General features: G+C 58.5%; 2 protein-coding genes across 13 annotated transcripts; both read right to left on the bottom strand.

Moving 5' to 3' along the window:
* Positions 1-2,231: 2,231 nt before the first annotated feature.
* LOC142596505 (tropomyosin beta chain) lies at positions 2,232-16,058 on the bottom strand. 12 transcript variants are annotated; one of them, XM_075725632.1, is made up of 9 exons: positions 15,945-16,058; positions 15,170-15,295; positions 8,697-8,830; positions 7,505-7,622; positions 7,297-7,367; positions 6,969-7,044; positions 6,266-6,328; positions 5,485-5,554; positions 2,232-2,314 (listed from the first exon to the last, which is right to left on the bottom strand). In XM_075725632.1, the coding sequence occupies exons 1-9, from the start codon at positions 16,056-16,058 to the stop codon at positions 2,232-2,234; spliced, it is 855 nt and encodes a 284-aa protein (XP_075581747.1). The 12 variants fall into 12 exon arrangements, with proteins under 12 accessions (XP_075581747.1, XP_075581750.1, XP_075581752.1 ...); XM_075725635.1 differs by lacking the exon at positions 6,969-7,044 and adding an exon at positions 6,460-6,535; XM_075725636.1 differs by lacking the exons at positions 2,232-2,314; positions 6,969-7,044 and adding exons at positions 3,558-3,637; positions 6,460-6,535.
* A 4,540-nt stretch (positions 16,059-20,598) lies between these two features.
* Positions 20,599-51,442, bottom strand: LOC142596436 (talin-1-like). Its single transcript, XM_075725533.1, is given in 49 exon segments — positions 20,599-20,730; positions 21,367-21,467; positions 22,743-22,769; positions 22,818-22,947; positions 22,949-23,005; positions 23,262-23,324; positions 23,464-23,589; positions 23,906-24,030; positions 24,172-24,277; positions 30,607-30,714; positions 30,830-31,015; positions 31,096-31,212; positions 31,501-31,626; positions 31,889-32,072; positions 32,311-32,477; positions 33,444-33,590; positions 33,876-33,995; positions 34,120-34,221; positions 34,343-34,492; positions 34,659-34,829; positions 34,959-35,060; positions 35,181-35,313; positions 35,660-35,850; positions 36,115-36,255; positions 40,823-40,984; positions 41,299-41,442; positions 41,625-41,747; positions 41,922-42,011; positions 42,165-42,258; positions 42,358-42,497; positions 42,833-43,030; positions 43,197-43,316; positions 43,405-43,613; positions 43,689-43,791; positions 43,901-44,029; positions 44,185-44,319; positions 44,594-44,722; positions 45,066-45,232; positions 45,334-45,628; positions 45,904-45,976; positions 45,978-46,069; positions 46,392-46,533; positions 46,646-46,649; positions 47,169-47,286; positions 47,710-47,852; positions 48,172-48,324; positions 48,559-48,688; positions 48,935-49,032; positions 51,313-51,442. Coding segments are annotated over 49 exon segments (6,333 nt in total).
* Positions 51,443-53,791: the final 2,349 nt, after the last annotated feature.

The raw sequence follows: 53,791 nt of genomic DNA, 5'->3' as shown, positions 1-53,791 counted from the left end.
GAGGCTGGAGACAGGGGACCCATCCTGATAGGAGTGCAGGGCAGGCTTGTTTGCAGTGCGGGGCACTGCTCACTGGGACAGGCTCCTGCAGAAGAGGTAGTTTTGCACTCTTGCTCCTTTTGCAGCCAGACAAACCCCTGCCTGGAAGGTGCTTTGACCAAACAACAGAACGGCTCAGCTGATGTGCTATGGAAAAGCAAGGAGCACCCAAGGAGGAGCCCCAGCCCTTGTGCAAGGACAGCTGTGCATGGTCCTTCCCCTCCAGCACATCCCAGGGAGGGAGGCTGCAGCTCCCGGCAGGTCTTGCACCCCAGGAGGACAACCAGAAAATGAGTCCCCCATGCTAGGGGAACCTTTTTCCCTGTAGGAGAAGGTCTTGGAGCCACAAACCAGAGGTGCTGGGCCAGGGGGAGGGCAGGAGGCCAGCAGCACCTGGGCAGGAAAGAGATGCAATCTCACCAACATCCTTTCCTGAGCTGAGAGGTGCAGCAAATAAAGAAAAGCAGATAATGAAAGCTATCCCTGCTGGCCGCTCACTGGGGTGATGGCCCGGCTCAGCAAGGGGTTAGCATGAATTATGTTTCCTGGCAGCATGAGGCTGTGCTTTTAGAAGGATATTTGCCGGGTAGCGTGGGACAATAGGGCTCAGTGCACATCATGGAGGGGCCCAAAGTGGAGGGCAGGACTAGATCATTACTTTGGGCATCCCCAGGGAATCCAGCCTTTTTTGGTGACAGCGATGAGACACATCCTGCCACTCTTCTCTTTGTGTTGGAGAAAACACAGCAAGCCAGGAGGAAACTTCCTGAACATGTTGGAAATTGGTTGCCTACTGCATGATTAATATTTGCTAGTTTATACAGCTGTCCCTCAGGCAGGTGTTCAGTGACTAGTAATAGAAAATGCAACTAGTACGTGGGGTAAGCAGCTAACCATAGACCTGGAGAAGACCCTGGTAAGTAACAGTGTGTGCATGCATCGTCACACGCTTGTATGTGTGCTCAGATGGCATCATGAACATGAACCATGAAGCAGTGTCCTGGTTTCAGCTGGGATAGAGTTAATTTTCTTCCTAGTAGCAGGCATAGTGCTGTGTTTTGGATTTAGTATGAGAAGAATGCTGATAACACACTGATGTTTTTAATTGTTGCTAAGTACTGCTTATGCTAGTCAAGGACTTTTCAGCTTCCCATGCTCTGCCAGGCGCACAAGAAGCTGGGAGGGGGCACAGCCAGAATAGTTGATCCAAACTGACCAAAGGGCTATTCCATACCATATGACATCATGCTCAGTATATAAGCTGCGGGGAGTTGGCCAGGGAGCAGCGATTGCTGCTCAGGAACTGGCTGGGTATCGGTCGGTAGGTGGTGAGCAATTGCATTGTGCATCACTTGCTTTGTATATTATTATTATTATTATTATTATTATTATTATTATTATTATTATTATTATTATAATATTGTTGTTATTATTATCATTACTGTTTTACTTTATTTCACTTATTAAACTGTTCTTATCTCAACCCAGGAGTTTTTCTCACTCTTACTCCTCCGATTCTCTCCCCCATCCCATCGGGGTAGGGGGAGTGAGCGAGCGGCTGCGTGGTGCTTAGTTGCTGTCTGGGGCTAAACCACGACAAGCAGACTCCATGAAGAGATCAAAGACCTTGTGGCTTCCCCAAGTGCCAGGCAGGTAACATGCCGACTGTGGAAGGGGACATACCTCTATCACTGTGCACTTGAAGAGGATGGTCAGTTTGGACTGAGCTTGAGACTTGGAGGTTTTCTGTGCATCCCAAGGAGGTGATGGAGATGTGGGAACGCAGCCCAAACTGTGCACGTTATTGCTCCCAGTCCCCCATGGCCACGGAGGACATCCTTACACTGGCCATACCCACCCTGGACCCAAGACCCTGTAGAGCCTCCTTGCACGAACTGGGCAGGGAGACCCCCACCACGTCTCCCAGTGCCTGTGTGTGCCTGCCTGCAAGGACCAAGCACACCCATCCATCTTGTCAGACTGCTTTAATATTTGGACATGAAGACAGGACAGAGCCAGTCAGGCTGTGTACAGACAAGACACCCCTGAGCCATGGTGTAAGGCTGCAGGGCTTCCCTTCTCAATGGGTGTGTGGATTTGGCCAAGACGCAGTTCAGCTGATGATATCCTGAGTGTGCCAGTGGGGTGCATGTGTGGGGTAGGGAAGAGGGATGGGGGCTCCCCAGGGCAGCTCAGAGGTTGTTCAGCTCCAACAAGGTCTGGTCCAGGACCTGGTGGATGCCCACGTTCTCCTCTTTGGCACTGGCCAAACTCTCTGTGAACAAAAGGGACACGCAGCCAGCCACACACGGACACGGATGCAGCCCAAGCATACCCAGGCACAGCCAGACCCATGCACACCACACCAAGCACAGACACACGCACACATACAGACATTTCAGTATGGTGCCAGCCTCCAGCCGTGCAGGGTGTCCCTGCGGAGCAGAGTCTGTGCAAGCAGCCCCACCACCAGCAGAGATGAGTCCAGCCACTCCGAGATCTGCCGGGGCGGCCAGGCCAGCCAGGCCAGTCCCTCAGGGCAGATGGTCCCCATTCTTCGGCATTTCCATCCTCCCATGATGCCCCATTGCCCATGGCTAGGCCCTCCACAGCATGGATACGGCTGATGGGTACCCCTCCCCAGCCAGCCACCGGCACAGCCCCATCTCCTTGCTCTGCCCACAGCACATCCTGCCCCAGGGCATCACCACCACCCAGCTGTGGGCTCACACACAAACCCTTGGCCAACAAAAGAGGAGAGCCAGTGCTTGCTGCATGACCCAGCGGTGGTCCATGAAGAAGAGAGCGAGACAGCAGCCCGGGAAGGCGGGCAGAGAGGACAGCAGAGAGAGAAGGAGCAGAGCTAACAAGGCTGCAGGGATGAGCTCTGCTGGGCAGCCTGCTGCCAAGGCAGCCTCCTCTGGTGCTCACTTCCAAACAACATCCTCCTTCCCTCTAGAGATGGGGATGGGAGGAGAACTCTGCCCACCCAGCCCTGTCTCCCAGCGCTCCCAGCCAGGTTCTTCCTCATCCCAGGTTTAGGGCAATGGGTGCTGCTGGGTCCCTAGCTCCTGTCCCAGCCCTCCCAGCACCCTGCAGGGACCCCGCTCTGAGGGGATCCTCCCTGCATAGTTTGGGGTGACCAGAGTGAGGGGGAAGAGGCTGGCTGCCGACTCCTGGGACTAGGGGAGGAAGGCAGCAATACAAGCCACTGCATCCCTCCCTGGCGGGGCCAGATTGATGCCAGGGGACAGCCATCACTGCATGGACATCTCAGGACATCACAAAAACCCTTGTTCCTCTCCCAAGAAAAAGCGATCAGCTCCAGAGGGCTCTCCATCCCCCCCAAGCAGGGTGGTTACCCCCAGGGGGATAAGCCAATGCTACACGCCTAACCCCAGCAGGGAGTGGGGAGGAGCTCCCAGCCCTGAGGCAGCCTGGTGGAAACAAGACAGGGAGTGGGGCCGGTGGCAGCCCAGGTGCAGGAGGCTGGGCTGGGGCTAGGAGTTCTCAGCAGCTCAGTTGTTAAGTTCAGTAAGGATGACCCGCAGCTCGTTAGTGAGAATGCGGTTTTTCTCAGCCTCTCGCTGGGAGCGCTCTAGAGAAAACAGGGACATCAGTGCAGCAGAGGGAAGAGAGAGAGAAAGGCAAGTTAGTGAAAAAAGACAGTGTTCCCCAAAGCCCTCACTGGAAACCCTGCTGCTGCCCAGCCAGCAGCAGGGAACGAGCTGGGCTGGCAGGAAGAGGCAGCCGGTCCTGGGGCAGGGACAGGGCTGTGGATCCATCAGTTCAGGGACAGAGTTGTGGGGCAGAGTAGGACGCTGAGGAAGGAGGAGGAGGATGAAGATGAGAGACCCTTTTAGGGCCAGGGATTGCTGCGAAAGGGTAGGGTCAGCCCCTTCGGCATGGAAGGGTGATGCAGGAGAAATGCCAGGGCTGAGACTACTGCTTGTGGGCAATGTCTGGGAGTGGGGACAGGGAATGGACAGGACCAGGTCTAACCCTGCTATTTCAGGCCAAAAGAGTCATGGAGAAGGTGGCACAAGATGAGGAAAGCTGTGTCCAAGAGCCGGGTGCTGGTGGGGTGTCATGCCCTGGGCCAAGGCACAAAGGACCCGTTCCTGCTCAGCCTGGCAGTGCAAGAGCTGCTCAGGGCTCAGCCGCGGCTGTCATGGGGTCCCACAGCTGCGAGCTGCCTGCAACCACCTCCTACCACCCGGCTGCCGGCACCCACATGAGACAGGCAGAAGATGAGGGACAGAGCAGCATGAAGAAAACAAAGGAGAAACAGAGGAGAGAAAATGCTTTATTGAGACCAACTCAGTAACCCAGAGGGACAGAACAGAAAAGAAAAAGTCATGAAATGCAAACTGAAGAGCAATGTGCAAAGGACAGAAGGGAGGCAGGGGTGAGGGAGGAGCAGGGGTCTGGGGGCTGTCTGCCTGGGGATGGGCTGCCTGCACAGCTGGACCCCCCCCCTCCATCCCCTGGGCCTAAGCCCTCCTTTCTGTTTTGGCAGTGGAGGTGCTGCTTCCGCTGTGTGGGTCTCCCCCGCCCTGGGCTCAGCAAGCAGAACCAGGGGGCTTTGCTGGGGGGATGGGGGGGGGGGGCAGGTGTCCCCCCAGCACCAGAGCTGTGGGATTCCTGGTGCTTGTGCTGCCAGGGAACTGAGGAGGGAGCTACTGAAGCGAAGAGCTCCTGGGCACAGCTCTGTTCCCCGCTGGGCAATGCTGGGGCACAGACCTGCAACTGCATGGGCACTGTCCGCCCAGCACATGGGGGCTGCTCCCCTTCCCCGCTAAACACCCCAAAGTACCTACACCTTGTCTCCCCACAAAGAGGGGTATTGCGGGAACACCCCGGGCCAGCTCCTGTCCCAAAGGAGCCAATGGACAGGCGCGGGCTGGGAAGGACAGAGGGGACAGAGCAGGCAGGGAGAGCAGTGGGATGGCCAGGCAGGCAAGCAGCTGAGCTGGGGAGAGGTGAGGCAGGTGGGGGTTGCGGTGCTGGTGCCTGGTGGGGGGCTCAGAGAGAGGTGATGTCATTAAGCGCATTGTCCAGCTCCTCGCTGATGGCTTTGTACTTCATCTTCTGTGCATACACTTCATCTGCAGGTGGGGGGCGGTTGGGGGGCAGGCGGTGGAGCAAGGTTGGGGGGCAGACAGTGGAGAGAGAGAGAGTGGCTGTGAGCAGGGGGCCAAGGGCAGTGGGAGCGTGCAGGTACAGGTGGTGTGGTTGCAGCCCTATTCCCCATCTGAGGGCAGAGCCACAGACCCCAGCAGCTCTGTGCCCCCACACCAGACACCACAGCATCCAGCCTCCTCCCTCCCAGGGCCCCTGCCCACCCCCTCACCCTGGCCAAGCCCTGTCCGGCCCCACCGGGGGCACATCCTGGGCCAGTGCTCCCTGGGAAAGAGGGACACAGGGCCAGTGAGGACATTTTACCTTCTAGATCATCGATTGTTTTCTCCAGCTTCGCCACAGACCGCTCCGCAAACTCCGCCCGGGTCTCAGCCTGCAGGAGTGCAGGGGGGAGAGGGTGAGCACAATGGGGACAGCGCAGGCTGCACTGCACCCCAAATCTGCCCCGTCTGCATCTCCCATATCTCCCCCCACAAGCCCTCCCCTGGGAAAGGCAAGGGACAAGGGCCCCATGGACCCCCACACCCTAAACCAGCAGCAGGAGTGAGAGCTTGCCCTCAAAGGAGGCAGCTGGGCAGTGCCTCCATGTTGAGCTTCCTGTTTATCCCAACCTGTCCTGACCACCAAAAGCAGAAGCATCATGGGAGCCCACACACTTCACAGGTTGCATGTGCAACCAACACTAGATGGATCACCCCAAATCGGACATGGCTTGAAGTTGGTGTGTGCAGGGCATGAGCTCCTGCTAGCGCGTGTCCTGGGAGCAGGACACCACGCAGGGCAGAGGAGAGTGGAGCAGGAGCAGAGTGCAGCATGGGGTTGCAGGATGCACCCCAGCAGGGCTGTGCTCCCTGGGGATGCAAACACCAGCCCTCCAGATGGGACAGGGACCCTCTCTGGGGTAGTGGGACCCCATGGGGGCATCCCAGACCCAGCCACCCGCCATGCTGCAGGGCTGCAATTTGGGGAAGGGTGAGAGGACACGGGCATAACAGGGTCAAAACCCACATGGGATGGCAAACTTGTGCCTGCACCAATGCAGTGCCAGCCCCTCTCTTGGGGGTCCTGGCCCCACACCCCTTACCTCCTTCAGTTTTTCCCCTAGAAGCTTGATTTCCTCCTCGTACTTGTCCTCCTTGGTGGAATACTGCAGAGACAGAGATGGGCACCCATGAGCCCCACAGGACACCTCTGGCCATCCTTCGCCCTGGTGGAGGACCCCAGCACCCCCAGACCCCATGCACTCTGCCTAGCCCCAGCAGCCCCACTGGGTCCTACCTTGTCAGCCTGGGCCTCCAGGGACTTCAAGTTGTTGGTGACAATTTTCAGCTCCTCCTCTAGGTCACCACATTTACTGCATCCCAAGCAGGGGCCACCAGGCAGGGGAGCAGGGCCGGGGGGCAGGTGAGAAGGGGGAGCAGAAAGAGTGGGCACAGGGAAGGAAGAAAGAGAGAGAACAAAACTCAGGCAGAGAAGGAGCAGAGCCGCTGCGAGCGGAAGCTGCCAGGACCCATCCATTCATCTGTTCCTCATGCCTCCTCACACAGACGCCCCGTGCATTACTGCCGGCTGGGCTCCCACCAGCCCTGCTGAGAAGGAGAGCAGGCACGGAGGATGGAGGAGCATGCCCAGCCTGTGTCCACTGGAGAGGGAAGCAAGGGGAGGTCAATGTCAGAGGCAGCGGTGCAGAGAGGAGAGAGGTGGCTCGCATGGTTTGAGAGACAGTGACAGAAGGGGGGGGGGGGGGGGGGGCTGCTGCGCATCACCCTGCGCCCCTGCCCCAGTACCTCTTCCTCTGAGGCAATGAGGGATTTGAGAGCCTGGTCCATGGTCCGCAGCTCTTCTTCCAATTGTCTCACTCGGCTGGGATGGAAGAGGGGCACCCCGGGGGGGGACGGACAGCAGAGAACAGGGTCAAGGATGTGCTGCCAGAAGGCTGGCATCCCCCTGCCCCCAGCCTGCGAGCCCAGGGACCACCCTGACAGCAGACCCTGCTGCTCCCAGGGAGGTACATCCCTGTCCCCACGCAGACACACAGCCGCCCCCAGCTGCCAGGGACTCAGGGCAAGGGCTGTGTGGGACCCCCGCATGCTGCCTGCTGGGAGCCCTGCTCACCTCTCCGCCACCTCTGCCCTCTCCTCTGAGCGCTCCAGCTCTCCCTCAAGGACAACCAACTTGCGGGCGACCTGTCGACGGCAGCAAGGGGCACACATCAGCCCTGCGCTTGCCCTGACTCGGGGCACAGGGCTGTGGGGAGGCAGCCCCAGGTGCTGCCCAGGGGGTCAACACTGGGGGAAGGGGGCATGCAGGTGCGGGTATGCACCTCCTCATATTTGCGGTCGGCCTCCTCCGCTATGTGCTTTGCCTCCTTCAGCTGCATTTCCTGGAGCTCCATCTTCTCCTCATCCTTCATGGCCCTGTTTTCGATGACCTTCATGCCTCTGAGGAAAGTCCAAGCCAGAAGATGTTACTGCTGTGGGTCGAGGAGGCACCTGCACCTCCCACCCACCCACTGTGCCCTGACCCTGCCATCCTCCAGCTCCAGAGACTTGGGACACCAGCACTTGCAGGCCACCTCATGCAGTAGGGTCACACCAGCGGTACCCCAAGGATGCTCCTGCGCACAATTAAAGCAGTGGAGCTGACCCCAAGGCCACCCCAGGGCTGTGTCCCAGAGCAAGATGTGACCACGGTGCCTCTCAACCAGGCAGGTCCTGAACTCATTGTCCGGGGGGGTAAAAAATGTGTGCAGCCCAGGATGAACTGTCTGCAACCTCCACAAAAGCAGCCCAACAGGCCAGCAACCTTTAGGAAATGCTAGAAAACATCCCGTGGCAAAGCCTTTTCCCATTCAGGGGTGATGCTCGCAAGCAGGGGGTCACCAAACCCCCACAAACCCCCACAGCAGGGACTCCTGCAGACTCCTCTCAGATGCTGTTGCTCAAACTGGTCTTTGCCAATGGAGGGAAGAGCTCACATAACTGTCAGGAACGCAGTGACGTGTCCGGGTATTCCCATACAACCTGAGTGCCTTCACTTGCACGGCTCCTGCCCAGTAAATCTGCTTGCCGTGAGGATAGGGAAACACATTCTGCAGGACTAATTTTTTGAACGAGTCTGGTTCGTTCTCAAAGGTCAGCCACAGTTCCCAAGTGCAGAATTTCCCTCCTGGGCCATTGCTCAGCTCTCGAGCAGAGGAGGCTGCTCTGGGGCAGAAAACAGGCTCCGAGCACCCTCTGGCTTTGGTTACAGACTGATATTTGTATAAGCACCAGATCAAATTTTTCAGGATTTTATGGGTGCCCTGGAAATTTCAAAGCATGCCAAAAATACTCATGTCTGGGGGATATCTCTGCATCGTGGCTTTGCTCTTTCCCTTCAGGGTCTGCAGGAAAACCAATGCAAACCCCATAAGATCACTTCAGAGGGATCCCCAAACCCCACTGCAAAACCAAGGGGGCTGCCTGCAATCAAGTGTGACCCAATGCCACCCTTGCTGTTCCTCCCCATCACACCTCTCGCTCTCATCAGCCGCCTTCTCAGCCTCCTCCAGCTTCTGCAGGGCGGTGGCCAGGCGCTCCTGGGCTCGGTCCAGCTCCTCCTCCACCAGCTGGATACGGCGGTTCAGAGAAGCCACTTCAGCCTCGGCCTGGGGGAGCAGAAACCCTTCTGTCACCCCATGTGACATCTGTGTCTCTGTCTGTCTGTCTCTCTCTCACTTTTGGCAGTTACTTTTGCATTCGCTATCCAGAACACCCCTTGGCACTGTGCAACAAGCCCAGCTGGGGCACGCATCCTATCTCCTTTCTATAGGGACAATGGGGCTCTCTCTATCCCTAGTGCCCTGTTTGATGCTGGCTCCTCCCGACCACGCAACCTGAGCCCAGCACATGCAGCCCCTCCACTGCGTCCTCGCACCTCTGGCTCCCGCCTTGGAGAGGGACGAGGTGTATTCGCCAGGGTAGGGTGGCCAGAGCAGCTGCACTGTCACAGGGATGGTATTTGGGGTTTGCAGAGCAGTGAGTAAAGGGGGAGGAATGCCCTGTGCGGCTTCGCTCCCGAAAAGGAGATTGGAGCCGCTTGTGGATTTCCTGTTTACAGAGGCAGCGGAGTGAGCCAGAAGCCTCTTCTGCAGAGACCCCCCTGGCCCTGCGTAACAGGGCAGCCCGAAGCCAAGCGCAGCCACCCCCTGCCCCAACTCCTCCCCCCAGCTGATGTACAGCACGGTGCTGGGGGCAATGGAGTGAGTTGCCCTCAGCAGGCTGGAGCCCAGCTAAGCCGCAACCGCTAGGGCCCACGGGACCAGGGCTCCCTGCTTTCCCAGGCTCCCCGTGTGTGGGGCCAGGAGCCAGGGCCGGCCAGGAGCAGTGGCCCTGACCCCTGCCAGCCCCTTGACACCTGGCCCCACGCTCTTTCCATTTGGTAAAGGCCTCCTGCCTGCTCCATCGCCGCCACCACCAGGAAATGCTGCCTCAGCAGCTTCTGGCCCCACTCCCCGCCAGGGGGGCTGCGGGGAATTAAAGCCCTAAATGCAAAGAGATGAGTGGCAATGAGACCTCGCCATGGGGAGCAGCCCCATGCACCAAGACACAGGGAGGCATGTGCCAACCTAGGGGATAATGTCTCCTGCTTATTTACAGGCTGGAGCAGGCCTGGCCAGCTGCAGCACCCAGCCCCGGCCGGCCTCGTGCTCCAGCACCGGGAATGCCCTGCAGGGAGGCCATGGGAGCAGTGAGGGGCTGTCACCCTGCATGGCCCCGCTGAGCACCCATGGTCCCCCATGGCGAGCTGGCAGGGTGGGGACAGGCACAGCTGGCACTGCTCCAAGTAGGGCAGCCTGGCTGTGTGCTGGGTGGGCAGCTAGCCCCATGGCACAACAGCCACCTCTACCGCACAAACACCCTCTTTCTGGGCTCACCGAGAGATCATCCCCGGCCAGACCACCCAACGGGGAGCTGGGGCTGGCCTCCACCAGGGCAATGCTCTGCTTGTGGCATCTGCCTCACCCCGGCTTTTTTCCCAGAGAATCATCCCCAAAGTGAGTCAGAGCTGCCCAGATGGACACTCGGGAACATGAGCTCTCCGGCAGTGCCCAGTGACTGGGGAACCCGATCTGCGGCTGCAGGAAGGGGCCATTTCCTCCACACACAGACCAAATGAAAACAGCCCGGGTACAGCACCCAGCTCTGCTGCCCCAATATGGTAACGATGTTAAAGGAGTGGGCATAGGAAAAAGAAAGAAAAAAACTCACAAGCTCCAACAACAATAAAAAAGCCAAACCAGGAACAAGCTGCAGCCTGGAAATGCTGTCCCACTGCCACAGAGTGGAAATTTTGGCCCATGGCAGTGCAAAGGGGTGGCTTGTCCCTGCAAAGGGACACACTGGAGAGCCAAAGGCTCTGCAACTGCTGCAGCCCAGACTGCAGAGCCTGCTGGAAGCCAGACAAGAGCCGGGTGTAGGATTTTTAACCGTGCACACAGCCGGCCTCCAAGGGAGGGGATCCTTTCCCAGGATCTGCCCGACCCCAAGCAGAGCCAAGGCAGAGCTGGCCGCTGACTGTTCCCCCATGCCCCACCAGCCGGAGAAGCCCTGGGGAGCCCCACCGCAGGGAGCATGCCTAGCAAGACCCATGGAGGAGGCAGCTCGGAGGCAGGGACGCTGCCGCAGCACCTGGATTGCAGCGCCCTCCAGCTCCTCCGGGACCTCCCGGTGTTCCGCCCCGGGGCCAGCCAGCCCGGCTACCGGGGCGGGGGGGGAGGGGGGGGGGGGCGGCCGGGGCCAGCCCGCGGGGAAGGATGCCGGCGGCGGGGCCGGAGCCAGTGGGGTATCCCGGGGAGCTGCCGGGGCGCCCCCCGCCCCGCCGTGCCCCCCCCCGGCAGCCCCCGCGCCCTGCGCCTTACCCGCTCCCGGGCCTGCCGCTCGGCATCGGCCTCCCGCTGCAGGTGCTCGGCGCGCTCCTCTGCCTCGTCGGCCACCTGCTGCAGGCTCTGGATCTTCTTCTTAACGGCGTCGATAGAGCTGGTGCCGGCCATAACGCGGGGCGGCCGGCGGGGAGCGCGAGGAAGCCGTGCTGCCGAGCCCTTTGTGGGATCCGCCCGGCTCGGGCAGGAAGCGATCAGGCAGCAATCGCTCCCGCCGCCCGCCCTGCCTCCATCCCTTCCTGCTCCTCCTCCTCCACGGACCGACCTGGGCCACCGCTCCCCCGGGCAGCGCACACAGACCCCCGGCAGGGGACAGTCCTCCATCAGGCGAGGTGCACAGTCCCCCCCCCCCCCCCCCCCAAATAGGACATAGTGTGTCCTCCTGGACACATGGTGCACCCAGGCAGGGGTCGCTGTCCCTACCCCCCCAAGGCAAGATGGCACAGTGGCTTCTGGACAGGGCACACCATCCCCCCACCCCAGACAGGGTGCACGGTGCCCCCAGGCAGGGCGCATTGTGCCCCCCCAAGAAGGGTGTATGGTGCCCCCCCCGACAGATGCACAGTGCCCATGGGCAGGGCACATGATGCCCCCGGGCAGGGTACATGGCGCCCCCTAGGATACAGTACACAGCCCCCCCAAGGCAGGGCACATAGTCCCCTCCCTGGGCAGGGTGCATGGTGCCCCCCAGGATACAGGACATAGTGCCCCCCCCCCAAGCAGGGCACATGGTGCCCCCCCAGACAGAGGTGCACAGTCCTACCAAACTCCCCCAGAGTGATGGAGAGGAGCTCAGGGAGTCTGGGGGTGCCAGAGCCTGGCCCCTGCAAGCCCCCATGGACACAGGAGCAATGCACCCATGGGTGCTCCCCAAGCTCTACCCCCCACACCCCCTGCTGCAGAGCTGGGGGGGTCACGAGCTTTTGCCCCATAGGGGCCATGGGGGAGAGCCCACTCCCAGGCATCCCCCTGGGGGACCTGGGGCTGAAGCTGCGGGGCACGGCCAGGTCCCCAGCAGCCATCCCACTCAGCCCCTTGGCATCTGCTCCCCCAAGCAGGGACCTGGCTGGCAGGCCCGCAGAGACCCATGGGGCCCATGGAGCCCCCTGCACCCCCTAGCTGCCCTGGGGGCTCTGCCCCATAGGGGAGGCCAGTCTCCAGCTCCCGGCTCTGCATCTTGGCTGGGGCACATGCCCTGATCCATCAGGAGGGGCTGGCGCTGGTGGCACTCAATCCTCCCTTAAGGAGCGCTGACAACTCTCAGGCAGTCATGGCTGCACTTCACACCTGCCTCCAGGGATGCCAATTCCCGGGCTGACCCCTCCGGCTACCCTTGGCTCCGTGGTCAGGGGGCCTGGGGGGGACCCAGCCACACCGCCGGCAGAGCTCTGCAGCCCCGCGTTCCCTGCCAAGCAGCAGCAGAAGAGGCGGTGCTGTGGGTCCCCTGGGAGCATGTGGCCTCGGGCTTGGCCCCGGTCCTGGCCAGTCCTGCACCGCTCCTAGCCCGACACCTGGGTGCCACGAGCGCTCCCAGGCCGGCTCACGGGGCCTGGAGCAGAAAGTGGGGTCCCGGCCAGCAAAGGGGCAGGGGCAAGCTGGCTGCGGGCAGGCAGGGGCTAGGTTGGGGGGCAGCCGCCCAGCCGGGCTGGGTGCTTCCTGCTCTGGCCCCACCCAGGGATGCAGTCACTTCCCAGCAGAGCCCTGTTCCCTCCCACCAGTTCAGGGAATCGCCAAATAAGAGCAAAGTGTCAGCGGGGGAGAGCAACTGGGGCGGAAACTTGGGTGAAGCCTTTGGGATCATGGCCTGGGAACTTCGAAGTTTCCCTGAGTCCCTGCTGCACCCCGCGGGGTGGCCTGGGATGCGGGGGGCTGAAGGGGGCTGCTCTGGCTAAACCTGCTGTCCCGGCTGCACCATGTCCAGCAGTCCCTCCTGGGGACAAGGAGGTGGTGGGGTCACAGTGGCCTCACAGAGCTGCTGGGAAAAGGCTGCCAGCACTGTGGAGCTCTCCAGTCTGTGCCACCATCTGACCTCCCTCCAAGTGCCTGAGGAGGTTGCATTTGCACCCCTTAGTGCAGTCCCTGTGGGCTTTGTGCACTGCCACCCCATGCTGGAAGCATGGCAGTGCCGGATCAGGGGGAGATTTATTCTTTTAAGGCATTTGTTGACATTTTTGCTGAGACCAGAAGCCTGCCTGGATCGCTATGATGGGCCCTGACCTGGCCAAGGGATGGGATGCTCTGTGCTCACAGGCACACACTGTCCTGGCAGCCAAGGGGGGCATGAAGGTCCCTGGGGAGGTGGGCGGGTGGGCTCTGGGGGTCTACCCTGCACTTCCTCCGCCAGAGCTGGGAGCAGCGCTGCGCCTTGTCCTGGGGAGGCAGTAACACCAGCCCTGGCACTTAGTGCTGTTGGCACATTCAGGTCCCTGGCACAGGGACCTGGCAACTCCCAGTGCCCTGCACATGGCACAGCCTGTCCAGGCTTCGGCATGGCCCTGGGGCAGCTGTGCTGGTGATGGGCTCCCAGCCCTGCCTGCAACACCTGCCTGCAGCCAGCCTGCCCTCCCTGACACTGCAGGAGTGCTCCTTCTCTATGCCTCCCTATCCAGCCCTTCCCTGAAGGGGTTGGTGGCTCCCATCCCCTGTATCTGCTGGGACAGGACTCTCCTTGCTGAAGCCCACAGACTTGCTGAGCTGCTGTGGACCAAGAACATGGCAACACACCCTCCCTGCCCAGGATGGTATCACACAGCCTGCTGCCAGTAGCAAACTGCTCCACACCTCATGGCTGACATCTGCCTTGTGCCACCATCTGCCCCTTCCTCTGAGCCCCTCACTGGGGAAATCCCGTCCATGCTCAGCCAGATCCCTTGCCGTGTCCTGTACCAGCATGGATCCAGTCAGACCAGTACAGACCCCTGCTACACACAGCAGCTGCCCTGCCCAGCTTGACGTGTCTGCCCCATGCCAAGATAAATGTGCCCTTCTAGAGGATTTTTAATGTTTTAACTACTTGGTTTAGTATCTAACTAAACTGGGGCAGGTCTGTAGGGTCAGCAAACAACACTGGGGAGCCCCCCAGCCACTCCCTGGGGGCTCTGGGCCACCCCGGGGACTTGTGCTGCTGCTGCTCATCCTTGTCTGCTTGCCCCTGTCCTTGGCGACTGCCTCAGAGATTTGACGCATCTCCCCCATTTAGCTCCATAAACCAGCTGGGATTGAATTTTTTGTTCTCAGTCCTAAAAAGCCTGGCCATGCCCTGCTGGCCGCAGTCCAGCTGGCTCCCCTTTAGCTTCTCCAGTTTTCAGGGTTGGTTTTCATCAAAGAAGGGCTGGCTATCAAAAGGAGGATTTATTTATAGGGTGTCAAATACCCTGTATGGCACCACAGGTCATTATACCCCGTTCCTGAGCAGCTCCGTGGCCGCACACACAGCTGTTCCACCCTTCATCCTGGCCAGGCACAAGCCAATTTCAACACCTTCCTAACATCTCCTTGGCAGGATCCATTTCCCAGGAGAAACATCAGTCACGGCACTAAAAACTCTTCCTGGCTTTGCCCTTCCCAGGGTACAGGGTGGCACATTGGACCCCAAAATGACTGAGCCCCCCCCCTACACCCCAAGCATTCTTCCTCGCAGCCAGCTCTTGGCAGCTGGCCATGGTCAAGAACTTTTTCCATTTCTCTGCTCTTTTTTGCTTTCCTGGCAGCTTAGCAAGCACCGCAGACTTTTTTTCTACAAGCATCGCAGAGGCACATGCCCGGGGACCAGTGACACAACTCGGGACACATCCCCATTAGCTTTGGGGAGCCAGGCAGGTGGCTGCCCACAAAGCTCTAGAGCTGACCAAGTGGTGCCCGCCATAGCCTGCCTGGCCCCTGCACCCTGAGCAGGATCTGGCCGGTCCCTGCCCTGCATCTCATCTGAGTTCAGTGTCAGTGTCACAGGAATGGGATCCTGACAGTCTTCCCCATGGACACTTTACATATAAGGCCCCCCTCTTCCTTCACCCCCCCGAGGTCTGGCACCCGTGCAGGGAAGGAGTTGCTGGCATGCCTACATACGTCTGTAGCTTTCTTCTCTGCCTGCTCCAGCTTCTCCTGGGCCTCCTTGACAGACTCGGAGTACTTCTCCACCTCATCCTCCGTGCCCTTCAGCTTCTTCTGCAGGCCCTGCTGTTCTTCCTCCAGCTGAAGGGACAGAGGGCGGGGGTCAGGGGGGATGGCGGTGCCCACAAGGCTGGGGAGGGGATGGCCATCCTCCTCCTGGGGGCACAGCAGGAGCATGCAGACACGCTCACTCTGTCAACTTTGGGACCACATGTCCTCAGGGAGCCCTTGGTTCCCAGGGCCAGAGCAGCCCCCAGCATCCCTGAGCCCGGCAGGGGTAAGGGGGTGGTGGGCTCCCTCCCTGTGCAAGGGACTGGAGAGGTCCTGACCAGGGGACACAGCTCTGGGGGGCACCAAGAAGGTTCCCATCTCTGTGGCTGTGGTGTCCCACTGAGACATGGCATGTTTGGGGGGGACTGACATGAGTGGTCAGGGGCAACAGGCTGGAGTGCTGGTCCCTGGGGATGGGCACCCAGCAGGGTGAGGTCCCCAGGTACAGGCACCCAGTGGGGTGAGATCCCAAGGGCTGGGCACCCCTAGGGCTGGGATCTGCAGGCTGGACACCCAGTGGGGCAAGGTCCCCAGGGCAGAACACCCCTAGGACAAGGGTCCCCAGGCTGGATACCCAGCAGGGGCAGGTCCCCAGGACTGGGCACCCCTAGGTGGAGGGTCCCCAGGCTAGACACCCAGCGAGATGGGGGGGTCCCTGGGGGGTCCGTGGGACACCCACCTGCTTGCAGCGGTCCTCTGCCTGCTTCTTGTCAGCCTCCGCCTGCTCGGCGCGGTCGATGGCGTTCTCCTTGTCCAGTTTCAGCATCTGCATCTTCTTCTTGATGGCCTCCATGGTGGTGGCGGGGCGGCGGCGGGGCGGCGGCGGCGGGGCGCGGAGCACCGGGGGCGGCGGGAGCACCGACACTGCGCCCCCCGCCCTGCCGTGCCGCCTAAGAGCCGGGGAGGGGCTGTGCCGGGCGGGGGCCGCCCCGGCACCTCCCCCGCCGCCCGCCAGCACCTTTTAGGGACAGGCTCGCCACCGGCCGCCGCACCGAGCGGGACGGGAGGGCGGTACACCCGGCAGGCACCACCGCAGCCCCGGCGCCGGGCACCCACGGGGGCACCGGGCGAGGGACACCCCGGTGGCACTGAGAGGGACACCCGGGGACACTGCACTAGGGGTACCCCGAGGACACTGTGCTAGAGACACTGCTGTGCTAGGGACATCCCAGCGGCACCGGGTGAGGGACACCCCAGAGCACTGCACTAGGGACACCCCAGGGCACTGTGTGAGGGACACCCCGGAGCACTTCGGTAGGGGCATTTCTGGTGGCACTTCCCCAGGGACACCCCGGTGGCACTGGGCTAGGGGGACACCCTGTTGCCTCTCACCACTGTGGGGGACATCCCGCAGCTGGTCCTGCACTTGGGACACCCATGGGCTGGCAGTGTACTGTTACCATGCCCTGGGGACACCACCAGCCATCCACCCCCAGGGCCTGAGACCTGCTGCTCCAACCAGAGCTGTCCCTGTGCTAGAGGACACCACATGGCTGGCACTGTCCTAGGCACACCCTGTCACTGCACCCTGGGGCCTGGGGGTCCCTGCTTCCTGGCATTGGCTTGGGGGCACCTCAGGGGCTGGCATGGCAATTGGGGGCACCCATGGGCTGGCACTGCAGTCTTGGGGACACTCACAGGCTGATTGCACTCAGGGATGCCCACGGGCTTGTTACTGCAGCTGGGGACACCCATAAGCTGTGATTGCAATTGGGGACGTCACAGGCTGGCAGCGTGTTCAAGGACACCCACAGATTGTGATTGCACTTGGGGACACCGTGGGCTGGCACTGCCCACATGGGGAAAATCCTCCGGGAGAGAAGCAAGCCAAGCCCCCAACCTCCCTGTCCAGCTCCTGCATCACAGCAGGGCAAGAGGGCCTCAGCTCCATGCAGGCTCCCTGGCACCCATCTCCCCACTGCCTCGCACCCTGGTGCCACCATCCCCAGTGCCCACAGGAACACCCAGCCTGTGCACAGCCCATAGGGTGGCATTTCAGGGTGACACAGGATGTGCAGGCAGCCCGCTGCCCTGCTCTGTCTTTCTGCTCTAAATAAACTGTATTCCACAGGCAAAAAAATGCAAACCTTTCAGATCCCAGCTCCTCCAAAAATAACATGCACTTTAATAACACTCATAAATGCTTCTGGTGCATTCCCAGCTGCAGGGAGGGCTCTGGACTGGGGGGGCTGGAAAGAGCTGGCAGAGGGGCTGCAGGAGCCGTGTGGCATGTGGAGAAGCTGAGATGGGGACAGGAGGGGTGCGCAGGCTCCCCCAGCCCATCGCCCAGGGGCCGCATCCAGCCCTTGCCTGCCGCAACTTTTCGGTACCAGTGCTCCAAGCAGAGAGGAGCAAAAAGATTTTGAAAGCTGGAGAAAGTGGCTTTCCAGGAGCACTCAGCCCTGGGTTGCAGGGGGCATAGGAGAGATGGGAGCAGCCAAGGACCGAGGGGCTGCTGGCGTCGTGGGGAAAGCAGCAGAAGAGCTGCTGCTGGACTCTGGAGAGCAGCTATTAATACTGATGGATTAGGCACATATTTGGACAAGGAGAGTCAGTAACTGCCAGCATGTGGCTTCTGAGGGGAGGGGGAAGATCAATCTCCTGTCATTCCTGGATGAGGATGGATGGCTTTCTGTGAGATGCTTCAGCCTGGAGCAACTTCATGGACTCAGCACTCAGAGGAAAGACAATGATGTACATAGTGTGAGCAGCCAGGAAGGGCAAGGCAGGGCTTCAGCCCTTGAATGTCCCCCCTGAAGGAGCAGTTCCCCCTTGCTGCCCACTCCCCTTTGCTCCAGGCATCAGGGCCACATCTGACCAGCACAGTTGGGGCCATGCGGGTGCCTGGGCCCACAAGTCTGCCCTCAAAGCTTTCCTTTGGGGTGGCCTCCAAGACAAAGGGGTACAGAGGGGTGTGGGTGCGCATCCCTCCCATTGCTGCCCCATGCCCAGCCCCACCCCAGGCTAAGGACTCCAAGGATGGGGATCCCCCCTCCATGCCCCACTCCAGGGTCCAACCACCCCTCCTGGGGAAAGGCTTGTCCTACTGTCTAACAGGAACTTTCCAGGTACAACCCATGCCTCAGTGTCTCACCCCATCCCTGGGCTCCCTGAGAAGTAGGGCTGTGGCTTCCCTGCCCACCTCCAGCTTGGATGGATTTGGGTTCCCACAGAGGTGCTGGCACCTTGTGATTGCAGCATCCCAGCTCCAAGCCCCCACATGTGCTTGCCCAAACCTGCCTGCCAAAATAACCCCTCACTCCGTCAGGGGAGATTTAGGGGGCCAGGGCAAATTGCACTCCATATCCCTCCTCTGGTGTTTGCACCACCACCCCTTGCCTGTAGGACATGGCGGGGGGGGTGTGTGCGCGCTTGCAGCCCCGTGTCAGGGGTGCCAGAGCTCCAGTGGCCCTGGGCTGCCCGGATGAGGCCAGGGCCACTACCGCACCATACCCACTCGCTGTCTGCTCAGAGGGACCCTGTGCTGGCTGGTACCTGGGTGAGAGCCTGGTGCCAGGTCAGGCCAGCGCGGATTGTCAGGGGACAGCTGGGAGGACTGGGATGCCTGCAAGAGCCACAAATCCATCCTGGAGCCTAGCCAGAGGTGAGTGTCCCAGAGGGGACAGCCCCTCCACACCGCGGGGACATGCCTGTGGGGGGACAAAGGGTTGCTGGCAGTGATGCTGCAGGATGCTGCCTTTGCCACTCATAATGCTTGTAGCTCATGCTGCTGTGGACAGGTCCCAGAGACAGGGGACACATGCCAGCCTGGCTGCGTCCCTGCTCCACCTCACAGCATCCCTGCCTGCCCCAACACTGCTTGGGCCCCCCAAACCCCTGCTGAGTGACAGGGTGGGAACAGGTGGGGACATGCTTAGGGCAGCTGCAGCCCACACAGGTTGGCCCTGGGGGGCTATTTCAGGGCATGAGCTCAGTGCCAGCAGCTGGGAGGGCTCCAGACACATTCCCAGCCATACTGCACGCCAAGCGTTGCTGCTTCCCCACCAGTAGGCTGCTGGTGACCGGGGGTCCCCCACCTGCACCCCCATAGCACCCTACCCAGGGATATTTTTGGCTGGTGGCAGGAGTAAGGCCAGGAGCCTGTCCAGTCCCCCCCAAAGCCCAAATCGCCCAGCAACAAAATCCCTAGGGCCCCCTTGCGCAGCAGTAGCCCCCCTGGCAGCACCTGTGAGGGCCAGCACATGGCTGGCAGTGGGGGTCTGGCCCACTGGGTGCCTGGGGCTGGACATGCCTCAAATATTTTCCATGTTGTATAAGCACCCACACAGCATCCTCCCCCCTTGCCAGGAGGGCAGGTGCCCATGGGCGCCCCTGCCCACCAGCCCCCTCTTTCTCCTAGGTGGTCCCATTGATACGGAAAGTAGGGAGACCAGATTTTATTGCTGAACGTGTCTTTCCAAGGAGACATCGACACCCCCCAGCCCAGAGCCTCAGGGGGGAGCTGGTTTCCTCCAATGTTTAATAGGAGAAGCTTAATAAATGAATGTTGAAAACTGCAGGCTCAATACTAGAGAAATGGAAAAGTTACAAAAATACTGCAGATCTTGGAAAATGATGCAGGCACTTGGGAAGGAGGAAGAGGGCAGATCTGGCTGGGGCCAAGAGGGAGGGGAAAGCCCAGTGGGAAGGCAAAGAACAGCTCCAGGGGCAAACCCATCGCATTCCCCCACCCCTAGTAGAGGCAGTGCAGCTTCCAGCCCCGTCACTCCCAGGAGGGGCCCAGGCTGAAGAAGATGGCCATGGGAGGGGGAGGGCTTGGTGCCTCCCAGGGAAGCTAGGGAGGAAGAGAAAGAAGAGGAGGAGGAAGAGGGAGATTCATCCAGCAATAAGCCATTGGAGGTGAAAGGCGGCTCTGTGCAAGAGCTCAGCAAGGGACCACGCTGCTCCCTGCACCCCATCACGCAGGAGAGGGCAAGCCAACCTGCCTCTCCCCTCCCACGCAGAGGAGAGAGAAGGAGCACAAGTGGGAATGACAAAGGCACACAGAAACATCCCCTGCACTGGGGAGCTCTCCAGCCCCCCACCCTGGGGGTGGTGGGTCAGCCCTGAGCCGATGCAGCCCTGGCTCCCACCCCAGCCAGGCCCCCTCCATGTGCTCTGGCTGCGCCCTGGGTGCGCGTGGGAAGGTGGGCTGGGCGGTGAAGCAGAGTTGCTGGTGCAGCGCCAGCAAGTGGCAGCTGGGTTAGTCCCAGCGCTCTGGGTGCAGGCAGAGCTCTGGTCTAGCCCAGGCAGCCCTTCACTCCTATCTTAAATAGGAGCAAGTGGGTGGGTGGGCGGCAGTCTGTGTGGTGAGCGGTGGGAGGGCACGGGGCTCAGTTCTGCTCCTCATCCCACAGCTCTGAGGGCAGGAACTTGTACTGCTGCTGCCGGATCATGGCCAGCTTCTTCCGCGCCTCCTCCAGCTCCCGCTCCTTGCACAGCATTTCCTCTTGGGCTGCGATGATCTGCCGGGAGAGCATGGCAAGCGCCCCGAGGTCACAACTGCCTCCGTCAGGGATGGCCAGAGCCTCTGCCGTGGCAATGCTGAGCCCAGAGCCAGGTTCTTGGGCTGCCACTTCCCCCCCTGCATCACAGCCACAGCCTCCCTAGGCTGGCATGTCCCTACAGTGGGACTGCGGTCCTTTGGAGATAACGGGGAGCAGCAGAGCTCCCGGGGCTCAGCCCCACACACCCTGTGGAGGGTCTCAGCTGCAAGCCCATGGCCAGGAGGCAGCACTGGGGACCTGTGGCAGCCCATACCAGGCAGCTCTCACCCCTTACCTAATGCTCTGCCCTTCACCCATGTCCTGGACACTGGGATGGTGCAGTCACCACACCAAGGAGAAGCCAGGGTGTTACACTCCTGGGAACGTGCACGGTCACTGGCTGTGCCTGCTGCTACACATGGTAGGATGAGGGTGAAGCCATGGTGTTTAATTGGCGCTGTGTGGGATGGGTGCACCTGCAGCATTTTTTTGAGGCTCTCCAGAGACATGCCCCGTGCTGGTGGGTGGTAGGACATGCTCCTGAGACAGGCGCAACACAGGCTGTGGTGGCAGCCAGAGCCACCCCTGCTCCATGAGAGCGGCCCCACTTCTCACCTGTGCAATTCCCCCGACCATCTTCTCCTTCACCACCACTGTCTCACTGTGGTACTGGAAGGCAGCTGCCTTCTGTGCTGCCCTCACCAGATTGTCTGATGCTCTTCACCGCATTGCCGGCAACCTGCAGAGGGGAAGAGGGGGAGCAGCAGCCTAAGTCCCAGCCCCAGGGCATGACTGCTGCCTGGGGGGGGTGTGAAGGAACCCCTGACCCAGGCCAGGCTGGCAGGCAGGAGAGGCAGCTGGGCATGTGTTGTGGTTTAGCCCCAGCCAGCAACTAAGCACCACGCAGCCGCTCGCTCACTCCCCCTACCCCGATGGGATGGGGGAGAGAATTGAAGGAGTAAGAGTGAGAAACACTCCTGGGTTGAGATAAGAACAGTTTAATAATTGAAATAAAGTAAAATAGTAATGCTAATAGTAACAGTATAATAATGATAATAATAATAATGATACACGAAACAAGTGATGCACAATGCAGTTGCTCACCACCCGCCGACCGATACCCAGACAGTTCCCGAGCAGCGATCGCTGCTCCCTGGCCACCCCCCCCCAGTTTATATACTGAGCATGACGTCATATGGTATGGAATAGCCCTTTGGTCAGTTTGGATCAACTATTCTGGCTGTGCCCCCTCCCAGTTTCTTGTGCGCCTGGCAGAGCATGGGAAGCTGAAAAAGTCCTTGACTAGCATAAGCAGTACTCAGCAACAACTAAAAACATCAGCATGTTATCAACATTCTTCTCCTACTAAATCCAAAACACAGCACTATGCCTGCTACTAGGAAGAAAATTAACTCTATCCCAGCCGAAACCAGGACAGCATGCTAGGATCTGCAGGCAGGGATTCCTTTACATGGCTCGCTGCCGCGCCACTACAACCCACTCATGACCATTTCAGGCGTTGCTGCTCCCAGCTGGGCTCTGGCTCCCATCTGAGCTGTGGGGCAGTGACTGGGGGGCAGCCCTGCTGACCCTCCCCAGCCCTTGGCCCCAAGGGACCAGTGCTGGGACCCTGTGTTAACCCCCCAACACGTGGGCATTAACCTCTTGTGTTCCATGGCCTCTGAGGATTAAGGGTGCTACAAAACATGCCCCCCAAACATTAACCTCTTGAACACCAGGGATCCAGTGCACACATTTCAGGCATTTCCATGCCAGTTCATCAGCTGTGAATGCCCCTGGGCTCAGCAGTCCAGCATCACACATACATCTGGCATGCAGTAGCAGTAAAGTCCAAGCTACCTGGAGCCTGCACCCCAACAAGCTCCCCGGAGCCTGCACCCCAACAAGCTCCCCACTGATACACACAGGCAGGGAGCGTGAGCCTTGGGGAGACACCTCTGCTGTGGAGGGCCCCATCCTGAAAGTCCCACATGCCCTCACCCCATTCCCACCCACCTCTCAAGCAGCCAGGAGGAGGCAGTTGGGGCTGGAGGGCAGCCTGGGACTCAGCTGGAGCCGCTTCATGGCCTCTGAGTCATGATCAGCCTTCACCTTGCAGGCCACCAGGAGCTGTGCTGTGGAGGCAGCCACCTGCTTGGCTGCAGAGATGAGCTTCTCCTCGCTGGCGTGGCCCTGCAACCGCTGCATTGGCAGCTTCACACAGGTTGTTGGTGGCAACAGCCACCATGCGTGCCTGTGGTGAGAGAGGCTGTCAGAGGGGGTGCAGGAGCCTCCTCTGGAGAGGATATGCCCAGACCGGCCCCAAGGAGGTTGTGGGACATGGGATGGGGATGACCAGCTTCCATGCCATGTCTCAGCTGGTGGGAGAGGGAGCAAGAAGCGAGGCTGCTTCTTCCATGGAGAAGCACACAGGCAGAGCATCCTCATCTTTGCAGCAGGAGCTGAGAGGAGGGTCCCCCCCATCCCACAGGCATGACCTTGATACTCACAGCTGAAATGAGTCCCTGGGACCACTGTCCGTCATCCACTGCATTGGCAGGGATGGCACCCACCTGTGAGGCAGGAGAGGAGGAGGAGTGAGGCTCACTGCCCCGCACACCCCTTGCCACGGGGCCTGAGGGCTGCAAGCAGCCCCAGGAAAAGGGAGAGCCCACCACAGCCCTAGATTTTCTTTCCCCCTTTCAGCCTTACCTTTCCTTGGGCCACTAATTCTCGCTGGGCTGCTGAGGCTGCCTTCACCAGGGCGCTCGTGGCTGCAGCAATGGATTTGGCAGCTTCCAGGATCTGCTCCTCAAAGTTCAGGCTCTCATCTGCTTGCTGCAGGCAAAAGCAGGGCTTAAGTCCCAGGCAGGGGCACTGGGACAGATGGGGCAGAGCAGGAAGATGGCTGCAGGGGGCTGAGGGAAGCACATATAGAGCTGGATTAAAGGCCATGGGGTACAGGAGGGTGCGGGCTGCCTGAGGAAGGTCCATCTGGGGATGTGGGAGGCAGCAGGAGCGCAGGAAGAGAGACTGGCTGTTGGATGGGGCTTCCCAAGCGTGATCCTTCACATCTGGCCGAGGCCCAGGCAGGAGAGCCCCAGCCTACCCCAAGCTGAGCATGGGGCTCAGCTGGGGTTCAGCACCACTACACCTTGGGCTTGGCCCTTGGTTTCAGCTGCTCCAGCTTCTTGGCTGAAGCCTCAATGGCAGCCGCTGCCCCCAGCAGCTCATTCTCAGTGATGACTGTGGGGTCTTCTGGGTCAACCCACTCCGTCCCTAGAAAAACCAGGAAGCAAGGCACATTAAACCTGCATGCAACCTCATTTCTGACTTGCCCTACCTCCTCCAGCAGCTGCTGAACCCTCCACCCTAATCTCAGTCCTTAGTCCTGCCCCCTTGAGCAGGACCTTTCCTTACCTTTCATGGCCTCGGCTGCTTGAATGAGCTCGGTGACGGAGCTGGCCACATGCTTGGAGTAGCCTGCCAGCTGCTGCTTCAGCTTGTGAGTTGGCTTCTGCAGGATCTGTGGGGAAGGAGCAGAGGTAAGCACCTGGAAAAGGGGGGGGCCCACTGGCCTGTTCGGGGTGCGCTCCCCAGGGAAGGAGAGTGGGATCCCCCAGCCCCACTGCAGGTGTGTATGTATTGGGCATTGTCTACAATGCTTCCTTGAGTGACCCTGTCTGGTCTCCTCTTGCCTGAGGATGGGATGAGCATCCACAGCTTCTGGGACATCTTGTAGACACAAGTCCCTCAGTGCAAGTCTTCCTCAGTGCAAGCACTCAGTGGCTACCCCCTCCAGGATTTCTGCCCCCCAACCATCCCCACCCCCCCAAAAAAAAAAAAAAAAAAAGAGAAGTATTTCAAGCTCCAGAAGCATTTCCCCCTCAGTGTCCCCATTTTGGAGGTTTGTCTGCAAACATACAAACACAAGCTGGGCAAGGGGGGTACCCTGGAGCCACATCCCAGCCCAGGAGGGCTGGCCCCACCAGCACAAGGTGGCAGGCAGAGCCACAGGGGTCCTTCACCAGGGCAGGCATGCACATACTATGGCACATGCGTATGCACACATGCAGGGTCTATATGCACAAGCAGAGCTCACTGCTGGCCCGACTCACACCGCACAGGCAGCAGCCACCCCATCAGTTAGAGCAGGTGTGAGTACACATGCACACGCACACATGGACCCTGGGGTCCTTGCAGACACACCCAAGTGCCACCCCAGCACCGGGCTGGGCACACAGACATGCCGTGAGCAAGGCTCATGCTGAGGTTAGACACCGGCAGGCACCCCAATGTTGCCTTAGTCACCAGCTGACAGGGAGGGAGGGAGGGAGAAGAGAGAGAAGGCAGCAGTGAATGCCCCAGCTGGGAAACATGGGTGCTGGGGATGGGGAGCACAGGAAGGTGGGTGCTCTCTGGTGGGGGGTGAAGGGCAGCCAAGAGGAGAGGTGGGAATGAAGGATCAGAGGCCCTGGGTGGGGAGCCATGCTGCCAGCGTTAGCTCATACTTCAGCCTTGGCAGGGCCAGGGGAGCCAGGGCACCCAGAGGAGGCTGGCTGCCCAGACCCAGGGGCTCCTGGGGCTGGAGGAGCCACCTACACCCAGAGCAGCCACAGAGCCACTCTCCTCCTCACCCCCCTTTGCACCTTATTTCTCCCCACCCTGAATTGCTTCACTGTGGTTTTCAGCCACCGGATCTCTCTGCTTTTGAAGAGAGAGACCTAATCGTTACCAAGTCCCTGTGGAGGTTTGAATTCCTTCCCCTCCCCAATGAAATATGCAGGCTTTCCCACTCTTCTGCTGGGAGCCATGTTTTCCATCCCAAGTCAAATAACCCCCTTTCTCAAACCCTAACCATGCTTGTTCACGCTCCATGCAAGGTGCTAGTTCCCATGTGGACCCAATGTACAGCAATGGTCTTGCTGCTGCCAGGGAGTGAGGCAGCATCGCATCTGCCATCTCCCTTCCTATTCCCCTACATCCTTCCTGCTCATGGCTTTCCAGGAACCTGCTGCCCTCTGATAAATGTGACCCACGTGCTTCATTCCTGCCTTTGCAGGCCAGAGTGCTGTGGAGGCTGGGGGGGTTGTGACTTTATTCTGGACTCGTTTGTGTGGGGCCATCCCAGCAAAGTCACTAGAGCTGCATGTGGCTCGGAGTCCCCAAGCTGATGGCACACAGTGACAGACGGTTTGCCCTCATAACCGCATCCAGACAAAATGCCACATTAAGTCTGCTGTCTGCTCCAATGACATGTTTAAAACTGCTGGATGATCTCTATCGGGAGCTGAAGGCAGCCTAGAAGCTATGAGGTTACTAAGATGCACCTCCAGTGAATGTTTCAGGGGATGTACCACATGTATGATATTCAAGAGATGCCACATGGCAGCTGGACGGTTACACCCAAAATACAGCAGAACAGCGTGTTCCTGCAACTAGGCTGACCTCAGGCACTGCCGCAGTAAGTCATTAGCCCAATCATCTGTTAACAACAGGTCAGCCAGAGAATTTTTCCTTAGCACTACAGCCTTGGCTTCGATAACAGTCACCGAGGTGAAGGGCTCCGGAGCGGACGCTTGTTCCGGGGCACCCTTGCTAAGGCGGCAAAAAGCGCAGGGCGAGAGCAGGCAGCCCAGCCCCCTGCCTAGAGCAGGGAAGAGCGGGAAAGGGCGAGCTGCTGACGTGCAGCAGCTCTGACGCAGCATGGGCGGGGACAGGAGTGATGGCGCCCAAACCCCCCACCACCTATAAAAGCAGCCCCCAGGGAGCGCGAACGATCAGGACTGGTAAACAGGGCGTAGCGCATCAGTTTGCGTGGACAGGGCGTGCGGGGAAGGGCAAGTGTCCCCCCCCTAGTTCCAAAGGGGCACTCAGGCAGTGGTCATCGCCCTCCCAGGAGAATACCTGGCAGCTATGGTTACCACTCGCCCGAAAGCCTCCACCAGAAGGAATGCGACGACCCAGACGGAGCCCATCTCAAGTGCATGTACACCAATGCACGCAGCATGGGCAACAAACAGGAGGAGCTGGAAGCCCTTGTGCAGCAGGATGGCTATGACATAGTCGCCATCACGGAAACGTGGTGGGACGACTCTCATGACTGGAGTGCTGCATTGGATGGCTATAAGCTCTTCAGAAGGGATAGGCAGGGAAGGAGAGGCGGTGGGGTGGCTCTGTATGTTAGGGAGTGTTTTGATTGTATAGAGCTCGACAGTGGTGATGATAAGGTCGAGTGCTTATGGGTAAGGATGAGGGGGAAGGCCAACAAGGCAGATGTACTGTTGGGAGTCTGCTACAGACCACCCAACCAGGATGTAGAGATAGATGAAGCGTTCTACAAGTGGCTGGCAGAAGTCTCGCAGTCTCCAGCCCTTGTTCTTGTGGGGGACTTCAACTTGCCGGACATCTGCTGGAAATACCACACAGCAGAGAGGCAACAGTCTCGGAAGTTCCTAGAGTGTGTGGAGGATAACTTTCTGATGCAGCTGGTAAGCGAGCCTACCAGGGGAGGTGCCTCGCTTGACCTGCTGTTTACAAACAGAGAAGGGCTTGTGGGAGATGTCGTGGTCGGAGGCCGTCTTGGGCTTAGTGACCACGATATGATAGAGTTCTCGATTCTTGGTGATGTAAAGAGGAGGGGCAGCAAAACTGTTACCATGGACCTCCGGAGGGCAGACTTTGGCCTGTTCAGGACCCTGGTTGGGAAAGTCCCTTGGGAGGCAGTCCTGAAAGGCAAAGGGGTCCAGGAAGGCTGGGTGTTCTTCAAGAAGGAAATCTTAAGGGCGCAGGAGCAGGCTGTCCCCGTGTGCTGTAAGACCAACCGGCGGGGAAGATGACCGGCCTGGCTGAACAGGGAGCTTTTGCTGGGACTCAGGGGAAAAAAGGACAGTCTACCACCTTTGGAAGAAGGGGCGGGCAACTCAGGAGGTGTACAGGGATCTTGTTAGGTCATGCAGGGAGGAAATTAGAAAAGCAAAAGCCCAGCTAGAACTCAATCTGGCCACTGTTGTAAGAGATAATAAAAAATGTTTTTATAAGTATATCAACAATAAAAGGAGAGCCAAGGAGAATCTCCATCCTTTGCTGGATGCGGGGGGGAACATTGTCACCAAGGATGAGGAAAAGGCTGAGCTACTTAATGCCTTCTTTGCCTCTGCCTTTAATAGCCAGACCAGTCATCCCCAGGGTATTCAGCCCCCTGAGCTGGGAGACAGGGACGGGGAGCAGAATGGAGCCCCCATAATCCAGGAGGAAGCAGTTAATGACCTGCTACACCACCTGGATGCTCATAAGTCTATGGGGCCAGATGGGATCCACTCGAGAGTACTGAGGGAGCTGGCAGAGGAGCTCACCAAGCCACTCTCCATCATCTATCAGCAGTCCTGGTTAACAGGGGAGGTCCCTGATGACTGGAGGCTTGCCAATGTGACACCCATCTACAAGAAGGGCCGGAAGGAGGACCCGGGGAACTACAGGCCTGTCAGCCTGACCTCGGTGCCGGGAAAGATTATGGAGTGGTTCATCTTGAGTGAACTCAACAGGCAAGTGCAGGTCAACCAGGGGATCAGGCCCAGCCAGCATGGGTTCATGAAAGGCAGGTCCTGCTTGACCAACCTGATCTCCTTTTATGACCTGGTGACCCGCCTGGTGGATGAAGGAAAGGCTGTGGATGTCATTTACCTGGACTTCAGTAAAGCCTTTGACACAGTCTCCCATAATATTCTCCTAAGGAAGCTGGTGGCTCATGGCTTGGACGGGCGTAGTCTTCGCTGGATAAAAAACTGGTTGGGTGGCCGAGCCCAGAGAGTAGTGGTGAATGGAGTTAAGTCCAGTTGGCGGCCGGTCACGAGCGACGTTCCCCAGGGCTCAGTTTTGGGGCCAGCCTTGTTTAATATCTTTATCGATGATCTGGATGAGGGGATTGAGTGCACCCTCACTAAGTTTGCAGATGACACCAAACTGGGTGGGAGTGTCGATCTGCTGGAGGGTAGGATGGCCCTGCAGAGGGACCTGGACAGGCTGGACCGATGGGCCGAGGCCAACTGTATGAGGTTTAACAAGGCCAAGTGCTGGGTCCTGCACTTGGGTCACAACAACCCCATGCAACGCTACAGGCTTGGGGAAGAGTGGCTGGAAAGCTGCCTGGCTGAAAAGGACCTGGGGGTGTTGGTAGACAGCCAGCTGAACATGAGCCAGCAGTGTGCCCAGGTGGCCAAGAAGGCCAACAGCATCCTGGCTTGTATCAGGAACAGTGTGGCCAGCAGGAGCAGGGAGGTGATTGTCCCCCTGTATTCGGCGCTGCTGAGGCCGCATCTGGAATACTGTGTCCAGTTTTGGGCCCCTCAATACAAGAAAGACATTGAGGTGCTGGAGCATGTTCAGAGAAGGGCAACGAAGCTGGTGAAGGGTCTGGAGCACAGGCCTTATGAGGAGTGGCTGAGGGAACTGGGGTTGTTTAGTCTGGAGGAGACTGAGGGGTGACCTTATTGCTCTCTACAACTGCCTGAAAGGAGGTTGTAGTGAGGTGGGTGTTGGTCTCTTCTCCCAAGTAGTTAGCGATAGGACAAGAGGAAATGGGCTCAAGCTGCGCCAGGGGAGGTTTAGATTGGATATTAGGAAAATTTTCTTCACAGAAAGGGTAGTCAAGCATTGGAACAGGCTGCCCAGAGAGGTGGTGGAGTCACCATCCCTGGAAGTGTTCAAAAAACGGGTAGACGTGGCACTTTGGGACATGGTTTAGTCTAGTCTACTCTTAATTGGTTTAGTGTGGACTTGGTAATGTTAGGTTAATGGTTGGACTGGATGATCTTAAAGGTCTTTTCCAACCTAAACGATTCTATGATTCTAACTTAAGTGCGGCTAAATCATCTTCCAGACAGACATTTGATCTAGATGCAGAGGACTGAAAACTCACTGTTCCCCTTGGAACTGTACCCCAGTGGTTACCTCCTTTGGATAAAACCATCCTTTGACCTCCCCTCCACCCAGCTTCAATTTCTAGCCATTGATTCCTGCCCACCTTCTCTTTGTGCTGCCAGCGCTGGTTACCCTCTGCCTAAAGGGGCTTATTCCCTGTGGGAAACCACAGTCTGAGCTCCACTGCCTTGTATCTGGTGAACCTGAATGGCACACTCTTACCAAGCCCTTCTAACCAGCTTAGTGAAACCCTGCTGCAGAGGTGACTCGCCCTCAGTCTTTGTCCTGACCCCAGGTTCGAGGGCTCTTGTAGCTCTGCGGGTGTAGGTCTGTGCGTCCCTCCAGTGCCTTTGACTCCACCTCTGTGATCTCGCCAAGAATGCAAACTGCTGGGAGGATCTCACTGGATCCTTTCTACCACTCTCTTGGTTAATCTGGTCTTAATTTGCTTCTTGTAAACTACACTCATCTTGTAGGACAGTTAATTAAAGCAGCCAGCTGAAGTCCTCAGGACTAAGCTAGAGGAAGACTGGATCAAAAGGGTACAACTGGTGCTTGCAGTCATCACCTCTGCCATCACGGGGCACTGCTCCTCTCCCACTGGCTGAAGTCTCTTATTCCCACCACGCTCACTGGAAGCCGCTTCAGGATTTTGCTCCTGTGTTGTCGAATTTCCAGCTTCCACCTGTTTACAGCCAGTTAATCTCCATCTGTTGTTAGCCAAATACCTTTCTTCAGAGCCTGTTCATCTCTCCGACATCTGCTTCCATGGCAGGGGCTCAGCCATGTGCTGTGCCAGCACAGCCAGTGAAGGGGGCTGTGCAAAGACCTCAGTGGGAGGAGGTGCAGAACCCAGAGGACCTTGGGGGTTTGGGAGCACCCTGGCATCCACGGGCAGCCTCTGCCCACCCTGGGAACCGGGGCAGGGACACTCACCACCAGCACATGCTCCAGCAGCTCCAGGTAGCCATTGGTGCACTCATTGCCAAAGCGCAGCGCCCGCTGCTGCACGTCCCTGCTCACCTCTGGGTGGTAGGTGGCTTCCTGAAACCCGGAGACAGTGAACCCCAATTCATATCCAGGCACCTCCCCTGCAGGGTACACGCTGCACCCCACAAACACATGCTAGACCCACAGCCCCTACTGACCCCTGCTGTACCTTGCATGCATGCAGCATATCCGCAATGGCGCAGCGGCTCAGGTTTGCTGTGGCGATGACGTCCTCCTGCCGACATGAGTTGCCAGTGGCCACCGCTTTGGCCATGGCCATCGTAATGCCTTTCGTCATACGGATGAAGTCCTCCGGGGTGGAGACCTTGGCAAGAGGCACAGGGGAGGAGAAGACCTGCAAGGCGAGAGGTGGCAGTGAGGTGTGGGGGCAGCCGGCGGGTGGGACAGCAGCCACGCCACTGCGGCTGTACTCACTGCCAGCTCTTGGCGTATGTGCTCTATCGTGGCCTCCAGCGCCTGCGTTCCCTTGGTGGCCTCGTCCTCGATGGCCTTCACAGTCTTCAGCAAGGAAGTGACATTCGTCATCATCACCTATGGAAGGGAGAAGAGCACCAGGTGAAGCCCCATGCAAGCTCTGGGCTGCTGCCAGCACCTGTCCCTCCCTCGTGGTTTGGTCCAAAACTGCCCCATCCCCATACTCCACTCACACCACCTCATCTTGTTCTCCCATCAATGCCTCCTCTGCATGTTGTGCTCCACCTTTTATGTGCCCCTTCCTACCCCCTTGCCCTGACTGCCCCCCAGTTGTCCTCCCACCCCCAGGCAGGCAGAGAAGCCCCCCTGCCCCATCCCCTCCTTCCCATCACGTCCAGCTCAGACCTTGGCAGAGTTCTTCAGCTGGTAGACAGCAGGGTCATCCCCAACTTTGCCAGCAGCTGCCTTGGTGGCACTGATCAGGTCCCCAAGTGCCTTGGCCACATCCTTCACAGCATTGATCAGGACCACCTGGGGGAGAACAAGACCAGGGCAACAGCTTGGCTATGGTTACACTCAGGCTGGGGCTGGTGTGGCCCAGCAGTGGGAAATTTGGACACCCCAGGGCACACAGTATACACGGAGTCCAGCTCAGCCAGCACCAGCCAAAGCCCAACCAGCCCTCTCCACAACACGCAGAGTCCAGCCCAGAGCACCACACAACACCTTCAACCCTCAGCCCCTTCAAGCAAGCTATGAGCAGCCTCTGTTCACCCCACACACCCCATCCCACCTGAGTCTCCGGGTCTTCAGATCCCAGGCTGGCAGCACCCAGCTTCACCACTTCCACCAGGTGGGTGATGGTGGACACTGAGGACTGGGCAGCCTGGGCTAGCTTCTCCTGGCTGGCTATGGCATTCTGCACCAGCACCTTGGTGTCCTCCACCAGTGCCTTGGCTGTCTTCAAGATGCCCTCCCTAGGGAGAAGAAGAGAATCAGAGAGGACACAGGCCTCTGCACATGCTCCTTGGGGTGTAGAGAGACTCTAGACCCTGCCTTCTGTATGTATGAGCTGGAGGGGAAACAGAGCCAGCATGACCTGAACTTGCAGCTCTCCTTGGGGCTGGTCCACAGCTCAGAAAGACAGGAGACTGCAGGACACGGCCTGCCCCCCTGTCTCTGGCTGAGCAGAGGCTGGACGAGGCACCCAGGTACCTGTGGTTAGTGAAGATCTCTCAGTTCTCCCGATTGAGGGTTCCTGCCGTGGCAAACATGATGGTGGTATCGAGGTCAGCAATGATGCCAGAGATGGCGCTGGCTGCTGTGATGCAGGCTTGTGTCCCGTGGTTCCCAGCCTGTAGGGCTGCCAGCATGTGAGACACCTGCAGGGTATGAGCAGGGTGACTGGGGTAGCAGAGCAGGTTCAGGCAACCCCTACCGCACACCTCCTCTGACACCTCCCCTGACACCTCCCCAGGACGGAGCTGCTTCACACCAAGGAGGGGAATTGGGAATCATGTGGTCTGGACACCCCTTCTTAGCTTCCATATTTTTACCTTGTACCTATTGTGTTTGGGGGTCCAGGAGATATTGGACTCTGTTAGTTTCCAAATGAATAAGGTTTGCACGATGGGCATCAGAACATCGCAGCTCATTCCTTCTTTAACTGCTCAACTCAATTTCTGTACTTGGGCAAGCACTCATAGGAGAACATGTTTCCTGATGGAAAGCAATCTTGGAAAGGAAGGACCTGCAGGAGGGCCCTGAGCATGCAGACACATGCCAGGCACTACGAACAAGTGTTTGTTTTGCTTTTGTAACCTTGCTTACAAGCATTACTGCTCTATCCTTATCAACTAGAGTTTTTTAGCCATTATTTTTGTCTGTTATTCAAAAGTGTGCTCTTTAGATTGACTGACAGACAGGATGCTTTCCACCATGACAGCAAAAGGTACAGGAGAGATCAATCACCCAGCATGAGCTGCAGGCTGGCTAGAGACGCAGCAAATGCTACATCCACCACTGCAAGAGCTGATTTGGAGGGCCTTGGGCTGCCACCAGTGCGTAGATTAGTCTTCCCTGGCAGGACATCATCGGCATGTCAGCAGGCAGCACCTGGATGTCGCACTCACCCATCACAGCACCAGCTGCTGTTACAAGTGCCTGGAGAGGGGGATCCATCCTCCACCCCATCAGCTGAATCAGGCCAGGGCAAGCATGGCTGAGAGAGTCGACAGAGCCCAACAGGACCAGGGGAGAACCCATCGCAGTGGCTCCAAGGGCACGTGGCTCAATTCAGCATCCCTCCCACCTCGCCATGCCATCACACCTCTCTCTGGGCTGCTCACCTTCTCAGAAACCTTGTGCACGCTCTCTATCAGCTCCTTCTTGGTGTAGGCATCGCTGGGGCTGCACTGCAGGGCTCCAGCCTTAGTGACCAGGGCAGCACAGCTGTGACCCAGCTCCTGCACCCGGCACTTGATGTGGGAGCCGATCTAGAGGGGAACATGTGTGTGAGAGCGCCAGCAGGGAACTAAGCCCTGCATCTGTGATACCCGCTGGGAAACACCAGCCACCCCCACCCAGCTCCTCTCTCCCAGTCCTCCCAACTCAGGAGGAAAAAGGAAACACGGCTTTACTCTGCATTTCCACACCGTGTTGCAAGGGAGGTCTGAATGCTGCCTGCCCCCAGCTCCAATGGGAAGTTTGAGTGCCCCCGTCCTCTGCTCTCATGCCCCAGCAGATCCTGCTCTGCCCCATGGCACACCCCACGCTCGCACCTCCTCATTCTCGGCGGTGAGTGCAGCCGGCTTGGCCTCTTGTGCCAGCTGCCCATAGTCGTTGGTGAGCTGGTTGGCCAGTATGCCCAGCTCATTTGGGTTGGTGGTGGATTTAGTGACCTGCCAATGGAAGAAGAGCAGGAGGTAGAGGGGCCCTACACTGGGACAGGCAAGCAAGGAGGGTGGCTGCCCTGCCTGGGTGGCAGGCACCGCTTTCTATGGTGACAGGCTTGCTTGCACCCACCATCTCCTGCACAGTCACTGCGATGGCCTTAGCAGTCTTCACCATCGTGGTCTGGTAGTCCACAAAGGTCCCCTCTGGCTCGCCCATCGGCCCCTCATCCAGCTGCAAGAGACCATCAGGAGAGTCTGGCTCCAGCCCCAGCCCAGAGACCTTGTAGGGTTTGACTGACTCTTCCTCTCCTCCACCCACAGCCCTAGCCGGGTCCTCTCTGTGCTCCCCTCACCTGGTTGACGGCCTGGGTGATGGAGTCCACCATGCCCCCCACAACACCCGAAGCGCTGGCTGCCTCGTTCAGGGTGGTGGTCAGGTCCTCCACCGCTTCCTTCATCATCTGCATGGCCTCCTCCAGAGCCTCCTGGGTGTGGGCAGCTTGCTGCAAAGATGAGCCAGAGTAAGGGAAAACAGGCAGCAGCTCCCCTCCCACCGGGGATGCCGCACACTTACAGCAGCCCCAGCCAGGCTTCCATATCTGGCATACGCGTATGTGGCACCCACGCATGAAGGGGAGCATGCTGTTGACATGTGCCCCTCCTGCTCACCTTTGGGTTCCCACCGGCCTCCTTGGCCGTATACAGCATCTGCAGGGCGGACTCAGCCAACGTTTTGGTCTGGTCCAGGAGGTTCATCTGCTGCTGGTGGTTGAGTGTTTTGGAGGCAGTGCCAATAGCCGCTATAATGAGAGGCTCAAAGTACTGAGCCATCTGGGACACCTAGGGAAGAGCAGCATCAGCGCCAGCAGCTTCCAGCCCCAGCTGCCTCATGCCTCTCCTCCTGCCGCGAGCTCCTCCACGTGCACCGAGTGCCTCGTCAGAAGCTCCCCATCCCCGTCCCCACATTACCTTGTGCCCCAGCTGTGAGGCCTCGGCCCGTGCCGTGCTGGCCACAGGCTCGATCAGGTTGCTGATCTCCTGAACAGCCGTGATCATCTGGTTGTGCAAAGCCTGTCGCAGAGAGGGCATCGCATGAGGCTGCAGTGGGGTCGGGGTCACTGTGTGCTGCTGGGAGCCAGGGGGAAGGACATCCGCCCCAGCTGAGCTTGCAGCAGCATGTCCTCAACCCACCTCGTGGGAGATATCTTCTCGGGGGGCCAGCTGCTGGCTGATGGCAGCGAGGGAGGCCTGGTCCATCTCCCGCATGCATCTGTTCAGCACCTTGATGGCCTCATCACACTCCCGCTGTCCTGGAGCTTTGTCCCTGCGTGACAGATGGATCAGCCTGGCGCTAGCAGGCGCTATGCCACCCCTTCACCCCTGGCCTCAGCTGGTGCTGGCGAGGGGCAGGACCCCTTTCTCCTAGGCTGGGGGCAACCCGGTGTCAGAGCCCAGGCACACCGGCACGCGTCCCCATCAACCTGTGTCAGGGCTGGAGGAGCAGCTCCCGTACAGGACGAGGGATGGCATCTTCCATCCCATCCCTTGCCTCCCCCCGGCAGCGGCCGAGGAGAAGATGAGCCAAAACATTCCTGGGGATGCTCACTTGGAGTAAGCCTGAGCAGAGATACCCACCAGTGGGAACAGGGCCATGGCCAAGTGGGCAGGACTTGCCTCAGCTCATGTTGGTGATCAACTTCTTGATGGAGTCTGAGACGATGCGAGAGTGGCTGGCCAGCACCGACCACTGCGGTGGGTCCTTGGGGTAGACAGCCAGAGAGTGGGCGGTCTGGATGAGGCCGGCAGAGCTCTCCAGCATGGTCTTGGCTGAAGAGACAATGGGCTCCACGGCTCTGCACCCCTGCATGGGGAGACAATGGGCTGGTGACGCACACAAGGGACTGTGCGTGGGAAGTTACCCCCTCCCTCTCTCATGACCCTCACCCCAGAGCAGCCCCTCGAAGCCCAAGGCTTGCTGCCACCTCTCCATCACCCCCCCCCCCACCAAGCTCCAGCCCCACACTGGGGCCCCATCCAAAGCTCGGGGGAGGCACAGCTCCTCCCCACCCTTCAGCAGCCCCCATCACAGCTGGGCCATTCCCTCCCTACCCCTGCAGCATCCTACCTCCAGGCTGATCTGGGAAGGAACGGTGGCAAACTCCGGGTTGGAGGCAAAGGCTGTCAGGTTATCCACAGCCTCTATGAGAGGGGTGGTGGCGGCATGGCACTGCTCCTGGTTCTCTTTGCTGAATGCGCCATCCAGGGCCTGGCACAAAGAGACTGGGACAGTTACCAGCCCCCACAATGACCAAAATCCCATCCCCAACACAGCACCCCAGCAGGGAGACCACACCTTATAGAATCATAGAATCACAGAATCGTTTAGGTTGGAAAAGACCTTTAAGATCATCCAGTCCAACCATTAACCCAACATTACCAAGTCCACACTAAACCAATTAAAAGTAGACTAGACTAAACCATGTCCCAAAGTGCCACGTCTACCCGTTTTTTGAACACTTCCAGGGATGGTGACTCTACCACCTCTCTGGGCAGCCTGTTCCAATGCTTGACTACCCTCTCCGTAAAGAAATTTTTCCTAATATCCAAATTAAACCTCCCCTGACACAGCTTGAGGCCATTTCCTCTCGTCCTATCGCTGACTACATGGAAGAAGAGACCAACACCCACCTCACTACAACCTCCTTTCAGGTAGTTGTAGAGAGCAATAATGTCTCCCCTCAGCCTCCTCTTCTCTAGGCTAACCAACCCCAGTTCCCTCAGCCACTCCTCATAAGGCCTGTGCTCCAGACCCTTTACCAGCTTCGTTGCCCTTCTCTGAACACGCTCCAGAGCCTCAATGTCTTTCTTGTATTGAGGGGCCCAAAACTGGACATAGTATTCCAGGTGCGGCCTGAGCAGCGCCGAGTACAGGGGGACAATCACCTCCCTGCTCCTGCTGGCCACACTATTCCTGATACAAGCCAGGATGCTGTTGGCCTTCTTGGCCACCTGGGCACACTGCTGGCTCATGTTCAGCTGGCTGTCTACCAACACCCCCAGGTCCTTTTCCGCCAGGCAACTTTCCAGCCACTCTTCCCCAAGCCTGTAGCGTTGCATGGGGTTGTTGTGACCCAAGTGCAGGACCCGGCACTTGGCCTTGTTAAACCTCATACAGTTGGCCTCGGCCCATCGGTCCAGCCTGTCCAGGTCCCTCTGCAGGGCCATCCTACCCTCCAGCAGATCGACACTCCCACCCAGTTTGGTGTCATCTGCAAACTTAGTGAGGGTGCACTCAATCCCCTCATCCAGATCATCGATAAAGATATTAAACAAGGCTGGCCCCAAAACTGAGCCCTGGGGAACGTCGCTCGTGACCGGCCGCCAACTGGACTTAACTCCATTCACCACTACTCTCTGGGCTCGGCCACCCAACCAGTTTTTTATCCAGCGAAGACTACGCCCGTCCAAGCCATGAGCCACCAGCTTCCTTAGGAGAATATTATGGGAGACTGTGTCAAAGGCTTTACTGAAGTCCAGGTAAATGACATCCACAGCCTTTCCTTCATCCACCAGGCGGGTCACCAGGTCATAAAAGGAGATCAGGTTGGTCAAGCAGGACCTGCCTTTCATGAACCCATGCTGGCTGGGCCTGATCCCCTGGTTGATCTGCACTTGCCTGTTGAGTTCACTCAAGATGAACCTCTCCATAATCTTCCCCGGGACCGAGGTCAGGCTGACAGGCCTGTAGTTCCCCGGGTCCTCCTTCCGGCCCTTCTTGTGGATGGGTGTCACACTGGCAAGCCTCCAGTCATCAGGGACCTCCCCTGTTAACCAGGACTGCTGATAGATGATGGAGAGTGGCTTGGTGAGCTCCTCTGCCAGCTCCCTCAGTACTCTCAGGTGGATCCCATCTGGCCCCATAGACTTGTGAGCATCCAGGTGGCGTAGCAGGTCATTAACTGCTTCCTCCTGGACTATGAGGGGTCCATTCTGCTCCCCATCCCTGTCTTCTAGCTCAGGGGGCTGAATATCCTGGGGATGACTGGTCTGGCTGTTAAACACAGAGGCAAAGAAGGCATTAAGTACCTCAGCCTTTTCCTTGTCCTCGGTGACAATGTTCCCCCCCACATCCAGCAAAGGATGGAGATCCTCCTTGGCTCTCCTTTTACTGCTGATGTACTCATAAAAGCATTCTTTATTATCTTTTACAACAGTGGCCAGATTGAGTTCTAGCTGGGCTTTTGCTTTTCTATTTTCCTCCCTGCATGACCTAACAAGATCCCTGTACTCCTCCTGAGTTGCCCGCCCCTTCTTCCAAAGGCGGTAGACTTTTTTCCCTGAGTCCCCACAAAAGCTCCCTGTTCAGCCAGGCCGGTCATCTTCCCCGCCGGTTGGTCTTACAGCACACGGGGACAGCCTGCTCCTGCGCCCTTAAGATTTCCTTCTTGAAGAACACCCAGCCTTCCTGGACCCCTTTGCCTTTCAGGACTGCCTCCCAAGGGACTTTCCCAACCAGGGTCCTGAACAGGCCAAAGTCTGCCCTCCGGAAGTCCATGGTAACAGTTTTGCTGCCCCTCCTCTTTACATCACCAAGAATCGAGAACTCTATCATATCGTGGTCACTAAGCCCAAGACGGCCTCCGACCACGACATCTCCCACAAGCCCTTCTCTGTTTGTAAACAGCAGGTCAAGCGAGGCACCTCCCCTAGTAGGCTCGCTTACCAGCTGCATCAGAAAGTTATCCTCCACACACTCTAGGAACTTCCGAGACTGTTGCCTCTCTGCTGTGTTGTATTTCCAGCAGATGTCCGGCAAGTTGAAGTCCCCCACGAGAACAAGGGCTGGCGACTGCGAGACTTCTGCCAGCCGCTTGTAGAACGCTTCATCTATCTCTACATCCTGGTTGGGTGGTCTATAGCAGACTCCCAACAGGACATCTGCCTTGCTGTCTTTGCCCCTCATCCTTACCCATAAGCACTCGACCTTATCATCACCACTGTCAAGCTCTATACAGTCAAAACACTCCCTAACATACAGAGCCACCCCACCGCCTCTCCTTCCCTGCCTATCCCTTCTGAAGAGCTTATAGCCATCCAATGCAGCACTCCAGTCATGAGAGTCGTCCCACCACGTTTCTGTGATGGCGACTATGTCATAGCCATCCTGCTGCACAAGGGCTTCCAGCTCCTCCTGTTTGTTGCCCATGCTGCGTGCATTGGTGTACATGCACTTGAGATGGGCTATCGATTTCACCCCCAATGTTGCCATGCCACCCCTGGGCTCCTCACTAGCAGGCCCGGTTATATGCCCTTCCCCCTTCAAACCTAGTTTAAAGCCCTCTCAATGAGTCCTGCCAACTCATGGGCGAGAATCCTTTTCCCCTTTGGAGACAGCTGATCTCCATCAGCCGCCAGCAGGCCTGGTGCCTTGTAAACCTCCCCATGATCAAAAAAACCAAAATTCCACTGATGGCACCAGCCTCTGAGCCACCTGTTAATCAGGTGAGTTTTCCCATTCCTTTCAGCACTCTTAACTGCCACTGATGGGATTGAGGAAAACACTACCTGCACTCCCGATCCTGCGACCAATCGCCCCAGTGCCCTGAAGTCCCTCTTGATTGCTTTAGGACTTCTTTCTGTAATCTCATCACTGCCAACCTGTACAACCAGCAATGGGTAATAATCGGAGGGCCTTACAAGATCAGGGAGTTTCCTAGTAACGTCCCTAACCCGGGCCCCAGGGAGGCAGCAGACTTCCCTGTGGGATGGGTCCGGACAGCAGATTGGGCCCTCAGTTCCCTGCAGGAGGGAATCACCTACCACAATTACCCTCCTTTTTTTCTTAACGGGGGCAGTCGTAATGCATGTGGCTGACTGACTTGCCCTCGGCAACCCCCTGGCTGGACCTTCACCTTCCTCCCCACTTGCCTGGCCCTCAACTTCCAGAGCCCCATATCTGTCATGTAAGGGCAGCTGGGAAGGTGAGGGAGGCTGGGAGGGGATTCGCCTGCCTCCCCGGGCAGGGACCTGTTTCCATTCCCCCCCATCTCTTGGATCCCCTCCTTCTGCTTGCCGGCAAGAGGATAGGGGATCCTCTGCTCCTTGTGGGGCCTCCGCCTGTTGCCTTGGCCCCAGGGACGGTAGGGTGCGGCTCCACCAGTCTAACTCCCTCTCACACTCCCTGATACTCCTTAGCCTTTTACCTCCCCCTTCAGCTCTGCCACCAGGCTGAGGAGATCTACCTGGTCACACCGAAGACATTTGCCGTCTCCGCTGCCCTCTGGTACAAGTGACAGGCTCAGGCACTCCCTGCAGCCGGCGACCTGGATGGCTGCATGTTTGTGCGGGAGCTCCGTCTGGGTCGCCACATTCCTTCTGGCGGAGGCTTTTGGGCGGGTGGTAACCGTAGCTGCCAGGTCTCCTCCTGGGAGGATGATGACCGCTGCCTGAGTTTCCCTTTGGAACTAGGAGCGGGGGCACTCGGCCTTCCCCGCGCGCCCTGCCCGCGTGAGCTGCCGCGCAAACTGGTGCGCCACGCCCTCCTGGCGCGCCACGCCCTGTTTGCCCATCCTGGTCCCCGCACTCCTGGTTGCTCACGCTCCCTGGGGGCTGCTTTTATAGGTGGGGGGTTTGGCTGCCGTCACTCCTGGCCCCGCCCACGCTGCGTCAGAGCTGCTGCATGTCAGCAGCTCGCCCTTTCCCGCTCTTCCTCGCTCTAGGCGGGTGGCTGGGCTGCCCGCTCTCGCCCTGCGCTTTTTGCCGCCTTAGCAAGGGTGCCCGGCACGAGCGTCCGCTCCGGAGCCCTTCACCTCGGTGACTGCCAAGGTGACTACCTTGATGGTCTTCACCAAGTTGGCCATGCTGTTGGCCACCTCCTTGGCTGACTGGATGAACTGGCACTTGGCTACAGGGTTGGCGGTGTGGGAGGAGGCCAGGCGGCACGTATTGCACAGGGCCGAGGTGTGCTTCGCTACAATGGTAGCTGCTGACAGTACCTGCAGGGAAGAGCAGGGTGAGGCAGGACCCACCGCATCTCCCCATCCCTGCAGCTCTCCCTTCCCGCCAGCCCCACACGGGGCACCAGTGACCACAGAGATCCGTCTTGGGACCCAAGAAGGATCGTCAAGGTCCTGCATGCCCATACAGCCCCTCATCTGGACTGTCACTGTTGCCAGCTAGTTCCCAGTACTGATGGGGCCTGATAAAACACTACCAACTCTTGGGACACAGTTCTTTCTGCTAGCCTCACACTCCCTCACTCCCTTTCATGCAAGAAAATGCCCATAACGGTGCCCCACCTCATGCTCACCTGGGACTGGGTGCAGGCAGGGTCCACCAGGTTCTGGCAGGCCATCTGGATGGCTTGGTTAGCTCTGGCAAACTGAGTGGGGTCTACCAAGCCCTGTTGTCCAGCCTGGCTGTTGGGGTCTGAGACCCCCATGAGGTAGGCAGCCTGGGAGCACAAGAGAGGCAGTGAGAGCTTGCGTGCGGTGGGGAGGCTCAGAGCAGGCATGGGCTGGGGAGGAGGTTAGCAGCACAGTCCCATGGGGCCAGGCTTGGAGGGGCAGGGGAGGGGTGTGTACAGCAACTATGCACCAGGCGTAATGCTCGGGGCTGGGATTGAATGTGTCTTACCTGGGCAGCTGCCTCTGTCAGCCCACAGAGAGCTTTGGAGGCAGCACTGATAGACTCGCCTAACTCGGACAGTTTGCTGTTCTTAGCATTCTGGGAGATGCCAGCCATGGACTCACCCAGCACCTGCAGGACACACTGCGCACCAGTTAGAGACCACCTCCTGCTCCTGCAGTGCTCCCAGGCTCAGAGCTCACTGTGCTTCACCAACAGGGGAGGAACCACCTTTCCTTTTGTCCCCACATCCTTCCCAAACCTTCCCATCCTTCCCCAAACCTCCGCCCCCAGCTCAGGGCTCACCTTGGAGTTCTCCATGACACTGTCAAGGCAGTTGAAGTAGGACATGTCGTTGATGATCTGGGTGGGGTTCTCCAACAGCTCCTTCACCATCTGCAGGGACATGGCTGTCACATCCAGGGGAAGGGTCCATGCCCTCTGCTTGCACCTCCTCTTCGCTCCCTCCCGCCTCTCGCAGCGGGGCGCAGCTGCCCCCTCCTCGCCATCTCAGCCCCTCCACTGCCTTGGCAAGATGTGGCTTCTCACCTCCAGCTCCCGCAGGGCATTGTCGCACTCCTTCTGGCCTGGCGCCTGCTGGGTGCACATGGTGATCAGCTGGTTAATGCTGTCAGTCACAGCCCTGCCGGGGACAGGGGAAAGAGACCCACAGATCAATGCTGGCTCTGTCACCCGGCCCCACTGCTACAGCAAACAGCTCACAGGGAGCGGTTCCTCCTACCATGCCACTGTCGCCAGCTGATTCTTGAGGTTGGGGGCTGCGGGGTCAGCGGAGAGTGCCTTTGCAGCCAGCAGCAGCTTACTGGAGGACATGGAGATGCTCTTCAAGTACGACACCACCTGCGCCTGGTCTTCCTTATTCTGCAAGAAGCCAAGAAGAGTTACCTGCAACAGGTTTCCAAGCTCCACACCAACCCTGGGTCTTCTCCAGTGGTTTCCAAGCTGAGCCGGTTCCCTTCATCCAACTCATCTGCCAACAGCAAGGATATGGCAGCAACGCTTGCTGAACCAACCCAAGCCACTTTCCCCCTGCTGCTGTGGTTTTGCACAGCCCCAGACCCCCATCTCACCGGCTGCGTTGGCCATAGCCACCCTAACCACCGCTGCCCTGCCACTCTGCCTGCGGTCAGCTGCCTTCCCAGGCACCCCAAACCTCTCACCGTACCCAGGACCACCCAATGGGTATTTGCTCTCACCGGGGACTGGCTAGCCATCTCCACTCCCGCCTGCAGGAACTTATCGAAGTCCTGCCCAAATTTGCCAGAGGACGTGGCCAGGTCTTGAGGGGTGCCACATGACGCCTGCACCAGCTCATTGGCAGACTGGTTGAACCCCACGGCCGCCCGGTTCAGCTGGCTCTGCGCCTCCTGGAAGCTTTTGGTGCTGGGAGGGAACTGGAGGCAGGGAGAGGGGTTAGGAGAGGAGGCAAAGAGGATGGAGACGGAGAATGAAGATCTGGCACCTGCTTGGGGACATGCTAGAGAGGAACCCAGCGTGGATGGACCGGCTTGCATCCCTACAAGGCTTCCACCCTTCCCCTCCCGACCCGGCTCAGCTCACCAAATTCACAAGCAACCTCTTGCTGGCCTCTCCCACCATGCAGATGGCAGCATCCACGTCCCGCTGTCCTGGCAGGCAGTTGACGCAGTGGCTCAGGGCCTGCGATGCCGCCTTGGCCACCTGCGGAGAAGCAAAGAGCGGTCATAATCCCCCGGCCAGCTCCATGCCCTTCCTGCAGGCTGGCGGGGGGCACTGGGGCTCCCCCCACCTGGGTCAGGCGCTGCTGGCTCTCCGGGTCACTGGGCTTGGCCACTGCTTTCCGTGCCTCCTCGATGAGGTTGTTGGCTTTATCCATGACGTCGCCAGCACACTCCAGCATGGCACTCTGCGCCTGCAGGTTGGGGGTGCTGGCCACCACACCACGGGCGGCCTGGCTGAGTGAGCGCAGGGCCTGGGCCACCTCTTGGGCGGCGATCCCTGGGGGGGTGGAGAGGTCAGTCACTGCCGGTGCAGCTCCCTCCCCTCTCCCAGCCCAAGCACAGAGGCCAGTACCTGTGTAGTTCTCATTGCCCTGGGCCACCTCTCCCAGGAGGTGAGCAATGGCAGAGCTGATGGCTTTCGTGCTGTTCCCCAGGTCCTGGGCACACTTCTCCATCTGCAGGGGGATGAGTGGGGATGTGCTGGTGGGCTGCACCTCTAGCCTCCACCCTGGCGGCTCCCCTGCCCCAGCACCCATCCCATGCCATCCTTCCCCACGCCCTCACCATCTCTCCCGGCAGAGGCTTGAGCTTGCTGTCACGGGCAGCTGCCTTAGCTTCCTGCAAGTCCCTCTCCAGGGTCTGCACGAGACCCAGTGCAGAGTCTATCTCCAGGGGTCCGCACACCTCCCGAGCCTGCGATGGAAGAGAAGGGGAGTGGGGTGACCACGGAGTCCACCCTGCTGCAGCAGAGACTGTGACCTGCCACCAGGCTGTCCCCATCGCCCTGCCATCCCCACCCTGCTGTGTATAGCCAGGATTCTGCCACACAACGGGACCCAGCCTCTTACCTTCTGGGTGGCTGTGCGGAGCTCGGCCAGAGCTGTGGCCAAGTTCTTGGCATACTGGCTGAGCTGCATCGCAGAGGCTTGGTCTGTGATGGTGGGGACAGTGGCCTTGGCTGCAGCTACCATCTTCCCACCAGGCTGTCGGGCCAAAAGAAAAAGCCGTGAGAAGGGGACAAATGCAGCATCTCTCTGTTGCCCACATGCAGTAGGTTTCCCAGTATCTTAGGAGGGCCAAGCATGGTATGAAAGCTGTAATGCCCGTGCCAGAGCCAGCGCAGGAGGTCTCTGCGGGATGCAGTGCGGACACTGTACATGAAAAGGACTTTATCCCTCTGGAAAGCTCAGGGACACATGGGTCTTGTTCGCTGACCATGCCTGCTCGCCCTCCACAGCCCCTTGCCCAGCGTCTCACCTCCAGCTTGTGCACAAGCTGCTTCTTGATGGCGTTCTGGGCTGCGGTGTTGATTGCTATGCGGAGCCCCTCCGCCGCCTCACGCAGCTGCTGCTGCTGCTCCTCACTGTCTGGGTGGGCTGCGGCTCCCTGGAGAAAGCAGGAAACCCATCACACCTTGCAGAGGCCACTGGGTCCCTTGTCCTCCTGACAGCAGCAGCTGTGCTCTGGCCTGACAGCAGGGAACACCCTTGAGGCAGCCCATGCCCAAAGCCTCTCCCAGAGAGCTCAGCAGCAGGAGAGCTAACAGCTCCTCTGCTACCACCCGCAGCTTCAGGAGCCCTGCTCCATTGTACAGGTCCTTGGCTCAGTGCAGGACCTTACTCTGGGAACTGCTCCCCGACCCAGAGGCTGCTCGCCCCCTCCGCAGCACCGAGCCAATGGCATCGGATGGGGGCTGGAGCCAGCGCCCATCCTCCTGCACGCCATGAACCTTCGCAGCCTCCACCATCTTGATGGTGGCATCAGCCAGGATCTTGGCCACACTCAGCAGCTTGCGTGAGTTCTCCAGGTCTGTTTCTCCCTCCGTGTTGGCTTTGATGGCGTTGACAAGGTCAGAGGTGGCTTGGGCCAGAATACGAGCCTGACGCACCATTCCCCCTGGGAAAGAAAGGAAGGGTGGCCCATTAGCAAGTCCCACGGGCTCCCCGATACCTCCCCACCCACCATGCTCTACCATGGGTGCCATCAGCTACTCTCACCTGCATCACCCATGGAGCTGAATATGTTCTCGGTGATGTTGAGGATGGTGTCGGTGGCCTGGTCGTAGCACCCGATGGGCTGCCCGCCCATGGCGTGCTGCTTGATATGCTGCAGCAGGCTGTTCAGGGCCTGGGTGACAGCTGTGGCTGCCACACCCACCTGCTTCAGGAGCTGGTCATTGCTGGTGGCCACCTTGGAGGCCTCCACGCAGCCCTCCGCCAACTTGGCCACCAACTTGCCAGCCTCGATCAGCTGCTCCTGGCAGACTGGGGAACTGATTGTGGGAGCCACTACCTGAAAGGAAGGAGGAAAGGCTGGGCAGTGAGCGTGGTGTGCTCCTTACAAGGAGCCGTGCAGGGACAACTGTCCCCAACTTCTGCTCCTCCAAAGACAATATTCAGCGTTTCGGGGTGGCAAACGCCTGAGGCAGCCCATGCTTCTGGTGCCAGACCCCTAACATCCTACCTGAGGACACGTGGTCCTGGCACACCTACAACCCCACCACCTAGAGCTGCCACCACCCAGGTGATGCTTGCAGCCATGTCGAGGCAAGGGTTAATACTGCTTACCTTGGTGCAGGCCACCAGCTGGGAGGTGAAGAGGGCACACTGGGTGGCAGCAGTGATCACCTTCATCTGCAGCAGAGTCTTCGGTTTTCTGAGCCACTTTCTTGGCTTTGAGCACCAGCGCAGCAGTGGCACTGGCCACTGCCTTTGCCAGCTGCATAAGCATGTCCTGGGGGGGGACTGAGAGGGTCAGCGTGGGAGCAGCAGTGGGAGCACCAGCAGTGGGTGGGGGCTTTCATCCACCCCAGCCCAGCACTGAACACCTGGAGTAGCTGGCAACACCTCGAACCCATCCCTACCGCGTGCAACAGCCGATGAGGTTGTAACCTGGCTTCGAGCCGCAGCCTGCACTGTGGCACCTCCTTGCCCCAGGACACTGTCATGACCACCGCCCAGAGCAGCTCAGGCAACACTCAGGATCACCCCAACACCCATGACCTGTTCACTGCCCACTCCCCAGGCAACAACCCACACTGAGTCCCTGACTGTACCACAGTGACAACCTGCTGTGAGGCACTGCCAGTACTGCCCAGCTTTGCACCCTGCACCGGACTCTGGTCAAACAGCAGGTACAAGCCAGCCATGGGAACAGCTGCACTGTGGGCAGCATTCAGCGCCATCCCATGGCGCTGCCTGCCCCACCAACAAGAGGTGAGCAGGAGCTGCTGCCCGGTCACCTGTATTGCAGGCATGCCAGCTATTTTCTAGCTCTTTAGCGACAGGCTACATCTCTGCTGTCACTCACGGGGCTAAAGGAGGGGTATGACACAGCAATCAGCCTCCTCTCCCCCAGGGGCTGCAGGGAAGGCATGGGGCTACCCTGCCAGCACGCAACAGGCAGCAACCAGCACATGGCAAACTGCTTCCCCACCGGGCACCAGACCCAGACGTGCGGTGTGTGGCCCTGCACCCTGCAGCAGCTAAGCCTCTGGCCACCAAGCCAAAAATGTCACAGCATCCCCTCACCTCCTGCAAGCCAAGACTACTCCTGTTGCAAACCATCACCCTTCCAGACAGGAGAAGAGGCTGGAGAGCACATGCACCCAGCTCTGGAGTCCCCAGACTGCAGCATCCAACTGCAGCAAAGAAGCAGCTACCCCACCAGAGGAGCCCAGGGAGGGAAGTAGATACACTTGGGTCTGGCAGCTGCAGGTCAGAGCACCCCACACATGTGCAAATTGTCTTCCAGGTCCTAAATCTGCCCCTTGGGGCTGCCCTGTCCTGATGCTGCTGCCTAGCTATGCATGGCCCTCTGCCCTGGTGCTAGCTTTTCTGCTCCCCTTGGCTCTCTGTCCAGGCTTTTCCGCTCATTTTGAGGCCATGTGGCTGCAGTGAATGGAAACTCCTCCTTTCTGTGTGGGAACCATTAAGGATGTCATCGTGAGCCTGCGTGGGAAGAGAAGACACCGCTGTGGGCTGGGCAGCCATGCAGCTCTGCCACCACTCCCCTCCACACCGGGCAGGACCTGTTTTCCAGACAGAAAAGAAGTGGCCATGAAAAAGAGGAGGATCTAGGGGCAGGCTGTCCCCTACAGGGACCACCACCATGCCTGGTAGAAGAACAGCAGCAAGACTTCAGGATGGTTCCTACAGGCAGAGGAGACACAGGATCCCCTGGGGAGCTCTAGAGCACACAGAGGGCAGAGCTGGGATTGCCAGTATTGGCTCTTACCCAGGAAATCTCTCCCAAGAGATAACTGGGCATCCTGAAGTGCCCCCTGTGGTGGCTCCCAGCCAAAACCCTCAGCCACCAGCCCTTGCAGGGGGCTGGCATGCGGCAGCGGAGAGAGGTGCTCCAGGGGGCTGTACCTGCACGTAGAGCAGGTTGAGCTGCACAGGATCTCGCGAGTCCATGTTCTGGTCAGAGTAGAAGAACTTGCGCCGCAGCAGCAGCGTTTCGTTGTCGTCGATGCCTTGCTCATGCAGGGTCCGGCCGTGGTCCAGCCAATTCACTGCAGGCAACGCCAGGGCGTGAGCAGGGATGGACACCCAAGCAGGGCTGGTCCCGGCCCCAGGGCTGCTCACGCAGAACAAGAAATGGATGTCTGTTTGGTGCATCCCGGCTCTCATCCCTCTGCCCTGGGCCTCCACACAGAAGGAGAGACTCCAAGGAGCGTGGGTACACGTCCCCTCGTCACAGTCATCTCCACTCCCCTGCATTGGGTCTTCCCTTTGCGGGGGGGGCCCCTGCTCCCCTCCCTGCCCACCAGCTCTCCTCCCCGCTGCCTTTGGCACAGGCTGACCCTGTCCCCAGCATGTGCAGGCACGTACACTTGTCATCCGTGTGCAACTTCTGCTTGAGCTTCTCCATCTTCTTCTCATCTTGCAGCAGGGTCTTGTCCTTCTTAAGGGTGCCAGTAACCTCCTCCTTCTTCTCTTCCATAGTCTCCCGAACAAGTGAATACTCATTGTAGTTGGTGATGCCTGCAGGAGCGCAGAGGACCGAGCTCAGCACAACATCACTGCCAAATACCGAGCCTGGAGCGATGCAGGGGTGCAGAGCGGTGTCCCCTCCCCAGCATCACGCACCCCTCGGACATCCCCACTGCCAGGCTATCTGCCGCAGAGCTGCTGCCGGTACCCCAGTACCCCCCACCAGATACTGCCATCTCTCCCCACCTCCCTTCCTCCCCCTTGCTGCTGCCCCCCTCCTCTCACCCATCCGGGCACAGATCGTCATGAGCATGTCAGTGACTGTTTTGGAGTCATCCACCATCACTGTTTTCACTGTCCCATCCAGCATGCAGATCTTCAGGGGCTGCTGCTTCTTCTTGTACTCCATGGTGTCCTGCGAGCACAGCAGAGCACAGCTCCCAGCAGTGGCATGGGTGCAGGGCACCTGCATCCTGCCAACATGCTGACAGCTCCCATCTCCCTGGTGCAACTGGGGCGGGGGGGGGGGGGGGGGGCATAGGGTACATCCAGGCACGATGCAAGGCAGCAGGGCAGGCACCCGCAGCACCTCCCCACTGTGGGCGTCTGACCACAGAGCTGATGCAGGTACCAGCTGGAAGGACATGGGATGGATGCTTACCCTGTTGCAAAGCATGTAATAGTCCAGAGCCTTCCCAGCCTTCAGCCAGATCCCTTTCTTTGGGTCTTCATCCGAGAGGAACAGCCCAAAATCATTGGCTGAAAAACAGGCAAAGTCTCTGCCAGGGTAATCCTGAGCAGGACAGGGCCACCAAGATGCCAGCCTGCACCCAGGGATGTGCCTGCAGCCCAGCACGTGAAGCACAGCAGTACTGCGCATGCTGGAGCCCAGCAAAAAGCTGGCAAGTGAGCTTCAAGGTACATGTTTTACCATATAGTTATCTATGGAAAAAATCATCTGAAGTATGCCAAACTTGGAACTGACTGCAACTGAAGGAAGAACTTGGACTTGACAGCTCTCTGAAATCTTCAGTGCAACGTGTAGCAGTGGCCAAAGCAAGGTAGTAAAACACTGGGCATCACCAGGAAGGGTGCTGTGAACTGGTCTATAAAACCTAGGTACATCCACACTTTGAGTACTCCATGGTGGTGTGGTCTGCACCTCCCCAGAAGGACACAGCGGAGTTTGAAAAGATATAGAGATGGGCAACTTAAATGATGGAGCCTTGGTACGAGGGACTAAAGGAGCTGGAACTCCTCCATTTGGGGAGGAGGCTGAAGGAGGATGGGATTGAAGCTTACAAGGTCTCAGAGGTGGTGAGAAAGTGTAGAAGTGCTGTTCACCAAATCCTGCTCCCCTGGGGCTGGGGTACCCAGTGAGAGCACTGCTGCTGATGCCCAGGCAGTGGCACCCTGGCTTGGACCCATGGGGATGGTCCCGTCTTCTTGCTGCAAGAGGCCAGGACCATGCCTGGCTTTGCCCTGGGAAAGGTCCTTCTCCACCTTTCCAACAACCCCTCGCTGCAGGCTGTCTTGGCTGGCTGCTAAGTTTATAATGAGTCATCTCGTTGGCAGCTCTCTGCAGGGAGGGACAAATTTCTGAAGCACCCTGCTCCTGCCTGGCTAACACTGCTTTTAGGATCCTACTAAACAGGGAGCAGAAAAATCACTGAGGCTTGCCTTTTGTTTTTTTAATTAAAAATTAAATTTAAATTAATTTTTAATAATAATAATTTTTTAAAAAGCTATTTTCAAAGCAAATTCTAAAAGGATAATTTTAAAGCACTGAAAACTGAGCAGCTTGCCCCAAATCCATAGCTTGGGCAGGGAGAGGTGCTTCCCAAGACAGAGCAAGAGCAGGGCTGGAAACCTACACCAAAGCTCCCCCAGTCCAAAGGTCAGAAAAAAACAGGGCAGCTCAAAAAGGGACCCCTGAGTGCCACTGAGTAAGGAGAGCAAAGAGAAACAAAAGCTGCAAGGAACCGAGAGGAAAAGAAAAGCTATGAGCAACTGAAAAGGAACTTGGGAATAAGCAGTTCCCTATAAGGCTTTCCCCTTGCCTTTTTTTTTTTTTTTTATAAGCAGGCTGACTCACACCCAGGAGCAGGAAATGCAACACTCCTTCCAATCCAACACCCGTTACAGCCCTGCATCCAAGTAAACATCCAGTCCCTCTCTGAAACTGAAAGCCGTGATCTGCCAGACTGCATCCCACAGGCCAGCCAGGCACTGCACGAGAAGGCATTTCCTTTCATCCATGAGGAGTTCGCAACTCCCAGATGTTGCCGCGCTCCCCCTCCTCTTCCAACTCCTGACCTCCTGTTTGCTGCCTGCCTGATGCACAGCTCTCTGTGGCAGAGACGCTTTCGGAGGCGGTGGGGACCCAGGAGAGCCCCCAAGACGATGTCCCAGTGCTCCAGCCCCCCCGTCCATGCCAGGGACAGGCCACATCCGCGTGGACATGAATCGCATCATGAGCTCATGTGCCATAAGCTTATTTTTGAGCCTTGTGGCAACAGGGAGATATTAGAGGTGAGAAAGCTTAGCAAGGTAACAGAGCACCAGCACGGAGTCTGGCAGAGAGCTGCCGGGGGGACAGACCTGACGGAGGACTATATATTCCCCAAGAAAGGAAAAATTAACTTATATCGTTTATTAATGCTTGCTACGACCCCTATGACTGTTTAAACCCACCTAGTCCTGGCTAGTGGTAATGAATGCAAGTAGGAGAGAGGAGCAGACAGAAAGGGCAGCAGGCTCAAAGAACTCAATGAGTATTTCACTTCCAAATGTGTTTTCCTATCTCCCAAGCCCCCAAATTTCTTCTGGGGTGTCAAGGAGGGAGCTTGAGGAGCTCAGCCCCTCGCCTCAACCAGGCAGGAGGACTCGGACTTTGCTCCCCCCACCCCCCCACTGCTCTGTGCTGGCTGGGAAAGCCCAGACAGGCACGGGGACAAGAGAGGAAAGGCAAGCCAGTGAAATGCCAGGAGCCAAGCCAGGGTGGCCCTGACACGGCAGACAGCCCCACTGCAGACTTACGTTGTCCCATCTGGGCCTCGGGCACCCGCTTGCGGATCATCCGGCAGGCGTCATACACCATGGTGGAGGGCTCGAACTGCATCGTTTTCACCACGTTGCCAATGCTGATCTTCAGCGAGAGTGCGACCATGGTGGCAGCTTGGCTGTCCCCACTCCTGTGTCACCTGCTGGAGGGAGACATCCAGGTCAGCTCTGACTGCTGTCCCCGCATGGTCCCCTCCGATGCGCAGGGTCCTTCCTCTTCCTCCGGCAGCACCTCTGCTCCCCAAAAGCTGGGACCTGGCTTCTAGCAGCAAGCAAGGGCTGCACCCCGCACTGGTGAGCCTATGAGGGGGTCCTGCTTTCCGGCCCTGTGCTGACCCTGGGTTCTCTGGCCAGCATTGGGACCCTTTGTCTCCCCGTCCCGAGGTCCCAAAACTGATTTTGCTCGCCTGCAGGAGTGACGGCAGCTGGATGCTGCCAGCAAGGAGGAAGCGAGCGCGCGGGAGCACGTGAGATAAGCCGGAAGAGCGCGACGGAAGGGGTTATAATTAAACCTGCTGTGACACAGAAGCCACAAGAGGAAAACTAAGCTTTGACCCGGAGCTGGTGGGGCCCTGCCCTGGCTATCAGGGCCCCCCACATCACCAGTGGATGGTGCTGAGCTGGCAGCCTGAGCACAGAGGGACCCGGAGGGATGGAAAAGCCTGGAGTTGCTCAGGGAGGTGAGATAAGGGCACCAGGCACCAAACCCGCCCATTAAAAATAATTACCTGGGGAAAGCACCGCTCACACCGAGTACTGCATTGGCGCTTGGAGACTGGGGTCTATGGCAGCAGCCACGGCACAAACCCAGGGCAGGGGAGCCCATGTGCAGGGCGATGCACAGAAGGGCGAGGGACCCAGCTGCTGCAGCTCTTGCTGCAAGGGCATACGAGAGCCACACCACACCATCTGAAACGGGCCCCAAGCTGGGTCCATCTTGAAGGATCAGCTTCAAGCTTGAAGGACTGTGTAGATCAGCTTCAGAGCAAGCACCCCTCAACAGGGCTCCGAAACACCAGGTTTAATAACACCTAATTAGAACGATTATATTCTTAGAGCAGAGCAAAATCGGAAAGAAATAACAAAAGGAGGTTGTAAATAAGCCCCCCCCCACTTGCCTGCTGTGGCTTGTAGGGTGAGCCCCTTCCTTTGGGTTTACCCGCCGTGCAGAAGCTTTCAGTGCTTTCCCAGGTTGCTGCATGCCTTGGGGTCCCTGCGCTGAGTCCTTCTCTCTGCCCCACTGCTCCCTGCCCTTCTCAGCATCCCCAGTTCCCGGCTGGCCCCAACCTGACGCTCTCCAGTAGTGACACCCTTTTCCTTCTCCCTGAGAGCCTGCTCATGGGGAAGGAGTCCCCTGCTCTGCCTTGACCCAGGCTGCCTTGTCCTTAAACCCCAGCTGGTAGGAAGACACAAGAGCACTGGTGGGATGCACCATATCTGCTTGTCCTCTTTTAGATTGATTTTCTCGTACCAGGCCTCCTATTATGGCTGTCAGGGAAAGGCTACCAGCCACGTGCATCCTCAGCCTGGCCCAGGAAGGTTCTTGGGCAAGACTTGCTAGCAGCCTCCCTTGCACCACAGCAGCAGATGACAAGCCTGTGCATCCCTGCCTGGCACTGCTGGCTTTGGTCCCCCACGGAAGGGGGTACACTAGTGTGGGTTGTTTCCAACCATGGACCCAAGTGGACTAGGGGCAGGACCTGTGACGGATAAAAAGTTCCTGCATCCGATTTTGGGCAGGAGCGAGTCAGAGCAAGGAGAGGTGGAGGGCAGGGGTCCCGCTCCTGCAGAGCCACAAAGCCAGGTGGAAGGCAGGGACAGAGGAGCTTGCCGCCTCCACCAGCACATGGAGCCGCTCCAGCTCTGCATTTCTGAGCCATTTGGCAATGTTTCTGTGGAGGCCCGCAGTCCCCGCTGGCTCCGCTGACAAGGAATGAAATGCATTTTGGGTCCAGAGCAAGGGAGCCCGCTGGCAGCGGGAAGGAGGCAGCAGAGGCACCTGCGTGTGCCATTGCTGTCCACCCAATAGCACCAGCAATGCTGCAGAACCAAAGGGATGAGGAACACCCTGCCGGTAGAAAGGACTTTTTGAGTATTTCATACACAGGGCGGGCTGCTGCGGTCACCAGGCCAGTACTCAACATCTTCTCTATATCTAAAAATATTTTTGAGTTGAGCATAAAGCTGCTCTCTGTCCCTCTGCAGGAAAAGGAGAACATGCCACCACCAGGACAAGGTCAGAGACCACGAAGGAAGAGGAGGGGAGGATGCTGGATGGCAGAGAGGAACCGAGAGGAGCCAGGCCATGCCGGTGTCAATCCTGCCCCGGCCATTTCTGCAGCCTCCTCTTGCCCTCCCAGAGCCACCCAAAATCAGGCGCTGCATGGGAGGCACCCCTTAGCATGCCCTTCATGAGGGCCACAGCACTTTCCAAGACCTCGCAAGAGGATGACTG

Source organism: Pelecanus crispus, chromosome W (assembly GCF_030463565.1).
Source record: "Pelecanus crispus isolate bPelCri1 chromosome W, bPelCri1.pri, whole genome shotgun sequence".
NCBI classification, from domain to species: Eukaryota; Metazoa; Chordata; class Aves; order Pelecaniformes; family Pelecanidae; genus Pelecanus; species Pelecanus crispus.
The sequence above is the reverse complement of the archived record's forward strand: the minus strand, read 5'-3'. Positions and strand labels throughout refer to the sequence as shown.

Coding starts and splice junctions, on each gene's coding strand:
- LOC142596505 (XM_075725632.1), bottom strand. CDS start 16,058: ATGGAGGCCATCAAGAAGAAGATGCAGATGCTGAAACTGGACAAGGAG. Junction 8,831..15,169: donor CAGAGAAGAAAGCTACAGAC/GTATGTAGGCAT, acceptor CTGCTCCCCCAG/GCCGAGGCTGAAGTGGCTTC. Junction 7,045..7,296: donor AGGGCAGAGGTGGCGGAGAG/GTGAGCAGGGCT, acceptor CTTCCATCCCAG/CCGAGTGAGACAATTGGAAG.